We start from the raw sequence: 72,089 nt of genomic DNA, 5'->3' as shown, positions 1-72,089 counted from the left end.
TTCCCTCCAAATAAAAAAAAAAAGAAGAAAATAAAGATTTAGAACTCCAAAAATAGAATCAAAGGAGTCAAAAGCCAAAGAAAAAGAAAAATATGGCTAAGGATGGAAACAAAGTGTAGAAGCAAAAGTAAAGAACAAGGTTTTCTCTAGTTACATAATATGAAGATTCTATTATCTCATACTTGTCCTTTTTGAATATCCATTTCCTTCCTTCTTAAATCATCTCCTAATCCCCGCAACACCTAATAAAGACCTCTAGCTCAATTAGGAATAGGTTAGTGTGATAGTAAGTGGTAGATGTGTTTTATCGACTCCGGCTTCCTTGTGTGTCATTGAGATTGTAAGGTAAAGTGTGCCCACTGAACACTGGAGTAGCGAAACTTGAGCAGAAAAATCAGAGTGGTTTTTGTCTTGACATTTATGTGAGGACCTACTTAAGGACGTTATTCTGAGTTTTCAGAAATGGATCTGTGAGTGCATTTCATAGTATTACTCATTATATATATGTTTATTCGTAGATGATTGATTATTATGCATATATTAGCTTAGGTTTTGACTTGATTATTCTGTATCCGTTGCAAGTGAGATGTATAGATAATTGAGACATAAATAAGGAAACAATAGTTTTATTTCTTAGTTGTTGTAGTATAGATGAAGTTTGTGAGTACCTTCACTGGAAAACTCTCACGAGGCTATAATTCGTCCACTAGGGAATTCCTAGTGGTTTAAGGCCTTGTTGTATATGGTCAATGCAATCGCACTCGGCGAAACGAGACTAGTTAGAACTCCATTTTTCGTCACTTATTCTAATTTCTCATATTTGCCTGAGAACAAGCAAAATGCTGTTTGGGGGTGGTTTGATAAGAGCCCAAAACTGTAGTTTTAACCCCTTAACAATAATGTTGTTAGACCAATTATATGATTAATAATATAGGTTTATCAGTAATTACGTGCTTTTGAGTATTTCAGGCTTTGGAGTTGAATAAATGTAAATTCGTTACTAATTAGGCGCTAAAAGGAGCTAAAGGGATTGCTATGAAAGTTCTATGAAGAAAGCCCAAGTTTCATGGAGAAAAAGCCCTTAAAAAGCCCAAGTCAAATCTGTTAAGTGAAAGTCAAACCGGATTAGAAAGCTGAAGAAAAGTCAACAGAACTTCAAAAGGCCATATCTTTGGACTCGATCAGAGCAGTATAAGTTGGTGAAAACTCTCGCTACAGTAACACGACCAGAATGGGAAGTCTTGGATTTAACAAATTGGGTTTTGGGCTCGATTTTTCGGCCCAAAACATGACTCCTCAGCCCATGCACGAATTTGGGGATCTAGCTCTTCTATATCAAGAGACAAAAGCTTAGCTCTTAAGCTATCTAGATCTAAACCTAGTTCTAGCTTATAAAATTTAGTTTTGTAATATAGAATTAGTTTTAATTGATTAAATTAGTTTATATAGATTAATCTAGTTAGTTGTCAATTTTATTAGTTGTGAGAACAAGTTTTGAATTTTAGAATAAATTACTTAGTTATATTTCAATATTTAAATTCGAATTCAATCTTTCATTCATAGATTTAATTGTTTTAAATTGATAATTAGTATTCATAATCTTAGTTCTAAATTTGTTTAAATTTCAATTGTAATTCATGTTTGAATCTTAGACTATTGTTAATTTAGATTAAGAAAGTTTAATTAGTTATTCAATAATGACTTGTTTTTACTGTTCTTGTGTTCGAAATGATAGTCTAATGAATTCTAGCTAAGCCTCCATTAAAGGGGTTTGATGAAGCTTGGATGAAGACTTGATGTGTTAGTTAGAATTATTGCATTTAAGAGTTCACTCTAATAGGTTAGTTGATTCGCCATGAGAATGGGTTGAACTTCCTCACATGCTAATTATTAGTTGGCAGAGATTGCCATGAATAATTAGGGATCACAATTAATCTTAATTGGTTATGATTGTAATAATATACACTAGCATATTAGGAATTTATTTAAGTGAAATCAAATCCCCCCAATCCCTTCTCCATATTCTTTTCTATATTTTTTTCAATTGCTTAGTTAAATTAGTATAAGTTAAATTCATATATTTAGTTTCATAGTATAAATTCACCTCTATAAATATTACTCTCACCATTGTTCCCTTGTGTTGCTTAATTGATTTCTTTTATGTCTTGGTAGTTTAGGAGTGGAATGATTTTGTACTCTATATATTGCATAAATCTATATATGAGAATAGGAAATAAATAATTGATACCGTAAGAATAAGGTTAGAGTAATCTAGTTGAGTTTTTACAGGTTATCAAATGGGTTGATCCCCGGCAGCGGCGCCATTTGATAAACGTAAAATGAATAGTTTTACCTACGAATATAAGATTGAACTCTAAACGCAAGTAAAACTAAAACTAAAACTAAACTTTACGCGAAGTGTTTATCAAAGATTTTCTTACTCTCGAATCTATCGAAATAGAGATGGAGTAAAAGATTTGTTTCACTCCTAGCTCTTTAGTATTCAATGTTTTCTACGACTATCGGTCTATCCAAAGTTTAATGAGAGTAATGTGGGATTTATACTACGATGCAAATTATGCTAACAAGATTCGAATAATGAAATGACAGAAATACTAAGGTTTGAATCTAGATAAAGAATTAGGGGAGGATTGAATCCACCTTAAATCCAACTTAATTAAACTAGCATAGATTGTTGTAATCAAATTCTTACGTTCTTACCTAGCTCGTTCCCAAGCAGCGGATCAAATGGCGCCGCTGCCATCTTTGATAAACACTTCGCGTAAAGTTTAGTTTTAGTTTTAGTTGCGTTTGAATTTTATCATTTATTCGTGAGTAAAATTATCATTTTACAGTTATAAAATGGCGCCGCTGCCATCTTAGTTCCCGTTTAGTATTGTTTTCTTTAGTATTGTTAGTCTTCCAAAGTCCCATAACCCACCCACCCTTGTTTTGATTATAACTGTGGTTGTTTGTTTCAGAACTGAATTTTTCCTCGCAGGAATACACGGAGTGTGACATCTCTACTACTAAGCAAATATCGAAATATCACCCTAGAAATTGAGTTTACCCGAAGCGACCAGCTTTGCCCAAGGCAAAACTCGAGCGCCCCCCGCGCTGAAGCTCCTGGAACTTGAGTTTTACCTGAGCGCGACCCGCGCCTTGCTAAGGCAAAGATCGAGCGTCCCCCGCGTTGAAGCTCCTGGAGCTCGAGTTGGACCTAAGCGCTACCCGCGCCCTACCTAGGCTGATTCTGAGCGCGACCTGCGCCCTCTACTCTGAACTGCCCGATTTCCATAAGTTAGTTCAAACGTCCATTTCTTCAAGTTATTCAGTGTTCAAACTCATTATACACAGTGAGCACGCGTATACAAGACGCTATTCATAAGCGAAGCAAGGAGGCATTCAGGTACTTCTTTCTTCCACACCTTGCATCACCTGTTAGAGGTTCATATTAGCAAATCAGGATTGTTTGGTGTGTTGTCGTGTTTAGTTAAGATTGGTCTTAGCCTTGCATAAGATTAAGGTCAGGCCGAAGAAAAACTCCTAATGTAATCAATCGGCAACGTCAACAAACATGCCTTTCTAGTATACCACTCACAATACCTCTAGCTAGCATACCACACACCACACCTAAAATAATGGCTGAAGAAAGAGAGTCTCCTATCTCTGACTTTTACAAAGCCTTGAACTATAGCCCGAAATCTTGCATCGTTCTATCAGACCCAGTGGGAGATTTCCGAATTCCTCCAAATATATTTAATTTGTTATCTGTTTTTCATGGGTTAGACCATGAAAAGCCTTATCAGCACATGCGTAGGATTGACCAAGTCCTTACTACATTCCACCATCCTACGGTTGGTGTTGAACAAATTAAACTGAGGGTGTTTCCTTTCACCTTAGCCGATAAGGCGACATCTTGGTTAACTTCCCAAGCGACTAATTCTGTGAACTCGTGGGCTAAACTTGTTCAACTATTTATGGAACATTTTTACCCACCACTAAAGACCGATGAAATGCTTTCTAAGATTCATTTTTTTCGACAGAATTCTCATGAATCATTTTCAGAGGCTTGAAATCATTTCACCGATCTTTTTATAGAGTGTCCACACCATAACCTCGAGAAAGACACGTTAGTTCGTGCCTTTTTCAAAGGACTTTTACACCACCATAAAGAAGTCTTTGACATAATGAATGGGGGTAGTTTCTTAAGTAAAGGAGCCTTAGAGGCTTATAAATTTTTAGAAGATCAAACTAAGCGTAATAATAATAAAGCGAGTAGTGATATATCTCCTGTTCCGCTAGTTCTTCTACAACAGTTAAGGCCACCGGTATGTTTTGAGATGAAACCCGATCTAGAACTTAAAATTTTAATCGACTAAAAAGGTAGAGGCTATTTCTATTCAACAAAAGCCTATTTCCGTCATGAATGTCAACTCCAATCCATGTAATTTCTGTTTGAGTCAAGAGCATCCCGACTCCTATTGTCCTCTCGCCTATGAACAACAACAATCACAACAAGATATTGTTTGTTTGATTAATAGCGAGCCTAACGCAGCTTGGTGACAAAACCCCAACTTCGGTTGGCGAAGTAATCAACAACCTCCAAGGTTGTTTAACCTAAATGGTAGGCTAACAAACAATTACAACCAAGCTCAACTGAGGCAAGGGAAAAGACAAGGAAATTATAATAATTATAACAATAATAATTATAAAGCTAATAGAGAAATCATACCGGTAAATAATAACTATCAAAATCCACCCATTAATAATCAACGTTACATAGTTACTGTCATACAACCTATAGCTAACACTCTTCCACAACCGGATCATTTCGATACCTTTATGCAATCTCAACAACAGATTTTACAAGCCATCCAACTTTCCTTAGAGCAGTTAGCTCAAGAGAAAGTACAACCCAAAGGTGTGTTTCCAGGTCAAGCGATACCTAATCCTAAAACAACAAACACAGCCTTTGAGGTAAACGGTAATACTAGTAAGGACAATGAAAACGTAGGTGAGCTAAATTCCATTACCACTCTCCGTTTAGGTAGAGTGGTTGATAACAAGGTAACTATGCCTATAGTTACCCAACCAGTGGTCCCTACACTAGATAATGTACTAGATACCGACGTAGAAACTGAAGATCCTACCCCTGTAGAGGTACCAGTTAAACCACAACCTAAGAAACAAGAAAACAAGGTTAGACATCCAGTTGACCCATACGCTAAACATAGAGAGAAACCACCATTTCCTCATAGATTACCTATGTTAAATAAGGATACAAATTTTGACGAGATTAGGGAAGTTTTTAAAAATCTAACGATAAACTTACCTTTTCTTGAAGCAATTAAAAAGTTACCTCACCATGCTAAGTTTCTCAAAGAGTTGTGCACTACTAGGCTTAAGACAAAGATTCCTAAAGATGCCTTTTTAACTGAACAGTTTCCAACTTTAACGGAACATAATGGAATCGTTAAGTACAAGGACCCTGGTCGTCCTTCGGTACAATGCACTTTAGGGGATACTCACACGACCACTGCTTTATTAGACATGGGGGCGAGTGTTAACTTACTCCCTTATTATTTATATAAACAAATAGGTCTACAGGAAATACAACCTACAACAATGACGTTGCAATTAGCTGATAGGTCTATCATGTATCCTAAGGGTGTAGCGGAAAACATGCTTGTTAAGGTTCAGGATTTCTACTATCCTGCTGATTTTGTTATCCTCGATACAGAAGTCGCTAACAACTCTGTTCAGATCATTTTAGGGCGTCCTTTCTTGGCAACTGCCAACACGCTTATAAACTGCCGCGATGGTTCGATGTCCTTGTCCTTTGGCCATCTTTCTGTTGAGGTCAATATTTTTAAAATGAGTAAACAGGTTCTTGATATGAATATCGATGGAGAGGTTAGCATGATCGAGAGTTTAGCTTATGATTATTTCAAAACCACATTTCCAGATGATCAGATGCACTAATTCCTTTCCTTTGGAAGTTTCAACTTTGACACAAACTCCCTGGAAGTCGAGAAAGATTTCCTTCGACTTTTTTACAACTCTTCTTTGCCACCTTGCGAGTCCCCACTTATCAACATCCATTCATCCCTTGACGCTATGAAGGAAGATGAATTTTTCACCCTATATCCCAGTGATTATTTTGACCCACCTATTGAGGAATGTCTTGCATATCTCAAGGCTTCTGATGATCTAGACCTGATAGCTCTAGCTGACACTCATTCATCTTCCCTCACCAATTTTCCCCACCTTCCACCTTTTCAAAGGAACTTGGAGTTTGCGCTTGACCCTCGTGCTTCTTCTGTGCTTAATGAATTTCTAAATCCTCCTAATACGAAAATAATTCCCAAGGGAAAGGCATATGACACCTTTATTTTTAGAATGGAGACAGTTCTTACCTACACCATGAATGAGTTTTGTGCTAAACCCACATTCTCATTTCTTCCATCCCTTACGACTAAAACTTATCCATATCCAACATCTCTTCCATAAATATCCATTTTCTCATGATCATTCACTTGGACACCCTCTCGTTCAAAGATGAAAAAGAAGGTGCATGCTCGGTTACATCCTAGATCTATCAGACCTCACTTTCATTTCACTAAGTTACGTCGTAGAAAATCTTGGTGTTTGATTCTGTTTGGGGGTGAATTCCAAGTTATTTATTTATAGAAAGACCCACAACTCTTTAGGTTGTTGATATATGAAAAACTGTAGGGTATATATATATATATATATATCCAGTTATTTGTTAAAGTCTCAAGTATCTGACTATAAACGGCAGTTATATGGAAAAACCCACAACAGTTATTTGTTGTTTGGTGTACTTCCTTACAATCCCATATATTGGTAAGTGCACCATTCAGGTAACTGGGTCCTCCCTATGGAGTGTGTGGCTATAAGTACCGGATCCTAAGTCCACGTTTAACATAATTCACGTTTTCCACTCTTGCATGTTTTCTCGGTTTTTTAGTCATGTTCCTCTATGGTGTGAATTATGCATTTATTGCTTTCTTGTTTTTCTTATATTAAATCTTATTCATAAAAAATAAAAATTGTTAAAATCATAAAAATAGTAATTTAGGAAGTCTCGGGAATCTGACTTTAAAAGACCCGCTTTTAAAACAAATTTTCTAAACTCTTTTGTCTAAAATTTGTTTGGGGGTGGGGTGTTCGTTTTTCCGTACTTGATTGTTCAACTTTCCATTTGTGTTGCTTAAGCTGTTTAATCGTATTTCGATTCTGGTTGACATTATCTATGAATCTAGATTTCATTCGTTCGTATAACTTACATTATGCACATACTTTGAGGCATTTTCCATCTTCTTATATGTCACCCCATGATCGGAATAGAGTGTTTTATGGATCATTGGATTGGAAATTCTCTCCTGATCATTTCCATATCTCATTCGCAAAAATCGAACTGGTAACGAAGCGGGAATTTTAGTTTGAAGTTGCGCGGGAAAATCAACAAACTTCGAAAAATCGAATTGGGCTTGGGACCAATAACTCGCATGCACGCGCTTCCCTTTCCTTCAAACCAACAGTTCGCGTTTTCCATTTCCCGGTGCCATTTGATAAACGTAAAATGAATAGTTTTACCTAAGAATAAAAGATTGAACTCTAAACACAAGTAAAACTAAAACTAAACTTTACGCGAAGTGTTTATCAAAAATTTTCTTACCCTCGAATCTATCGAAATAGAGATGGAGTAAAAGATTCGTTCCACTCCTAGCTCGTTAGTATTCAATGTTTTCTACGACTATCGGTATATCCAAAGTTTAATGAGAGTAATGTGGGATTTACACTACGATGCAAATTATGCTAACAAGATACGAATAACGAAATGACGGAAATACTAAACTTTGAATCTAGATAAAGAATTAGGGGAGGATTGAATCCACCTTAAATCCAACTTAATTAAACTAGCATAGATTGTTGTAATCAAATTCTTACGTTCTTACAATAAGAATTGGTTGTTCTAATCCCTAATCATTCATGGCAATCTCTACCAACTAATGACTAGCATGTGAGAAAGTTCTACCCATTCTCATGGCGAATCAACTATCTTCTAGAGTGGAATAGACTCTTACAACTATTTCTACACTACACAATCAAGTTTTCATCAAGGCTTCATCAAACCCCTCTAATAGAGGTTTAGCCTAGAGTCATCAAACTATCATTCCCATACGAATTTAAACTAGACATCATATAAAGATTGTAAATTTACTATATTGAATAATGACAGAATTCAAATATAACTTAACAACTAAGAAATGATTAACAACTAAGTAATTTAATTTAGAGCTAAGTACTTTAATAAATCAAAACCAAAATTATGAAGAACTAACTATTGTATTGATCTAATGAATAATAAAACAATGATTCAAATAACTAAGTTAAAACAAGATAATAGAAACTAATTAATTTAATTGAATCTAAAATCTAGATCTAGAACTATCTCTCATTGCTATTTGCTACCTAAACTAAGTATATCTTAAGAGTTAAGTCTTGTGTATTGAAATGGAGGAGACCAGATCCACATTTTCATGCATGGGCTGAGGAGCCATGTTTTGGGCCAGAAAATCGAGCCCAAAGCCCAATTTCTTCAGTCCAAATAACCCTTTTCAGTTAGCTTTGATTTCAATAGACTTTTCGTCCAGTTTTACTCCTCTGATTGGGTCAAGGCTTGGACCATTGGAAATCACTTTCCGAGCCGGTCGTTTTGACATAAGGTAGGCCCAATTCTGATGTCTGAGTCCAAAGATACGGTCTTCAGAAGTTCTGCTAACTTTTGTGTGCTGTTTCTGCCCGCGTTGACTTTGACTTTTCAGCTTTTGACCGGGCTTTACAAAAGCTTTTTCTCCTTGAATCTTGGCCTTTAATCACAGAACTTCTTAGCAACCAACCCTTGCTCCTTTATCTTACCAAAGTGGCACATTTCTTCACATAATTGACTTCAATGCCTGAAATACATAAAAGCACGTAATCAGCATTAACTCTTATTTATTACTCGCATAATTGGTCTAAAAGTATTTTTGTTAAAGGGTTAAAATTACAGTTTTGGGCTCTTATCAAACCACCCCCAAACAACATTTTGCTTGTCCTCAAGCAAATATAAGAAATTAGCATAAGTGACCAAAAATGGAGTTCTAACTAATCTTGTTTCGCCGAGTGCGATTGCATTGACCATATGCAACAAGGCCTTAAACCACTAGGAATTCCCTAGTGGTCGAGTTATAGCCTCGTGAGAGTTTTCCAGTGAAGGTACTCACAAACTTCATCTATACTACAATGACTAAGAAATAAAACTATTGTTTCCTTATTTATGCTCCCAATTATCTATATTTATCACTAGCAATGAATAAAGAATAATCAAGTCGAAACCTAAGCTAATATATGCATAATAATCAATCATATACGAATAAACATATATACAATGAGTAATACTATGAAATGCACTAGCAGGTCCGTTTCTAAAAACTCGGAATAACGTCCTTAAGTAGGTCCTCACATAAATGTCAAGACAAAAACCACTCTGATTTTTTCGCTCAAGTTTCTCTACTCTAGTGTGCAGTGGGCACACTTTACCTTACAATCTCAATGAAACACAAGGAAGTCGGAGTCGATCAAACACATCTACCACTTACTATCACACTAACCTATTCCTAATTGAGCTAGAGGTTTTTATTAGGTGTTGCAGGGATTAGGAGATGGCTTAAGAAGGAAGGAAATGGATATTCAAAAAGGACAAGTCTGAGATAATAGAGTCTTCATATTATGTAACTAGAGAAAACCTTGTTCTTTACTTTTGCTTCTACACTTTGTTTCTATCCTTAGCCATATTTTTCTTTTTCTTTAGCTTTTGACTCCTTTGATTCTATTTTTGGAGTTCTAACTCTTTATTTTCTTTTATTTTTTTTTATTTGGATGGAAACTTTCTTTTGTTATTCGAAGCGACTAACAAATTCCTGATTTCAAAGGTCTTTCTTTTTTCTATTCTTAATCTCTATTCTCATACTCATTCTACAATGCGTAGGTTGATATATTTTTTTTTTTATTTTTTTTTTTATTTTGTTTTGGTTTTGTAACAGGGTAAAAGATTTGCGGGTTATGAAAGGCTAAAGAAAGGCTCAGAGGGGCGACTAGCTGAAAGTAATTCATAGGTTTGAATTTCTGGCTATAGCGATCCAAAGAGGGCCTAAATTCTTGCTTAGGATATGGTATAGTGATCAAGCAAGTGGACGTGTGATTTCTCTATCCGGATTTTACTTTTCCCTTGTGTCATTTCTCTAACGTTTCACTCATAGAAGGCTTTAGGCTATATTCTCACAGGATTTGTAGAATAAGTACTCTAGCCTAGTAATAAGAGCTCAAAACTGTAGTTTTAACCCTGTAACAGTCATACCTTTAGACCAATTATGTGAGTAATAATTAAGAGTTAATACTGATTACGTGTTTTTATGCATTTCAGGCTTCAATGTCCATTATGTGCAGAAATATGCCACTTTAGCGAGATAAAGGAGCAAAGGTCGGTTGCTAAAGAGTTCTGTGATTAAAGGCCAAGATTCAAGAAGACAAAGCCTTTCTAAAGCCCGGTCAAAAGCTGAAAAGTTGACGCGGGCAGAAATAGTACACAAAGTCAGCAGAACTTCCAAAGGCCGTATCTTTGGACTCAGACCTCGGAATTGGGCCTACCTTAGGTCAAAACGACCGGCTCGGAAAGAGCTTTCCAATGGTCTAAGCGTTGACCCAATCAGAGGAGCAAAAGTGGACGGAAAGTCTATTGAAGCCAACTGCAGCTGAAGAGGCCTTTTTGGACTGAAAGAATTGGGTTTTGGGCCTGATTCTTTGGCCCAAAACATGGCTCCAAGCCCATGCACGATTTTTGGATCTGAACGTATAAAAACAAGAGCTTGACTCTTTGTTAATGGTAGATAGTTAGACCTAGATTAGTTAGCCTCCATTAATTAGTTTTAGAACTTAGTTTTAGAATTTCAATTAGTTAATTAATTAGTTTTTCATATCTTGTTTTAAATCTAGTTTCATGTTTAATTAATTACTTTAGAACAAGTAGATTATTAATTTAGTATTTGAATCATTGGTTTATTATTCATTAGATTAATAAAATCGTGTTCTTGATAATCTAGTTTCATTTCCATTAATTGTTTAGTTTAAATTCTTAGATTCAATTATTTGTCATTATTAGTTTAATTCAATTATTGCATGAGTAGTTTTGAATTGAGTTTAAACAAGTAAAGTTCAAATCTTTATATCATGTCTTGTTCGAATTTGATTGGGAATGATAGCGTGATGATTCTCGGCTAAACCTCCATTAGAGGGGGTTGAGAAGCCTTGATAAAAGCTTGATTCCGATTACCGTAGAGTCGTCGTAATTTCCTTTCCACTCTAGAAATGATTAGTTCACCCTGAGAATGGGTGTAATCGTTCACATGCTAGTTATGAATTGGTAGAAATGCCATGTGTAATTAGGGTTAGGAATAACCAGTTGTTCTCAGCGATTCAATTTGGATTACGACGATTCGTCGTTAGTGGATTAAGTTGAGCTAAGGTGGAATCAATCCCCCTCTAACTCCTTATCATAGAATCGACGTAGTATTCCCATAGTTGTTAAATAGTCAACTAGTTGCATCTTGTGGGTAGTTGCATCGTAGTCTAGTTACCATTCGTAAATCTCTCATTAGACTGTAGTTAAGATTATTTATACGAAGAGAATATTACCATGCGAAAGGACTAGGAGTGGAACGAATCATCTACTCCACTATATCTCATAGGATTGAGAGTAGAAATCTTTGATAAATTAGGCACGTAATAATAAGTTTTAGTTTACTTACGTTTTGAGTTTTATCGTTCATTTCGTAGGTAAACTTTTATCTTTTTACGTTTATCACCTAGATTTTAGAAACTTACTGTTAACAATCATAGATACTAATGTAACATATTTATAGATAGATCCAAAGATTATTACCTACATATTAACCTAAGTTTCTAAAAACTATTCTAATGCAAAAGCTACGTAAGATTTCTAGATTATCAAGGGCCTAGAGAAGGGAAACAATACCAATATTCCTAAGTGTAGAAAAATACCATGGAAACACGTGAAATTCTAGAACATCTGCAAAACAAAGTTATAACATACTAATATAGAAAATAAAAACTGACGCAACTCTATAAGAGTTCCACCCGTTATGGTAATAAGAAATAAATTGCTTGGGACATAAGCAGACACTAGCTGAAACTAAAAACTTAAGAAGCAAAATAAAAAAAAAAATGAAACCTAACTACACCCACGCCCACGCCCACAATACAAGCCCACCCCAAATCTTCTCCAAACCATTCCCACCACCATCTCCACCAATTTCCACCACCCAAACATTCGAAAAATCCAAAACATTTCGAACTGCCGCGCCACCACTGCGCCACCACCATTGTTTTTTTTAGTGAGGTTGTTTCACATTGTTTCCTACACCTTATACAAACCCTCAAATCAGTCCAAAACTTCTAATGGCTCAAAGACAGAGAATTTTGCCGGAACAAGCGTTTATGGCCGACCGCTTTGCACCGTTTTACGGTGACGAGATGATTATGAGGGATTGGAGTAGGTTGTGGTACTCGACAGAGGATTTCTATCACTCTAATTTGGTGGAACAGTTCTATAAAAAGAGAGAGTTGGATGGGAATTGAGTTTTTGTTAAAGTGGCCGGGACGAGGAAAGAAGTATCTAGGAGGTTGCTGACTGAGGTTTTAGGCATTCTGCCTAGACGCCATCTCGACGCCACATTACAGGAATCCCAATTTGGTGGGATCGAGCCTTTGATGAATGTGACGGTTATGGAAGGGAACTACAATGCGAGCTCGCATTGTGTTTGACAGTCGTCATTGCGAACCAACCAGCTGGCTGTTGCTCAGTGGATTGGTAGGAATGTCACGGGAAAAGAGAAGGTAAGTGATATCAGTTTAAACTGTCTTCATGTTCTTTGGATACTCCAGGAGCAGCAGTACAAATTATGTATTTTGGAGTTTTTGATTAATATGATTAGGGGAGTTGGGAAGAGTATTGCACCTCTCCCTGTATTGATAACAAAGATCATGATGAATTTGAGAGCAACTCCGAAAACTGAGCGTACTATGATTAAGATGCATATGAATGTCGTAGCATATACGGACTGTGTTCAGAAGGTTTGGAGGTTTCCTGAAGACAGGGTAGGGGAAGAGATTGACTCGGAGGATGAGGAGGACACGACATGTTTTGATGCCGATGCCTTGGAGAGGTGTAGGTCGGATGCAGAACACACGTCGGTGTTTCATCGTGGCATGCGTTCTCTTAATACTATTTGCGAAGATCTCCGGACTCGGCAAGCTACCATCCATCATAACTTTGAGACTCGTGCCCAGTGCGAGGATGAGTGTTGGGAAGAGATGAAGGCCGAGATGGAAGCTCAGCAGAAGTTCCGAGAAAATATATTCTTGACCACTACCCACCCCACGGGGTTCTTCTTCTGAGGAGGCGTCTGTGAGGCACGAGTGTCGTCGTCAAAGGACGGATGGCTTTGGCCCTTCTTCATCTCAGGCCCCATCACAATCCCAGGCCTAATCTCCATCTCCGGGTCCATCTTCATCACGTGGCTAGTTGTTTAGAAAAAAATTATTGTTTCGATGTTATTTAGTTGTTTTATTGTTTTTAGTAGTTTGGATGTTAAGTTGTTAAATTCAGTAGCTAACTTTGAATTCGGTAGTTAATTGTTATTTGAATTTCTATTTGAATTTAATTTGGTTCGTGTCTAAGCATGCGATGATTTTTGCATTAATCCCACCTTCCCGAATTGTTTGGGGGTGGTATTATTTCTTTTAGCATTGTTTTTATATGATCCACAATTTTATCTATAATTTTACGATGATTGTTGAGAATGTTGCCGATATTGGCATGACTATGATTAGATATTGTGGTAGGATGAAATTTTAAAGAGTTAGGAAGTTGCTATTCTAAATTCAATCTAAAAGATATTAGGTTTGTTTTAGAATCAAGAATATGGGTTGTTTCCGTTTTCGGTTTCGGAAATATTTTGTTTTCAGCAATTGCCTTAAAACTTTTTGGCAACTTGCCGATTCGTTTTGGAAACTCACAACCTATATAAACTTCCTTCATTCTACACTCACAACCCACACTACATCCCACTTTCATCTCTCACCTTTCACTTATGATAATAATTAAATTGGACTTTACTCCAACTCACACTTATATCAATTACCTTACTCTCAAATCATGTTGAAATATAGTTCAAGTAAAGGTATCGTCCCATGCCTAACATTGAAGCCCGTTTGGTTTACAACTTAGCTAGACTAATCACAAGAAACATTAAATGAGAGAAGGCTTTTGTTGGAAGTTTTTACACTACACTATACTTTAAATTCACTTTCAAATTACAATCAACAAATTTATTCTAAATTACTTAGAAAAGATAGAAGAGAGAGAAAGTTGTGGAGAGTTATATGTGGAGGATTAACTTTACTCATGCAAGGATAACTACCATTTTTAATCAATTCATTACAAGAACTATAATCATTATTGGGTTCATAGACAAACCCAAGAATAATACCAGGTTTGATCCCTAGTGGATTTATCTTATCTCTAAGACAACCTACTAGCATCTGGACTTATTATGGTACTCTATCTCTAGAATACCCTAACAAGTCCTAGCTTATTATCAACATAAACTATTTTGGAGTTGATGTTGATAGCAAGCTTGTGAAAAACTTAAAGTAATTTTGACTCCATTAATGGAGCTTATCCTCACATGAGCATCATTAACCCTCCACAAAGGAGGGTTTAGCTCATGATCCTAGGACCTATAAACTACTTACAAGAGACCTAGAGATTGAGAAGAAGAAGAAGGGAGTGAAGGGCTACAAGGCCACAAATCACAAGTAAATTGGCAAGTTTATTTAGAGCATCACCTCTCTTATTTATAGTTTCATAGGAATGAGATGGGTGGCCAAGATTACATCTTACATTTTCAATCCAAAGGTTACAAATTAATCTACTTTTATAATGGAATTTATTTAATCTAAGTGGAGAAAAGTGGGTGAAATAGTAATTCCCATTACAAGATAAATAATTAGGAGTGGTTTGTGCACTTATTAAGTGGAGAAAGTGGTGATTACATAAGCTTCCACTTAATGACATCATGATGAATAGTAATTGGATTTTTACTTTGTCTTGGTTCGGACCTGTTTAAACTCCTAGTCTAGTAAATTGATGGAACCTGTTTACCATTGTGTAGAGCTTGTTATGCTGATCGTTTTGACAGGTCACACGCCCAAAACGGAGTTCGGAGTCAAAAGATATGATTTTCCGAAGTTTCGCTGATTTTTCTGCAAGATTTGACCCGGAATTGACCATTTTGAGCAGGCTTGCTTCATGGGCTTGATTTAAGCTTCCAATGGGCTTCTTTTGGACTTGATAAAAAGGCTTTGTTTCCAATTAGCTTATTCACCTTGTTTCCATGCCAAAATACCAATTTTGTTGAAATTTCATCGTTTACGTGTCGAAACCTGCAAAAACATGAAAATACAATTAATTTGCATTTATTACACATATAATTAACCAATATGTCATGTCTCTACAGGGTTTATATTACATTTTTGGGTGCTTATGAACCACCCCCAAACAGCACTTTGTTTGTCTTCAAGCAAAGAAGAGACACTAAACAGATAAGTGACCAAAAATGTGTAGTCTACACTAATTCTCGTTTCAAAGAGTGCGATTGCATTGACCATATGCAACAAGGCCTTAAACCACTAGGAATTCCCTAGTGGACGAGTTATAACCTCTTGAGAGTTTTCCAGAGAAGATACTCACAAACTTCATTTATACTACAACGACTCAATAACAAAGACTTATTCCCTTAATTAATCTCAGATGTCTATACATCTCATTAACGGGGAACAAGAACTAATTCCATTGAAACTTGAGTTAATAAATTCACAATAATTAAAACATCTACATATGATCATGCATGCAGTGAATGGTTATAATGAACTGTACAAGCAGGGCCATTTTTGGATCCTTTGGAGAGCGTCCTTAAGTAGGTTCTCACAGGTATGCGTCAAAACACAAATTCTCTCATAATTTTTACCACTCAGGTTTATCTTACTCCAGTGTGTAGTGGGCACACGTTTCCTCACATTCTCAATGACATTCAGAAGAGTCGAGGTCGATCGATCACAACTACTACTTATTATCACACTACCCTACTCCTAGTTGAGCTAGAGGTCTTTAATAGGAATTATGGGGCTTAGGTGATAGTGTAGAAGAATATGGAAAAATCAAAAATATGATAAGTATGAGAGAACAAGGTCTTCAAAAAATTTAACACTAAAGAAATCCTTTGTTTGCTACTTCTAACTTATGTTTCCATTCTCATGCTTTTTTTGGCTTGTGACTCATTTTGATTTGACTTGGAGAGTTCTAACTTTCTTTTTCTTTTCTTTTCTTTTTGGAAACTTATTTCTATTTTTCTTTTCTTTTCCGAAGCAAGTAACTGATTTTTGTTTGGACAAGTCTTTCTCTTCACTTTTCTGCATTCATCCTATTTCTCATACTCATCAAATAGATGGGTTTATTTTGTTTTGGGGTTAATAGATGGGTAAGGAAATGTTGGTGAAAATGAAAATGGCTAAATGAAAGGTTCAATGGGAGCGACTAGCGGTAAAATTTCTACAGGTATATATTTATGGCTATATCGATCCAAAGAAGGCCTAAATTCTCTTCTAGGATTCGGATGGTGATCAAGTAAGTAGACGTGTGATTTCTCTACTCGAAATAACTACTCTTTTGTGTCATTACTCATAAATCACTCCTGTCGAGGCTTTTAGGCTAGATTCTCACTCAGAAAATTACTACTAAGTACAATCAACGATACTCATTGCATAAATGTTCATGAAAAGATGTAAAAACTATTGCCTACGTATTAACCTATGTTTCAAGGAACAAATTCTCATCCTAGTGCTAAGGTGAGATTTCTAGACAATTTTCATCACAAAAAAGGAAACAAGACTTTGTCACTAAATATGTTGAAAAGAAAAGAAAGAAAAACTATAAACAAGCTAATAATATGCTAAAGTTTTGCAAAAAAGGTTCTAACCACCCCCAAACAGAAGGACACTTTGTCCTCAAAGTGTAAGAGAGAGAAAGAAGATACATGAGAAGCTTGAGCAAAGATTTAGCGAACAAACTGCAACAAAATGGTATTTGAGCACAATATACAATATACCAAAAGAAAACTGAAAATATCACACTAAGCAAAGAAAACAAGCAACAAACAAATATCACACAACAAAAAGGGAAAAACACACCAAATACATATATATACAACCCAACATGTAAATTCAGGGTGCATCTAATCTAGGATCATCACGTGTGAAGTGCCACTCTTTAGCATCACGCCAGTTGATAATGGTCTGCCATAGTTTGCTCCATTTTGTAGCTCCAGATCGGTCCAAGTGTCGTAGCATTTTATTGTCTTTCAGGTTGCAAGGACCGTTCTTCAGGTACCTTGAATAACGTCGCCATAACCAAAACCATAAAGAATGAATTATTTTATTTGCAGGACACATGAAATCTACTGTAACCCAGTCAGTAAAACCGGCTGAAAACTATGGGAAGAAGACCCTTATTAAGTGGCTGGCAGTGACGGGTAAAAGTAAATAACGGTGTCAAAAGTCCCGAGCTTGTTTCAAATTTTGAACTACACAACGAGTGATATTGAAAAATGTATGCTACTGAGCAAGTGCATTGAAGACAATGCAAGAAGACTCATTGGCAGTAGAAAAATGCCAATCTCCCATGACATTCAGAAGGATAAATAACATGGCATTCCCTACGTTCATCGTCATGCTCGCAAGGGGAATGTTTAGTTCAGGCCAGTGTAAACCGCCATGTGCAGCGTCGTTCTTCCTACAGAGACCAGCACCATAAGAGTAACGAAAGGTAGGCAAAGAGAAGGAATTGGAAGTGTTTTGAGAGATGTAGAGCAAAGTGGTGGTCGGCTCATGATATAGTAGGTCCAAAGTCATAGCTATCAGAGGTTCAAGAAAAACATGGTGTGTATCACCAAGTCAGATTGTGAAGCCATCAAGGAAGAAACCATGTGCACGGTTGAAAGCAGTTGTGTCTTCCATATGAGCATAAAAGTATGCAGCCAAACTTGGAGGATAAGTTTGCTTGGGTTGAAGAACGAGGGAAGACCAACCAATGTCAGCAATGAAGTCACGAAAATGATGTCCAGAAGAGGGAGAGTCCATCATAGCTTGGAAAGATTGTTTAGGAATAATTTGTGGAGTTGACATCTTAAGAGAAAAAGATGGAGCTGGTAAGAGAGGGAGTTTAAGAACAATTATGCAACAAAAACTGAGCTTAGAAAGTGAAGATTAATTCTGTTTGAGTGAAGAGAGGGATGAAATATGAGATCTAAGATGCGCAATTTATAACAGTTAAGCCCGACAGACTAGTAATCAGTTTGATTAAAAGTCAAAAAGGTAGTTGCATTGGATTAAACACCCAATAGTCCACTCCTTAAAACTTGTGATTATGTTCTCCACTTAAGAGTAAACATGTATTATCCTCGAGGCACATAATGGCTGGAATAGGAAAAACAAGAAAAGTTGGAATCCAAGAATTGCATTAATGATGAAAGAAGATGGATGATAGTTAGATTGTACTCCCAAGTAGAATTTTAAACAAAGGGAGTAAAATGGGTTGTAGGAACAGAATATTATTATAAAACTAATATACTTAATTACAACTTAAAAACACACCAAACTGAACTATCACTCAAAAACACTCCAAATAACACATAAAGACAAAATAGATGGACCTAGAAAGAAAAATCAAGTAAACAATCCAGAAACAAAGTCTAGTGGTGAGCACAATGAGAAGAGGGAAGCTATTGTTGATGAGTAGGAAAAGTATAAGGTTGAACGAAACTTGTCACAAGATGGTGAAGTTCATCAACTTGCCCGAGGACTTGCTACTGTAGATTGCCCTAGTTCTCAAAAATCTCAGTATTATGCTCCAAGTTGAGGGTATGATTTCCTAAGAACTGAGTGTGGGCTTGCATGAATTCTTTATAGTCCTCATCATGCACCGTCTGACGTTCTTGTAGTTCTAGCAATTTCCCGATGAGGAAGTTTTGATTGTTATGGAGGGCCATCAGACCTTGATGAAGAAATTGAATACCTTCCATAAGATTAACAATGTTGGCAAGGGCACCCTCAGGAAACAAATCCCCAGAAGAGAGAGTGTTGGTAGCTTGGTCATTGCCCTGGTTCATTGCGGCACATGGTGCCCAATAACCGTCCAAGCAGTTAGAGTGAATTGTTATATTGCTAGCCAGTTTAACAGTGATAAGAGGATATTCAATGTAGAAATCCGACTTCAGCATGATTCGTGTGACTATGGTTGGCAAAGGGGCTGCTCCACTTCTGGTACGAGTAATTGAATTCCAGAGATACCGGATTATGCAAAAATCGTCTTGTTTTGCCTGTAACACCCAGAGTAGGTGGAGAAGAGTTTTGCTTATTTCAGATGTTTTGGAGTTGCCAACGACATTGTTTACCAACCAGTGGACCATAGCTAGTTGATTTCTTTGTAAGGACTTGTGACGAACAATATGAAGTTTGTCGTGGAATTCACCATACCGAATTGTTGCAAGCATAAGTTGTCGCACAGTTTCAAAAGGGGTTTCTTGAAGATGAACTTCAGGATTTGTCATGGGAATTTGATTAACCTCAGAAATGAGTTCCCGAGTTAATTCATGCTGCCTTCCATTCCTTAGGAAAAAGAATTTACCGTTATGGAAGTTGCTATGTTCGTAGAACATCATAACCAACTCTCGTGAAAACGTGGTTTGTGAATTATGCAAAAGAGGCACCCAACCCCGACGTATGATTTCAGTGTTGAAAAAGGGATGAAATAGTCCTTCAAGAAAATTTCTTTCAAAATCTTGCTCGGGAACTATTACTCGCCTATTAGCCATGGAAAATAGAAAAGAAATAGAATGATGTATATGATGGAATGAAAGGGAGGTGGTTGTAAGAAAAAGTCTTACAACCAAGATACAAGTAGACATGGATGAGAATGGGAGTGAGTTGTGAAATCTGGATTATGTGGGGAAGGTCAAGACGAAAAGCAAAGGATACATGTGTTTTTGTCATAATACTCTGATGTGGCATTCACGTGAAAGTGAGTGGTTTTCAAAGTGGGTCTTTTAACGTAAGATTCCCAAGACGAAGAACAAGTTGTGCAAAAATATTAGAGAATACGGAGGAAGGTGTCACAATGAAGTTAAACCAACACGTTTTTTCTACCTTGGATCTCAGAAAATAGGTCGTTTAACGTCAGATCCCTAAAACGGTGATCGAGGCTTTTTTACTGAGGTAGAACATATGGAGGAAGGTTTCACTAGGCAGTTAGACCAACACATATATTCTGAAAAGATGTAGCAAACCCCGAAATAGAAAGTTGTGGTGAGCTGAAAGGGTTACGTGCTACTGAAAGGGCCATTAAGATACAACCGTTAGCAGACGGATGTTAATCGTTAATGGGCTTGTTAAAGGAGAAGAATGTACAATGTGAAGGGGGTTGAGGCTCACTAAAGTAAGACTTAACCCCTACAATTTTTTTTTTCACAACTGTACAAGGGAAAATTAATGTGTTACCATCACTGTTACGGCTATTGAACTCTTTTTCAATCGAGATGATCCTAAACAATTTTCATGTCGCTCATAAACGAACCCAATCCAGCCAGACAGTGGCTTCACCTTTATGTTTTGGGGGATTTACTGCTCAGGACAATACCGTCCTGGACCTTGCGAGTAGCGCGACGGACTAAGCTACCCTTATTACATAAGGCTTATCCTCAAACTGCCTCTAGAAGAATGGAGATTACGTACTTCCAGGGGTTGGTCTAGGAGGAATCCATTACCTGTGTCCCTAGTAGGTAAACATATGACGGCCTACACGAAATCTTTTTGTGCACAGTAATAGCGCAAAGGTGAATTGTAAAAGACACGAGTATATACAATAGGAGTCTTTTAACATCAGATCCTCAAGACGATTCCCATCCTGTGGGAGCAACGGCGTGGCGGCAAAGTTGATCTCGCTCTGCTGGTGTGAGGTAAGTGTACACCTTATACTGGCAAGCAACTCGCAGTTGTTGAAGACCAGGGTAGGAAGGCGTTTAACAATGCATACACCATCCCATCCTTCGTATCGTCGTTTATGAGCAAAAGAGCTACGACCTTGACCTATCCGAGATGGGTGAGATTTACACCGAATGATGAGCTGAATGTCAGTTGGAAGAGAGTAGAAAAGAGTGGAGAAGGAAGAGAGTGGAAATTTTGGGGACCCATCTTGTACCAGAATTCATGTTTGCTCGATTATCAGAAGACATTTATACTCAGTTTGAAATAAAGTTGTTGTAGACTAAGGCTCCGGCGCTTATATCCACCCACTCCAAGATAAAGAAAAGAAAGGAGGGTCCGGGTACCTTAATGGTGCACTCCCTTTATATAAGAGTGGAATGGAGTACACTGAAAGAAAAAGATGAGTCGTTTAAAATCAGATTCTCGAGACTTTAATTCAACGTAAAAATCAATACACAACTTATCATATATCAACAACCGAAAAAGTTGTGGGTCTGTCCAACTAACACGTTTTTCACCCCCTAACAGATTCAGATACGAAGATTTGTTCTTTCGAGGTTTAGTAGACCGAGAACCTAAATGAGCATGCACTTTTGTTTGTCTCAAACGCAATAGGATCCATGTAGATGATGATGAGAAAAAGGATGTTCGGAAAGAACATTCAGAAGGTACATATGTTTGATAAGGTGGAGACGAAAAGAATGAGAAAGTGGGTTTATCTCTAAATTCTTTGAATGAGTGGGTCTCTATAGCTATTTCACATTTGAAAATGAAATGCTCCTGAGGTTCATTCTTGGGGAATGCGTTCTCGCTAGAAGGATTGAAAAACTTGTGAAGTACCGGAGAGGCGAGAAAGTCGAGTGCAAACGCAACGTTATTTTTAAACGTCAGAGGATGTAAAACCTTGGTGGTAGAAAACTGGAGGGTTTCTAGAGTTGGTAATGTGCTGGAATGGCATTTAGCTAGTTCCTGGAGTTCTATATCCGTAGAAAGTGACAGATACTCGATGCAGTTTTCAATTGGGGGATCAGAAGGATCAATTGGATAGAGGTTAAGAAATTCCTCCTCTATCATGTCTTCATAAAAGTTGTGATCCTTATTTTCTTCCACCATTAGTGTTGAAACCAATGAGGAAGGTATGACATCATTCGAACTGTCGATCATGTTTATCTCTTCATCCAATGATTGGGTTATCTTAAAGACGTTAATCTCAATAGATTGATTCCCAAAAGACAATATTATGGATCCATCACAACAGTTGATGATGGCTTTTGCAGTTGCAAGGAAGGGGCGCCCTAAGATGATAGGAATGGAATCGGGCACAACTTCGGTGTCTAGAATGACAAAATCAACCGGGTAAGAAAAATCTTGGACCTTTACGAGAATGTTATTCATAATGCCTTTGGGGTTTTTGATGGAGCGATTTGTTAACTGCAATTTCATGGTAGTAAGTTTGAGATCATGAAGACCTAACTGTTGGAACAAATAATAGGGAAGTAGGTTGACACTTGCTCCGAGATCTAAAAGTGCAGTAGTGGTATACTTGTCTCCCAAAGTGCATGGAACGGTGTATCTTCTAGGGTCCTTTGCAGATACAGGTACAATTTCTTTCGAAACTTACGTTGGGTGAATAAGGATTTGATTGTCTACGGTTTTGTCAGATTGAAGAGTGTAGACTACGTTTACTTCACCTTGGTTTTGATTACTAGTACCTTGATAAAAGTAAAATGAATAGTTTACCTACGAAATGAACGATGAATTCAATCCGTAAGTAAACTAAAACTGATCTTTTATCTCACTTATGTTTATCAAAGCTTCTACTCTCAATGCGAATTGCACTAAGTGGAGTAAGAAGTTCGTTCCACTCCTAGTTCCCTAGCATGGATTGTTTTCTAAGTCTAAGAAATCAGTCTTAAGTCAATGAGAGCTTTACGAAATAAGTAACTAGACTACGATGCAACTTACCCACAAGATACAACTAGTCAATTAAATAAACGACTATGAAATTACTACGTGATTCTATGATAGGGAGTTAGAGGGGAATTGATTCCACCTTAACTCAACTTAATCCACTACCACCTAATCGTCGTAATCTGAATTGAACTACTTCTGAACAATTGGTTATTCCTAATCCCTAATTACACATGGCATTTCTACCAATTCATAACTAGCATGTGAACAATTAAACCCATTCTCATGGTGAACTAATTATTTACAGTGGAATAGAAATTACGGCGACTCTTCTACGATAAACGGAATCAAGCTTTCATCAAGGCTTCTCAACCCCCTCAAATGGAGGTTTAGCCTTGAATCATTACGCAATCATTTCCATTTAGATTAAAACTAAACATACTATCAAGATTCAAATTTACTTAATTTAAACAATAATGATATCTAATTTAATGACTAAAATGAAATAAGGACGAGAATTGAAATTAGATCTAGAATTGAAATGACAAAATCGAAATTAACAAATAGCTATTTATTTATTAATACTAATGAAGAACTATGATTCTAATAGTTTTAATCTAAGACAAGAATTTGAATTAAAACTAAACTTAATTAAAACAATCAAATCTAGATCTAGAAGCTATTCTAATGGCTACTTTCTATTCTAAGCTATGTACCCTAATTCTCTACTAATTAATCTACCATTAACAAAGAGCTAAGCTTTTGTTTTTATACATCCATATCCAAAAATCGTGCATGGGCTTGGAGCCATGTTTTGGGCCAGAGAATCAGGCCCAAAACCCAATTCTTTCAGTCCAAAAAGGCCTCTTCAGTTAGATTCGGCTTCAACAGACTTTTCGTCCACTTCTGCTCCTCTGATTGGGTCAAGGCTTGGACCATTGCAAAGATCTTTCCGAGCCGGTCGTTTTGACATAAGGTAGGCCCAATTCCGAGGTCTGAGTCCAAAGATATGGCATTCGGAAGTTCTGTTGACTTTTGCTCCTTTATCTCGCTAAAGTGGCACATTTCTGCACATAATGGACTTTGAAGCCTGAAATGCATAAAAACACGTAATCAGTATTAACTCTTACTTATTATTCACATAATTGGTCTAACAATGATTATTAAAGGGTTAAAACTACAGTTTTGGGCTCTTATCAAACCACCCCAAACAAACATTTTGCTTGTCCTCAAGCAAAGATGAGAAATTAGAATAAGTGACCAAAAAAATGGAGTTCTAACTACTCTCGTTTATTTGAGTCGCGATTGCATTGACCATATGCAACAAGGCCTTAAACTACTAGGAATTCCCTAGTGGACGAGTTATAGCCTCGTGAGAGTTTTCCAGTGAAGGTATTCCCAAACTTCATCTATACTACAACGACTAAGAAAATAAAACTATTGTTTCCTTATTCATGCTCAACTATCTATACATCTCTCTAGCAATTGAATAAGAATAACCAAGTCAGAAACCTAAGTTAATATATACATAATAATCTATCATCTACAATAAACATATACACAATGAGTAGTACTATAAAATGTTTAGCAGGTTTGTTTCGAGAACTTCGGGATAAGCGTCCCCTAAGTAGGTTCTCACAATAATAGTCAAGAAACAACACTCCGATTTTTCCACTCAAGTTTAAGCTACTCCGATTAATACAGTGGGCACACTTTACCTTACAATCTCAATGACAACAAGGAAGCCGGAGTCGATCAAACACATCTGCCACTTACTATCACACTAACCTATTCCTAATTGAGCTAGAGGTCTTTATTAGGTGTTACGGGGATTAGGAGATGGTTTAAGAAGGAAGAAAATGGATATTCTAAAGGACAAGTCTGAGATAATAGAGTCTTCATATTACGTAACTAGAGAAACCTTGTTATTTACTTTTGCTTATACACTTTGTTTCCATCCTTAGCCATATTTTTCTTTTTCTTTTCTTTGGCTTTTGACTCCCTTTTATTCTATTTTTTGGAGTTTTATTTTATTTCTATTTTTTTATTTTTCTTTTCTTTGGATGGAAACTTCTTTTCTTTATTTTTTACGAAGCAACTAACTAATTTTTTTGTTTACACAAGTTTTCTCTTCTTCTTTCTTCATCATTCTATTCTCGGACTTATTCTAAATTGGGTAGGTTGATTTTTTTTTTTAATTTTGTTTTGTTTTGTAACGGGGTAAAGGAATTGTGGTTTATGGAAGGGCTAATGAAAGGCTCGATTAGGGCTTACTAAAAAAAATATACTTAGGTCAGAATTTCTAGCTATATCGATCCAAAAAGGGCCTAAATTCTCGCTTAGGATATGGTTTAGTGATCAAGCAAGTGGACGTGTGATTTTTCTATCCGGATTTTACTTCTCCCTTGTGTCATTTCTCAAATGTTTAGCTCATATAAGGCTTTTAGGCTATATTCTCACAGAATTTGTAGAATAAGTACTCTAGCCTAGATTTGAAAACTTCTTCGCTAACAATCATAGATACTCATGTAATATATTTATAGATAGATGTAAAGATTATTACCTATATATTAACCTAAGTTTCTAACAATTATTACGATCGATGCAACAGACTCACGGAGACTTCTAGATTGTTAAGAGCATGGAGAAAGAAACAATACCAATATTCCTAAGTGTATAGCATAACTTATTTATTTATATTTTTGAATTTTTGAAATTTTAACTAGAAAACAAATGCATATTATACATATTTATATCCTAGCGGATGTCTTAATTACACGTGTTTCTATGCCCCCCCAAACAAGAAGCATGCTTTGTCCTCAAAGCATTTAAATAAAGAGGGTAGGAAAAATACCATTGAAGCGGGTGAAATTCAGAAAATCATCTGCAAAACAAGGTTAGAACGCGTACTAATATAGGAAATAAAACCGACGCAACTCTATAAGAGTTCCACCCATTATGGGGTTAACAATTAAATTGCTTGGGACATAAGCGGACACTAACGAAACTAAAACTTACCTCCACTCGGCTGTTATTAGTCATCTTCGCCATCCTCTACTTCTATAAAGAAGTGAGGCTCCTTCGCGATCTGCCATGCTATGATAATTTGCTAGGCTTCACACCATTTATCATCTATGGTTGCTAACCTATTAAGTGCCACTTGGTCCGATGGGGTGTAGGGTGCAACTTTGTGAGGGTGTATCCGCCACCCTTGCCAAGTCATTGCACGGAAAGATCGAATAATACTATTGGTGGGTGCACCCATGTCTACCCTAATCCAATCCGTGAAACGTGTACAAAAAAGGAAAGAAACATAGCATAATCATTGAAATTAGAACGGGCATAAGAAGGTACTTATGCCTCATGGTATGGGCTCGTGCTAAACTAGACATCAAAATTCGGGAAGGTCATAGAACCCGCGTCCCCGTGGCTAAAGCAAGGAAAAACGCTGCAAGTGGCGCCATTCACGTAAGAAAAAAGCCATTCCCTAAAATGTTTAGCATAATCCAAAACATAACAGGTTCTATGTTCATGGACCCGGGCTACCAAGGGGGCAACGTTATAGTCCCCTTGGTCCTCAATCTGGAAAATGCCTGCCCCATAAGCCTCGTGCAAAAACTCATAAGTGTAGACATGCATATTATCGACCCAATAGCACCATGGGTCTTGTATCTCAGCGGGCATAGCAAGTCCAAGAACAAATGCTAGCAAGAACCTGGTAATTTCCATTGGTTCATCGTCAATGTTGATGGAGAACACTTGTTCTCCATCCGGTCTCTCAAAGAAAATGCAGTTATTATAAAAATAAGATGCAAGTCTTTGGAGAATAAAGTTCAGCCGGTCTTACCATAAGAGGTTCCCCGGCCCAACGTATGTGATCACCTCGCAAACCAAGCACCGTAAGTAGTGCTTTGGAACAAATCTTCGAAAGACTGTTCGGTATTATTATAGGAGATGTCATCTCAAAACTACGCCTGGAACGGTACTGCAAAACAACCGGGCACAACTTCGCGGAAAACTGGAATTTTTCGGTCCACGGAAGTCGGTAGCGCCGAAGCCTCAACTAGAGGCGCGAAGTCGCGCTTTTGTATTTTGGAATTCCGGTGTTTAAGCGAAGTCGCGCTTGACTTGGGCACAGGCGCGCTCGAGCAAAATTTTCTTCGAGGTAGTGTAGAGAGCGGCCCGGCCGCCAGGCCGGAAGCTCGGTTCAGATTTCTAAAATGGAGACGAAAAACGTGGGAATCGCGGGTGTGAAGGGGGTGCGTGATGGAAGTTAGATGTAGTGTGAGTTGTGAGTGTAGAATGTATGAAGTTTATATAGGTTTTAAGTTGCTAAAACGGATCGGGAAGTTGCCAAAAAGTATTTACGGCAGTTTCGAAATCCTAAATTTCCAAACTTCAAAACGGAAACAACTCATTTTCTTGATTCTAATTCAAACCCGGTTATCTTGTAGGTTGATTTTATGATTGAATGTACCTATTTAATCTAGATTTCATCCTACAATGATTCTCAATCATAGATATGCCTAAACGGCCATATTTTTTCACCTTACTCCATAAATTCTAACACTAGGGTTATATAAAAATAAAGTTTGAATTGATAAAACCACCCCAAACAAGTTGGGAAGGTGGGGTCAATATGAAATAACCACACATACTGAAAATAACCCTTTATATTAAAATTTTCATTCGAGTACCTTTCACTACAAAATTCAAATTACGAAAATAAAAGTTACATTACAATAAAACAACAAAAATAAATAAAACAACAACCACTATCAATCCTCGGACTCTCTAAACACCTGCCACCGGTGGCGGGCACACTCTCTAGTGGTGGCTTCGGGCTCGAAGGTCCAGCAGAGTCGCCGTCGTCGGCGACGACGCCATGCCTCGTAGTGTGTCCTCGAAGGCGAGTCCCGTATGAGGTGGGAAGCGTGCAAGCATATCCACTCTAAACCGGCGCGCTGGCTTCCATCTCAGCCTGCTTCCCATCTCTCATCCTCTCTCTCTGTGCGGATCTCGGTTGTGATGAATAGTCACTGTCGAGTCCGGAGGTCTGCATAGATAGTGTTTAGTGAACGATGCCCCTATGAAGCACAGCCATGCGTTACGATCGGACCAACACCTCGGAAGGCATCCGTATCAAAGCAAGTCACGCCCCTCCTCATCCTCCTCCGAATCATCCTCATCCTCCTCCTCTATCTCATCCATCTGTCCCTATCCGCGGGCAATATCCAGCGTTGTTGGACACACTCCCTATAGATCACGCGGGTTACGGTGCGGGGTAATGTAAATCCTATCGACGCCGGAATGCTTTCATCTTCGACATGATCTTGGTAATTAACACACGAGGAAGAGGTGCCAAAGACTTTCCGACCCCCTAATCATGCTCAAAGAAAAACTCCAAGATACAGAAATCGTGCTTCGCTCTCCGAGTACCCATAAGATGTGGAGGCGGGCGGACCGATGTCAATGACCTTGTCGCTTCCCTAGGACATTCCGACCAATCCATCGAAATAGCCGGTGGTTGGTCTGAGGATGCTGGCGAACACAATGGGAGTTTGTATTGTAGCTCCCATTGATGACGATCCACCCCATCAAAGGCTCTACCCGTCAAACCGGGCTCTGTAAAGTGGCATCGGATGGATTCTAGGCGGAATGCCTAGAATCTCGACAACGATCGATGGTCAACTCCTTCCTCTTCTTCCTTACCAACACAAAATCCTACTCCCTCCAACTCCCCGGTGTTGTAGAACCGTCGGACCAAGTCTTCGTGGTAGAAGGCTTCTGTCGAAAATACCATAAACTACTCCAGTCTCTACTAGCCATTTCACACCGTAAAACGGCGCCGGTGGTCGGCAATGAAAACTTGCTCGGTAAAATTCGGTTGTTGAGCCATCTAGTGTTTGGAATGGAGTGAGGGTTGAAATGTGATGTGGTGGTGGGATTTTAATAGGCGGTTGAAGCAACAGTGGTGGTGGTGGAGTGGTGGCGCAAAGACCAAATTTTGATTTTTTTTAGGTGGTTTTGGTGGTTTGAATTGGTGGTGTTTGTGGTGGGTGGAGTTTGGAGAAGATTTGGGGTTAGGATTTGATTTTGGGCGAGGGTTTATTGTATTTTCTTTTTAATTTTTATTTTGTTTTAGGTTTTGGAGCTTTGTTAATGGCGGAATGGAGGAAGAAACGATGAACTATAGGTGAAGGTAAGGGCGCGAGCGCGCTGTCCGTGGGCGCGGGTTGGGCCCAAGCCCAAAATCAAAATTTTTGATTTTTTTCGATTTTTTCGCGAACTTCAAATCAAAATTGCCGCTTCGTTACCGGTCCGATTTTTGCTAATGAGATATGGAAATGATCAGGAGAGAATTTCCTATCCAATGATCCATAAAACACTCTATTCCGACTTCAGAAGACATACGAGATAGTGGAAAATGCCTCGAAGTGCGTGCATGGCGTAAGTTATCTTGAACGAATGAACTCTAAATTAATAGATTATGTCAATCCGAATCGTAATACAATAAAACGGCCTAAACAACTCTAATGGGACATAAAACATTTTAGTACGGAAACACGAACACTCCACCCCCAAACAAATTTTTTACAACGAAGCTTAGAAAATTTGTTTTTAGCAGTGGGTCTTTTAAAGTCAGATTCCCGAGACTTCCTAGATTACTGTGTTTATTTTTATTATTTATTTATTTATTTATTTATTATTATTATTTATTTATTTATTTATTTATTTATTTATTTATTTATTTATTTTTTATTTATTATTTATTATTATTATTATTATTATTTTATTTATTTTTTTTTAGAAGGAAAAACAATAAGCAATAAAGACATAATTCACACCATAGAGAAACATGACTCAAAAATCCGAGAAAAACATGCAAGAGTGGAAAACGTGAACTATGTGAACCGTGGACTTAGGATCCGGTACTTACAGCCATACACTCCATAGGGAGGGCCCGGTTACCTTAATGGTGCACTCACCAATATATTAAAGTGAAAGGAAGTGCACCAAACACAGAAATTGAGTCGTTTATAGTCAGATACTCGAGACTTTATCTAAAACATATGTATGAATATGCAGTTGATCATATATCAACAACCGAAATAGTTGTGGATCATTCCATATATAAATATCACAGAAAACATATCCAAACACAATCAAGCACCAAGATTTCCCTACGACGCGACCTAGTGGAATCCAAACGAAGTTGGATAACCCTATTGTGTAACATATCATGCACCTTCTTTTTAATTTTTGAATGCGTGGGTGTTTTAGTAAATAAGTGTGGAAAAGTGAATGGTTGTGGAGAATATTGTGGATATGGATAAGTTGTAGAAAGACAAAGATGTACACAATGAGGATGTGGTTTTAGCAAACTCAACTCATTCATTGTGTGTGTAGGGATTGTCTCAATTCTGAAAATGAAGGTGTCAAATAGTTTGTCCTTCTGAAGTATCTGTTTGCTAGGAGGATTTAAAAATTTATGAAGCACAGGAGAAACAAAAGGATCGAGTGCAAACTCGAGATTCCTTTGAAAGGGGTGGAAGGAGGGGAGTCGAGTTGGATGTTGTGCAAGTTAGTTCTTGATAGGGTGAATTGTCACCTACTCGAAGAAACTCATCGAATTCCTCATCTAGATTGGTCATATCCACATTACTATGGTAGTCCTCTACATCTTTGAGAAAGTCATCTATCCCGGCCCTCATCAATAATATGTGTATCGACTAGTGTAGGGATGAAAATGTTGGAGTCTGACTTTCCAAAGGAAAGAATTTTGGGCATATGACTATCAGGGAACGTGTTGTTGAAATAATCTCGAGCGAAGCTCTCGATCATGCTAACCTCTTCCTCCATAGATGAATCGGGTAATCTGTCCTTGTTTTAAAAACATTGACTTCAACAGCAAGATGGCCAAAAGACATGGACATTGAACCATCATGGCAATTAATGAGCGCATTGGCAGTTGCTAGGAAAGGACGCCCTAAAATGATCGGGACAGAGTCGTTAGCGACTTCTGTATCGAGGACTACAAAATCAGTCGGATAGTAGAAATCCTGAACTTTTACCAAAGACATTTTTAGACTACACCCTTAGGATACTTAATAGACCGATCGACTAATTGCAACGTCATTTTAGTGGGTTGCATCTTGTCTAGACCTATTTGTCTATACAAATAAAATGGGAGTAAGTTAACACTAGCCCCCGTGTCTAATAACGCCGTCGTATAGGAATCTCCTAAGGTGCATTGTCAATGGGGCGACCGAGGGTCCTTGTACTTAACAATTCCATTATTTTCGAGATAAGGTTGGGAATTGTTCTGTTAAAAAGCGTCTTTTGGTATATTTGTCTTCGCCTAGTAGTACACACTTCCTTAAGAAACTTAGCATGATGTGGTAGCTTTTAATAGCTTCGAGGAAGGGAAGGTTTATAGTTAGATTCTTAAAAGCGTCCCTAATCTCCTCGTAATTTGTATCCCTAGTTAACATGGCTAATTTTTGTGGAAACGGTGGTTTTACGTCTATATTTAGCAATGGTATCACCTGGATGTTTAACCGTGGCTTTACGTTTCTTAGGTTGTGTTGTGGCCGGTACCTCTACGATGGGTAGGCTCTTGGTTTCTATTTCGGTATCTAGTAAAATAGTAGGTGTAGGGACTCTTGGTGGGGTAACCATAGGCATAGTTACCTTGTTATCAACCACTCTGCCGAGCGGAGAGTGGTGATGGCATTTATCTCACCTACATTTTCATATTCATTACTAGTATTATCGGTTACCTCAAAGGTCGTGTTTGTTGTTTTAGGATTAGGTATTGCGTGACTGGCAACACACCTTTGGTTTGGGCTTTATCTTGAGCCAACTGTTGGGTTAAATTATTAACGGTTGTAGAAGCCGTTGGTTAGATTGAGCCATGGTTTGGAAAAGTTTTTGGCTCACTTGTATGAAGGTGTCAAAGCGATCCGGTGTGTGGTGTAGTAGTCCGCGGGTGGTGTGGTTGGAACTATTTCACGTGAATTATTTATGGGTGGATTTTGATAATTATTATTGACCGGAACGATACCTCTATTAGCATTATAATTATTATAATTACCTTGACCTTGTGCTTGACCTTGTCGAGGTTGCACTTGGTTGTTATAATTATTAAAATTACCCTGACCCTGTCCTTGTCGTAGTGGAGCTTGGTTAAAGGCGTATGCGTGGGCCTAACATATTGATTATTGTACCCTTGAGGTGTGGCGTGTTGGTTATTTCGCCAACCGAAGTTGGGATTTTGTCTCCAAGGGCGTTAGGTTCACTATTAATGGAACAAGCCCGTTCATAGGCTATAGGGACGATGGGAGTCGGGATGCTCGATACTCAAACCGAAACTACATGGGTTTGAATTTACATTCATGACGGGATAGGCTTTTGTTGTACGAAAATGGCCTCTACCTTTTAGTGAGTGATTCGATTAGAGTTTTAAGCTTGGAATCGTGTTTAATTCCAAACATACCAGTGACCTTAACTCGTATTAGTAGAACTAGCGGAGCGGGAGTAATCGTCACTACCCCCAATTATTATTTAAGCTTAGTTTGGTCCTCTAAAAAATTTATAAGCCTCCGGGCTCCTTTACTTAAGAAACTACCCCCATTCATTATGTCAAGAACTTCTTTATGGTGATGTTGAAGTCCTTTGAAAAGGCACGAACTAACGTGTCTTTTGCTAGGTTATGGTGTGGACACTCTATAAGCGCATCGGTGAAAGCGATTCCAAGCCTCTGAAAATGATTCATGAGGATTTTGTCGAAAGAAATGAATCTTGGAAAGCATCTCATCCGTCTTTAGGGGTGGGTAAAATGTTCCATAAACAAACAACAAGTTTAGCCCATGAGTCCACGAATTAGGCTTGGGGGTTAACCAAGACGCCTTTATCGGCTTTAAGGTGAAAGGGAATACCCTTAATTTAATTTGTTTAAATTACCAACCGTGGGATGGTGGAATGTTGTTAGGACTTGTTCAATCCTAACGTAGCCGATAAGGTTTTTCATGGTCTAAACCATGAAAAGCGGGTAACAAATTAAAAATATTTGGAGGGATTCTAAAATCCCCACTGGTCCGCTAGAGCGATGCAAGATTTGGGGCTATCGCCAAGGCTTTGTAGAAGTCCGAGAGGAGTCTCTCTTTCTTCCCCATTATATCGGTGGTGTGTGTGAAATAGTAGTTAGAGGTGTAGTGGGTGGTATACTAGATAGATTTGATTGTTGATGTTGTTGTGTATTTACGTTCGGTGTTTTGTTCGGCGGACCTTAATCTCATGCAAGACTAAGTCGAACTTAACTAAACATGCAACACTCCAAACAATTACGATATACTAGTAGAAACCTCTAACCGAGATCGCGAGGTGGAAGAAAGGAATACCTGATTGCGTCCTTGCTTCGCTTATGAATAGCGTCTTGTTTACGCTTTGTTCAGTGTATAGAGCGAGTTAGAACACTGAAAAATATGAAAGATCAAAGTTGAATCAAAACCGTCGAAATCCAAAAATTTAACCGCAGGCGGTTCGCGCATAGAAGCGTGATCGCTCGAAAGTAATTTTCAAATTACAGTGTTTTTAGCGCGGGTCGCGCTCCACATGGGGGCGGGTCGCGCTCCGTGTCCAGGCTATAGGGCGGGTCACGCTCAAGGAGGGCGCGCGCGCGTTCAGTATAATTTTTACCCGGAATTTTTCAACTTAGAAATGGACAACCACAGTATGAATCAAACAAGGGTGGGTGGGTTTAATGGGACTTAAAAATGACTACTTCTACTATGAAAACAATGCTAAAGTGCAACTAAGATGGCAGCGGCGCCATTTGATAAAAGTAAAATGGATAGTTTACCTACGAAATGAACGATGAATTCAATCCGTAAGTAAACTAAAACTAAACTTTTAATCTCGATTATCAAAGCTTCTACTCTCAATGCGAATTGCACTAAGTGGAGTAAGAAGTTCGTTCCACTCCTAGTTCCCTAGCATGGATTGTTTTCTAAGTCTAAGAAATCAGTCTTAAGTCAATGAGAGCTTTACGAAATAAGTAACTAGACTACGATGCAACTTACCCACAAGATCTGACTAGTCAATTAAATAAACGACTATGAAATTACTCATTGATTCTATGATAGGGAGTTAGAGGGGAATTGATTCCACCTTAACTCAACTTAATCCACTACCGAAGCCAATCGTCAGAAAGTAATCGAATTGAACTCACGCAGAACAATTGGTTATTCCTAATCCCTAATTACACATGGCATTTCTACCAATTCATAACTAGCATGTGAACAATTAAACCCATTCTCATGGTGAACTAATTATTTACTCGCGTGGAATAGAAATTACGGCGACTCTACAATAAAACGGAATCAAGCTTTCATCAAGGCTTCTCAACCCCTCAAATGGAGGTTTAGCCTTGAATCATTACGCTAATCATTTCCATTTAGATTAAAACTAAACATACTATCAAGATTCAAATTTACTTAATTTAAACAATAATGAAATCTAATTTAATGACTAAAATGAAATAAGGACGAGAATTGAAATTAGATCTAGAATTGAAATGACAAAATCGAAATTAACAAATAGCTATTTATTTATTAATACTAATGAAGAACTATGATTCTAATAGTTTTAATCTAAGACAAGAATTTGAATTAAAACTAAACTTAATTAAAACAATCAAATCTAGATCTAGAAGCTATTCTAATGGCTACTTTCTATTCTAAGCTATGTACCCTAATTCTCTACTAATTAATCTACCATTAACAAAGAGCTAAGCTTTTGTTTTTATACATCCATATCCAAAAATCGTGCATGGGCTTGGAGCCATGTTTTGGGCCAGAGAATCAGGCCCAAAACCAATTTCTTTCAGTCCAAAAAGGCCTCTTCGGTTAGATTCGGCTTCAACAGACTTTTCGTCCACTTTTGCTCCTCTGATTGGGTCAAGGCTTGGACCATTGCAAAAATTTCGAGCCGGTCGTTTTGACATAAGGTAGGCCCAATTCCGAGGTCCGAGTCCAAAGATATGGCATTCGAAGTTCTCACGACTTTTGCTCCTTTATCTCGCTAAAGTGGCACATTTCTGCACATAATGGACTTTGAAGCCTGAAATGTATAAAAACACGTAATCAGTATTAACTCTTACTTATTATTCACATAATTGGTCTAACAGTATGATTATTAAGGGGTTAAAACTACAGTTTTGGGCTCTTATCATACCTGGTACATTGTTGAGTTCAAAGGTTGTGTTGGTGGGCTTCGGATTTGGAACCGCTTCTCCAGGAAACACACCTTCCGGAGTTTTATCTTGGGCTAACAGCTGAAGGGATTGTTGAATGGATGTCAGTATTTGAGATTGTTGTTACATGTAAGCCAGAAAGGTCTCGCTTGTCTTGTTTGCTAAAGGATGTATTAGTGGTGCTGCAGGAACGAGGTCACGATAGTTGTTGATGGGTTGTTGATATGAGAAATTGGGATTTACGGGCACAAGGCTGCGGTTGAAATTGGAAGTAGAATTACTCGGGAACTGGGCTTGTCCTTGCTGGAATTGCTGATTATATCCTTGCTGATATGAATTGAGGTTTTGTGGTGGCGTAACTGGTGGATTGGGGAAACCTGGAGGTCCTTGTTGTTGGTTGTTTCGCCAAGAAAAATTTGGATGTTGTCGCCATGGTGTGTTAGGTATGTTGAAGGCACAAACTTCTTCAGGTTGATATGGTGTGGATTCATAAAGCAACGGACAAGAGAGTTCAGTATGGGCTAGGCCCTGACAAAGATAACATGGGGAACTGCTGACGTTCATGACTTGTTATGTTTTTGTATCATTAACTTACACGGAAAGAGCATCTACCTTCTTGGTTAGGGACTCGATCAAATTTTTTAATTCTGGATCAGGTTTGACTTCAAACATAGATGTGGCTTTTTAAGAAGTGATGTGAGAGGAACGAGAAGAATCTGTGTTTCCCCAAGAGGTACTTCACGATGCTTGCTTTTCAATGAATTTGAATGCCTCATTAGCGCCTTTATCCAAGAAATTACCACCGTTCATGATATCGAGCGTTTCTTGTTGATGATCAGAAAGACCATTAAAGAAGGAATGAACGAGGACACCAGTGTCGAGTTGGTGATGGGGACATTCGAGAAAAAGATCATTGAATCTTTCCCAGGCTTCTGTAAAGGATTCCTGAGGATGTTGAAGAAAGAATTGAATCTTCTGAAGCATCTCTTTGGTTTTCATATGAGTATGGAATTTAATCATGAATGATTGTACTAATTTTTCCCATGTGTCATAAGAATGAGGCGGTTCGCCTGCTAGCCAGATTGAAGCTTTATCAGCTAGGGTGAAAGGAAACAACCGTAGCAAAACTTGTTCGTCAGAAACGTTGGGATGATGGAAAGTATTTAGGACTGTCTGGATCCGACGAAGATAATTATATGGTTTTTCATGTTCCAACCCATGGTAAATGGGCAACAAATTGAAGACGTTTGGCGGGATTCGAAAATCCACATTAAGGTCTGCAAGTTTGATACAGGAAAAAGGTCCTTCCTTTAAAGCAGTGTAGAAGTCCGAAAAGGGCTTCTCGACTATAGTAGTCGTTTCAGCCATAACTAGAGGAGTTAATGGCAAAGGATTCACTTTTTGAGGTTTAGTGTCAGAGGGGTAGCTTGTTTGAGGTGATAATTTACGTAATTGCTTATCGTATTTTCTTCTACGATATGTGTGTTCAAGTTCCTTATTAGTACCAGACCTTAATCTCATGCAAGCATAAAATTAGCTAAGGTATACAAGGAATGAATTTTTACGTGATTAATTCAATTACGTGATAATGAAGATGGACAACGTAAGTTTTAGCCTCTACTAATGATAACAGTTGAACAAGAATTATGTTGGCATAAACAAACAGCCAGGTCACTTGACAGATTGAGAACCTCAATTTTTTCAAGCTTCCTAAACACTGTTTGAATATGAAATATTTTATGATGATTTTTTTTTTTTTTATGTAGTTTTTTTACTATTCACGAATTATACAAACAAATATGGCAATACAACACAAACTAAAACACAATTTATACAAGGTAAAAAAAATATCTAGCATGCAAACAACTTATAATCAACAAATTTTAACATGCGACGTAGAAACCAATCTCATATTACGAATATGCTTAGACAACTCAAATTATGCTATATACAACTCAGGAAATATGCGTCTGTTTACACAATATATACGACACTAGTTAATGCATATTTTGTATAAAGATTCAATTTCGTCAATACTCATTGAGATTGCGAATGTCATATAGAGAGCAGCTTTGCCCTGAAGGGCTTAGAAACAACTTACCCAACTCAGATTTTAACCCTTGTTGGAAAGTTCTTCTCTTTCTTGACAAAATAGAATACTTATACAAACATTCAAACCATACATACATACATACATATATACTAAATAATCCTAATCATGCAAACAAATATTATAATGCATACTACTATACGTATACAAGGTCTAAACAAGTTATATCATGCAAGAAGTTACTCCTCTAGCAAGTGAGTCGAGGAGTGGTAGAAAACGGAACCTGAAAAGCATCCTGTAACTCCACCTTATAGATATAGAAATGATTTTGGAACTTCATCGCAAGATATGAAACACTAATATCCCCTCCAGTAAGGGGACTTGCGCACACCACCTTTTTAGTCGCGTCCTGCGACTGGAATCTAGTGCTAGAAATGAGAACCTATGACTAAAAACAAAACAAAAGTTAAAAAATAACAATAGACAAAAAAGAATAAAGAGAAAAAAATGGAAGGGAGAGAAGTGGGGGGATTCCCCGTGACGTAGACATGCTCCGTTGTCGCGCTCTGGTAGATGTTAGGATGGCAGTGGTGCCATTTGATAATAATTAAATTAGACTTTACTCCAATTCACACTTATATCAATTACTTTACTCTCAAATCCTGTTGAAATATAGTTCGAGTAAAGGTATCGTCCCATGCCTAACATTGAAGCACGTTTGGTTTACAACTTAGCTAGACTAATCACAAGAAACCTTAAATGAGAGAAGGCTTTTGTTGGAAGTTTTTACACTACACTATACTTTAAATTCACTTTCAAATTACAATCAACAAATTTATTCTAAAATTACTTAGAATAGATAGAAGAGAGAGAAAATTGTGGAGAGTTATATGTGGATGATTAACTTTACTTATGCAAGGATAACTACCATTTTTAATCAATTCATTACAAGAACTATAATCATTATTGGGTTCATAGAGAAACCCAAGAATAATACCAAGTTTGATCCCTAGTGGATTTCTCTTATCTGTAAGACAACCTACTAGCATGTGGACTTATTATGGTACTCTATCTCTAAAATACCCTAACAAGTCCTAGCTTGTTATCAACATAACTATTTTGGAGTTGATGTAGATAACAAGCTTGTGAAAAACTTAAAGTAATGAAAGACTCCATTAATGGAGCTTCTCTTCATATGAGCATCATTAACCCTCCACAAAGGAAGGTTTAGCTCATGATCCTAGGACCTATAAACTACTTACAAGAGACCTAGAGATTGAGAAGAAGAAGAAGAAGAAGAAAAGAGTGAAGGGCTACAAAGCCACAAATCACAAGTAAATTGGCAAGTTTATTTAGAGCATCACCCCTCCTATTTATAGTTTCATAGGAGTGAGATGGGTGGCCAAGATTACATCTTACATTTTCAATCCAAAGGTTACAAATTAATCTATTTTTATAATGGAATTTATTTATTCTAAGTGGAGAAAAGTGGGTGAAATAGTAATTCCCATTACAAGATAAATAATTAGGAGTGGTTTGTGCACTTATTAAGTGGAGAAAGTGGTGATTACATAAGCTTCCACTTAATGACATCATGATGAATAGTAATTGAATTTTTACTTTGTCTTGGTTCGGACCTGTTTAAACTCCTAGTCCAGTAAATTGATGGAACATGTATACCATTGTGTAGAGCTTGTTACGCTGATCGTTTTGACAAGTCACACGCCCAAAACGGAGTTCGGAGTCAAAAGATATGATTTTCTAAAGTTTCGCTGATTTTTCTGCAAGATTTGACCCGAAATTGACCATTTTGACCAGGCTTGCTTCATGGGCTTGATTTAAGCTTCCAATGTGCTTCTTTTGGACTTGATAAAAAGGCTTTGTTTCCAATTAGTATATTCACCTTATTTCCCTGCCAAAATGCCAATATTGCTGAAATTTCATCGTTTACGTGTTGAAACCTGCAAAAGCATGAAAATACAATTAATTTGCATTTATTACACACATAATTAACCAATATGTCATGTCTCTACAGGGTTTATATTACATTTTTGGGTGCTTATCAACTTCCAAGTTTCCGCTTTTTCTTCTTTACTTTAGGACTTTAGCATCACAGAGCTTGGCGCTTTTAAGTAGAAGCGCCACCGCTTGCCCACCAGAACTCAAAAAATTCCCTCGAGCGACTGGGCCCATCCCAGCAAAAGTGTGGCGCTCTGCGCCTAAGTGCCTACAACTTAAAATTCACCTGAGCGTTACCCGCGCCCATCCCAGGCAAAAAGTGAGCGTTCCCTGCGCCTAAGTGCCTAGAACTCGAAATTCACCTGAGCGCATTCCGCGCCCTACCTAGGCATAGTTTGAGCGCCCCCTGCGCTCTGACATCCGTAGGCACGCAAAATTTCAATTTTTTGTGGGTTGTTCCAAGATCGTTCCAGCTGTTTTAGAGAGTAGTTTTGTGATGACATCACCTCGTATCATACCGGAACAGTCTTTTGAAGACTTGTTCCAAAGTGACACTTATGGTGCTTGGTTTCGTGAGGTTATAATTAATACACGAAGGCTGGGAACTGCTAATGGTAAGACCTGATGAACTTTATTCTCCCGCACTTACATCTTATTTTTATGATAATTGTAAGTTCTTTGATAGACCAGATGGAGAACAAGTGTTTTCCATCACCATCGAGGATGAATCGATGGAAATTTCCAGGTTCTTGCTAGCCTTTGTTCTTGGACTTGCTATGCCCGCTGAAATACAAGACTCATGGGCCTATTCGGTAGATAATATGTACATGTATAACTATGAGGATTTGCATGAGCATTACGTGGCATGAATCTTTAGGATTGAGTACCAAGGGCATTATAACGTCGCCCTTGGTAGCCTGTCTATGAACGTGGGCACTGTTATATTTTGGATCATGTTAAACATTAGAGGGGAATGACATTATTCTTCTGTGAATGACGAAACTTGTGATATTTTCCTTGCTTTAGCTGGGGGACGTACACTCTATGATATTCCCCAGACTCTAATGTCTAGTTTAGCCCGAGCCCATAGCAAGAGGCATAAGTACCTTCTTATGCCTATTTTAATTTGCCGTATTATGCTATGTTTCTTTCCTTTTTTTATGCCCGCTTCACGGATTGGGTTGGGGTCGACATTGTGAAACTCACCAATTGTATTATTTGATCGTTCCGTGCAATGACTTGGCAAGGGTGGAGGATACAACCTCATCAGGTTGCACCTTACACCCCATCCGACCAAGTGGCACTTGACAGGTTAGCTATAGTAGATGATAAGTGGCGTGAAGCCTGGCAAATCATCATGGCATGGCAGGATGCGAAGGAACCGCATTTCTTTAATAAAGATGAGGAGGATGAGGCTTAAATGGGAGTTCAGGTAAGTTTTTAGTTTCAGTTAGTGTCTGCTTATGTCCTAAGCAATTTATTTCTTATTAACCCCATAACGGGTGGAAATCTTATAGAGTTGCGTCAATTTTTATTTTCTATATTAGTATGTTATAACCTTGTTTTGCAGATGTTCTAGAATTTCATGCGTTTCCATGGTATTTTTCTACCCTTTACATTTAAATACTTTGAGGACAAATCATGCTTCTTGTTCTTGTTTGGGGGCATAGAGGAACACGTGTAATTAAGGCATCTGTTAGGATATAGATATGTACAGTATGCACTTATTTTTTAGTAAAAATTCAAAAAAAAAAGTTAAAAATATAAAAAAAAAGTTTATGCTATACACTTAGGAATATTGGTATTGTTTCCCTTCTCTAGGCCCTTGATAATCTAGAAATCTCAGGTAGCTTTTGCATTAGAATAGTTTTTAGAAACTTAGGTTAATATGTAGGTAATAATCTTTGCATCTATCTATACATATGTTACATGAGTATCTATGATTGTTGGTAGTAAGTGTATGAAATCTAGGCTAGAGTACTTATTCTACAAATCCTGTGAGAATATAGCTTAAAGCCTTATATGAGTGAAACGTTAGAGAAATGACATAAGGGAGAAGTAAAATCCGGATAGAGAAATCACACGTCCACTTGCTTGATCACTATACCATATCCTAAGCGAGAATTTATGCCCTCTTTGGATCGATATAGCCAAAAATTCAAACCTATGAATTACTTTCCGCTAGTCGCCTCTCTGAGCCTTTCTTTAGCCTTTCATAACCCGCAAATCCTTTACCCTATTACAAAAACAAAACAAAGGAAAAAAAAAATCAACCTACCCATTGTAGAATGAGTCTGATAATAGAGATGAAGAATAGAAAAGAGAAAGACCTTCGAAATCAAGAATTTGTTAGTCGCTTCGAATAAGAAAAGAAAGTTTCCATTCAAATAAAAAAAAAATAAAAGAAAATAAAGAGTTAGAACTTTAAAAATAGAATAAAAAGAGTCAAAAGCCAAAGAAAAAGAAAAATATGGCTAAGGATGGAAACAAAGTGTAGAAGCAAAAGTAAATAACAAGGTTTTCTCTAGTTACATAATATGAGTACTCTATTATCTCAGATTTGTCCTTTTTGAATATCCATTTCCTTCCTTCTTAAACCATCTCCTAATCCCCGCAACACCTAATAAAGACCTCTAGCTCAATTATGAATATGTTAGTGTGATAGTAAGTGGCAGATGTGTTTGATCGACTCCGGCTTCCTTGTGCGTCATTGAGATTGTAAGGTAAAGTGTGCCCACTGCATACTGGAGTAGCGAAACTTGAGCGGAAAAATCAGAGTGGTTTTTATCTTGACATTTATGTGAGGACCTAGTTAAGGACGCTATTCCGAGTTTTCAGAAATAGACCTGCTAGTGCATTTCATAGTATTACTCATTGTATATATGTTTATTCGTAGATGATTGATTATTATGCATATATTAGCTTAGGTTTCGAATTGATTATTCTTTTTTCATTGCTAGTGAGATATATAGATAATTGGGAGCATAAATAAGGAAACAATAGTTTTATTTCTTAGTTGTTGTAGTATAGATGAAGTTTGTGAGTACCTTCACTGGAAAACTCTCACGAGGCTATAACTCATCCACTAGGGAATTCGTAGTGGTTTAAGGCCTTGTTGCATATGGTCAATGCAATCGCACTCGGCGAAACAAGATTAGTTAGAACTCTATTTTTGGTCACTTATGCTAATTTCTCATATTTGCTTGAGGACAAGCAAAATGCTGTTTGGGGGTGGTTTGATAAGAGCCCAAAACTGTAATTTTAACCCCTTAACAATAATACTTTTAGACCAATTATGCGAGTAATAAATAAGAGTTAATGCTGATTACGTGCTTTTATATATTTCAGGCATTGAAGTCAATTATGTGCAGAAATATGCCACTTTGGAGAGATAAATGAGCAAGGGTTGGTTGCTAAGAAGTTCTATGATTAAAGGCCAAGATTCAAGGAGAAAAAGCCTTTGTAAATCCCGGTCAAAAGCTGAAATGTCAAAGTTAATGCGGGCAGAAACAACACACAAAAGTCAGCAGAACTTCTGAAGACCATATCTTTGGACTCAGGCCTCGGAATTGGGCCTACCTTATGTCAAAACGACCAGCTCGGAAAGCAATTTCCAATGGTTTAAGCCTTGACCCAATCAGAGGAGAAGAAGTGGATGAAAAGTCTATTGAAGTCAAAGCTAGCTGAAAAGGGCTCTGTGGACTGAAGAAATTGGGCTTTAGGCTCGATTTTCCGACCCAAAACATGGCTCCTCAACCCATGCACGAAAATGTGGATCTGGTCTCCTCCATTTCCACACACAAGACTTAACTCTTAAGATATACTTAGTTTAGGTAGCAAGTAGCCATGAGAGCATAGTTCTAGATCTAGATTTTAGATTCAATTAAATTAATTAGTTTTTATTATTTTGTTTTAACTTAGTTATTTGAATCATTGTTTTATTATTCATTAGATCAATAAAATGGTTAGTTCTTCATAATTTCGGTTTTGATTTATTAAAGTACTTAGCTCTAAATTAAATTACTTAGTTGTTAATCATTTCTTAGTTGTCAAGTTAGATTTGAATTCTGTCATTACTCAATATAGTAAATTTATAATCTTTATATGATGTCTAGTATAAATTCATATGGAAATGATAGTTTGATGACTCTAGGCTAAACCTCCATTAGAGGGGTTTGATGAAGCCTTGATGAAAACTTGATTGTGTAGTGTAAGAATAGTTGTAAGAGTCTATTCCACTCTAGAAGGTAGTTGATTCGTCATGAGAATGGGTTGAACTTTCTCACATGCTAGTCATTAGTTGGTAGAGATTGACATGAATGATTAGGGATTAGAACAACCAATTCTTATCGTAAGAACGTAAGAATTTGATTACAACAATCTATGCTAGTTTAATTAAGTTGGATTTAAGGTGGATTCAATCCTCTCCTAATTTTTTATCTAGATTCAAACCTTAGTATTTCCATTATTTCGTTATTCGTATCTTGTTAACATAATTTGCATCGTAGTATAAATCCCACATTACTCTCATTAAACTTTGGATAGACCGATAGTCGTAGAAAACATTGAATACTAACGAGCTAGGAGTGGAACAAATCTTTTACTCTATCTCTATTTCGATAGATTCGAGAGTAAGAAAATCTTTGATAAACACTTCGCGTAAAGTTTAGTTTTAGTTTTACTTGCGTTTAGAGTTTAATCTTTTATTCGTAGGTAAAATTATTCATTTTACGTTTATCACCAATCATCCAAACCTTTTAATCAAGTGATAGAAAAGCCCAAAAAGATTTATTTTGGCAGATATTCCTCATTTCAAACCCCAAAATTATGTTAATCACATTTTTCGACAAAGTTCACATATATCTTTCCCATTTCCGTTTAAATTGAATGATTACTTGATGGTTGTTACAATATTTAACTTTCAATATCTACTAAGAAAAAAAAATCAAATTAACAAGTAATAATGTAACAAGCCCGTCGTAGGGGCTTTTACCTATGGTTTTTGTGTTTATTTTTCATTTATACTAAATGGAGAAAAAAAATAAAAATGAAGATAGTAAGCCTAGATTAGCTAGTCCTAATTAATAATGATAAAAGCAAAATATGAAATTTTCTAAAAAACTTAAACTTTATCTAAAAATGATAATAAACTAAGTTGTTTTAATTTTCTTTTGTTTATCTCTATTATTATTATTTTTTTATATATATTTTTGAATTTGAAGACCACTAAATATTGGAAATCTATCTAGTTTTAAACCATTAAAATTTAGACAAATATGAGTTAAGCAGAGAGTTATACACTTCAAAATCTTTAATCTGAGCGAAGGAATTGCCTTTGTTCAGAGAGGTGGAGGAACGGGTTGCGGGCTGGCGTGGGTCGAGATGGGCAGTCGCGAGTCGGGCGTGGCCGGTGTTCCAGCCACTTTTGATCGACTTCCTCCAGTTGCTTCCCAAGGTTGTTTTCAACTTAGATTGAGACCTGAAATCACAAACAAAACAGATAAGTAAGATCCAACAAGAAAGAAACTAAAAATTAAGAAAAACAAGTTGAGAAATTTTATAAAAAGAGAGAGATACTCCCCTTTTGATTCACTCTTCTTCTCATATCAGTAGATCCATGACAGTGATGCCATTTGACATTTGTAGATCGTGGGTTCGGGGTTTTTTGTTGTTCATCTAAGACATAAGTGGGAAGAATGGTGATGGAGAAAGCCCACCTTTTTCTTGATTCCTCTATTGTTTTTGGGTTGGTTTTTTATGTATAATGATGTTAAGAACTAACTATTATTGTTTGGGCAATGAAAACATTGAAATAAGAGTTGTTTGATAATGAAAAGCATGAAGAACTTGATATGAACAAGGTAACTTAGTTAGCAAGTTATACTTATTTGATTAATTGATTCAAATGAATATAACCAACTTTGGTTGGGTGAATAAATGATGTAAAAGATGTTTTGAAGAACTATTGTTATGAAAAACAAAATAACATAACTTGAATGGAAGAAAAGCAAGAAGATTCAACAAAGTTTCAAGCTTTAAGTAATGAAAATGGAAAACAAGGTAAATAACAATTAAACTATTAATTTAAAACATATTAAACTACTCCTAATGACCAAAGATTAATTCTAGGGTAAGTTCTCTCTCCTCTCACTTTGGCTTAAATACTATACCTTTTACACTTTTACAACTTTGCCCTCAACCTTTAGAAATAAGACACCTTATTAGGGTTGCTTTATGATTTAGGTATCTTCTTGAACAAGCTTGCTAAAGATGCCCACTTTTGAGTTGAGGATATAATCTTTGGTCTTTTGGGTTAAGGACATGATCTTCCGTCTTTTGGTTTTGAGTCCCTAATTGTTGACCGTTGACTTTGATCTTGACTTTTCGGCACTTTTCTCCTAAGCTAGAATCTTCCCAAGCAGCGTCGATAGCACTACTTTTTGCGTTAAAATGCATGTATTAGGAGTATAAGTCCTAAATGGCCTGTATTATGCAAGAGGTAGCAAAAGCCATGAGTTGTATGTTCATTAAGCATAAAAAGGGCATATTTGAAGCATTGTAAAGGTAATTAAACGCATATTTGGGAACTGATCAAGCATGTCATGACAATTGTTGTCACTTTCCATGTAAAGCCTCCTAAGAATTTGATGTCTATCTAAATCCCTATTCCTAGATGGTTCTCGATCTATGTATACACTAGACACTCCAATCTAATAATAAATCCATGCAACAATACAACAAATCCATGTAATAGCTCCGTAGTCGTTTGTCATTTTCCTACATTTCCAGAGTATATATGCAAAAGTAAGTAACAAGTTATGAGAAGAACAAAAATAAAATATAAATATAAACAGTAATATGAAAAACCTTCCAAAATATATCTTAAGCAAAAGCCCAGATTAGACCAACAAAAGCTATAAATCCCAAAAGGTAAGGCAACAAGAATAATACAAGGTCCACACTAGTTAACTCGATCTTAGCAGATAATAAGCCAAGAAAAATTTTCAATCATATAAATTATATATATCAACATTTTTCAATCATGACTCTACTAAGGATTAAAGAGAATCAATTGTTTGCTCTAAAATGGTGAAACAATGTTTTGTTGAGATGGTAATCATTGTTGTTCCTTGTTTGAATCTTCTGTTATACATAAATTTTCTTCATGTCTAACCAGGTGACCTATGATTCGCATAATTAACTAAGCAAAATGATTTTCTTTGTAAGGTGTAACATTGTAACAAAGAAAGTTAGACAGTTAGACACGTACTCTTGCAAAAACTAGAAAACCAAACCTGGATTTTTATGATAAATCTTTCATGTCATGTTTGATCTCCCTTCCTGGTCTGGCTGAACACTAGTTAGCCTAACCTTACTGCTACTCAGTTCCTTTAGCAGGGCTTCAGGGTACGGTGGAAGTACGGTGGAAGCCTGGAAGGAACTAACTTGTAGCCTCTGTTTTCAAGTCACCAGTCAGTTTTTGCCATTCCAAGTTAATTGGATATTTCTAGGCTATTTGATAATCAGTAAAGATTAGTATTTGGAATGAAACAGAGAGTAGAAATATACTAATGCCTCTTTAAGGAACCGAATGGGAAGTGGAGCTAGATGAATGACCAACTATTTTTTTCTTTTTCTTTTTCTTTTTAAAGTTGCAACTGATGACCATTTTTTTTTATGTTGGTGCTCTTGGAGATAATCGACTAGTTGTTAGCGACACAAAAGAAAAGTAATATTATTAAGTCATCCATAGAACACAGAGCAGTAGAGCAAACTAACGGACACTACACTGACATGGACACCCACTAATTGAACTTGGTTATCTTATAACTAGACACTAACAATGACATCTACTTAAACTAGATGGATACAGACATTATATAGAGAGAGTTAATTAGGAGAGCTAACGTAAGCTATCTAGTTAATATAAATGCTGCAAAGGGTATAACGTATAATTAATATACATCATACCCACACACATTGTTAACCAAAAAAAAAAACGGTTACTGACATTACCATTCACCGAATCAGATCATCTTATATGGTCAGCCGATATTAGTTACTGACATTACCATTCACCGGTAATTAGATTCGCTCACTGCGTAACGGAAACACATCTATACTGTAATAGAGTACCGTTTGAATATATTCTTTGGTGACCTCCATGCGTAGGGTCATTATGATGATTAGAAGTCTGGGGGCAACATATTACTAGTGTCACATAAGGCAACCCCACAGGTGGTTCTTAAGTCCCAAAAATGAAGAAAGAAACTTAGTGTCAATAACTCAAACTTACTGACTTAACTGAATAATTTACTACAGAACTATAACAAAAGTTTGATTTCTTCCACTGACTTAACTGAATAACTACAGAACTATAAACATACACAGACTATACATGCATATGATAAATGCTAGATGCTTATAAAGATTATCAGCAGTGGAGTTTAAAAGCCTTCCAAGCTAGCAAAATTGTTGAGGTCTATATAAGTAAGCCTTTTAGGTTTCTGATCAATCCCCAAATGTGCGTTTTATTACCTTTACAATACTTCAATTATGCCCTTCTTATGCTTAATGAATAGACAACTTATAGCTTTTGCTACCGTTTGTAGTATACAGGCCATTTAGAAAGCATATTCCTAATACGTGCATTTTAGCGCAAAAAAGGATTGCTATTTACGCTGCTTGGGATGATTCCAACTTAGGAGCAAAGTACCAGAAAGTCAAAGTAAACTATCAAAGTCAAAGACTCAAGGACTCAAAGTCGAAAGCTATGGACTCAGAGACTTAAAGCCAAAATAAAAAATTCTATTGCATGCGCTTAGGTCAAAAGTCCACAAGGTTGCTTCTAGAAGGAAAGGCATAGATGTAATTGGTGTCCTATATAAACCAAAGTTGTAGAGGAAGAACATTACCCTAGAGCAAATCTTTGGTCATTAGAAGTAGATTAAATGTTTTAATTTAATAGAATAATTTTTTTTTACTTGTTTTCCATTTTTATATTCTTCAAGCTTTAAGAGATTTAATACAAGTTTTCAATATTAACTTTGATACAAGTTTTCATTCTTTTTTTCAATACAATTTTTCTCTACTCATCTCATCTTTGATTCAATCCCAGCACTAGTTATACTCATTTGACAAGTTCAAAAGAGTATGACTTAGTGAGCAAGATAACCACCAAAACTAATTTCATTCCATGTTTTGATTAAACAACAAGTTAAAAGCAAGTTTTAATCCATATACAAATCAACTAAGAATTTCAAATTAAGAAGTAATTTCAAATAGCCATTAGAAAGTAGGAGAGAGGAGTTACAAGTCTAGTTTTTCCAACCATCAAAACCATCCTCCAAACAAAGAATTCAAGATGAACAACACCCTCAACACCACTATTCTATATAAATCAAATGGCGTCTCCGTCATGGATTCAAATGGGAACAGGAAGATGGAGAAAAACAACACTCATTGAACCCTTCTTCTCAATCTTAATTTCAATTTATTTTAGTTTTTTTTTATTGATTTTGTTACTGATGTTTCATTTTCGTATGTTTCTAGCACACTTCTACGCAAACGGAGCCTGAGAATAGCATTAAACTAATCACCATAACTTGCTGGAGAAAAAAGTACGCAAAAGGAGCAAAAGAACCCGCACCGCGCCTGTCACACGCACGCCAATGTGTGAAACGCACCTACACATGTCAGATGCGCAACCGCGTAAGACACGCACCCACGAACCGTTCACCCGCGTCCGCATATGACACGAGTCCATGCCTCATTTACCCATGCCGCGCCTCGATCTTCTTAGACGAAGATTCTGTTGGCTCGGAATCTTCGAGTGTAAGTCTAATTTAATACCCCCTAGTCTTTTTAATTCAACTGATAGTAGATAAAAAGTAGATAGATTTGCAAAGTTTTGAGTTTTCAAAAACCAAAAATTCAATTAAAAAAGCATATTTAAAAATTAAAAGTTTTTATTAATTAAAATGATTAGTAATCCATCAGCAAAGTTAAACATAAAAATTAGTTTAGTAGCATATTTAGGTTTTAGTTTTTATTAATTATTGTTTATGCATGATTAGATTAATTAAGATAATATCATATAGTTAAGTCAAAACAAAAAAATAATAATAATTAGGATAAATCCAAAATACTTTAAGTTTTGGAAGTTTAGTATTTTGGTTTAAGTTTACTTACCAAGAGTTGGGGATTCAACCAACATGGACCGGTTCTATGTGCGAGGCGAATAGTATAACATCATGCTCGCACATCACAACCAAACTTGGGGGTTGAAGTTCTAATCTTTGACGAACACTTTCCAAGCTTTTATGTATTTTGTTTGATTAATCATTGGTGAATAGTTAATTAGCTAAACATAGTTAAATTTTCGTGTTTACCGCTTTCATAGTTCTAAGCCCACGAAGGTAAATTTGTTTTAGGCCCATAAAGGCAACCAATTATAACTTATTGGCTTTGCCAACATTTCGACCCGACTTGTGGGTCTTAGTTAGATTAAACTTGTAACCATAAGAAAAACACAAATGGTGGGCTGACCAAACACTTCGTTAACCCCACCATGTCGCCTTCACCCCGAGGGACGTGTACACACACCTTGGGTGGTAATTTCTAAACCTCTTCGCTATAAAGTGTAAGAGGATAGTTGTGTGTTACTAAGCATGCTTGGATGATTGTGTGATTTACATTTCAGTCTCGTCTTTACATTAACGCTAAGGCTAAACCCAAGCTCTAAAAGAACAAAAAGTGGGATTAAGCTCCACTTTAGAATGGACGTTTGTGTGAAATGTTTGTTACATAGACCAAACTAAAATGATAAAATCAATCAAGTAGAGCCAATTTAGTCACGTCCATCAGCACAAACATCTAGCATGAACAAAGAGAGTAGTGAACTACTAGATTCCAGTGGACCAACCACCTTCCTCACTCCCTCCCTCAGAAATACCGTGGGTGAGATTCTTGGTTGCATACCATCTGGTGAAGTAATGATCTTCTCCCTCGACGCGTGTAGTTCCCAAAACCCAGTTTTGCGTCCACTGTTAAATTCAAACAGGGCATAGTATCGAATCTACAGACATTGCATGCAAACTTTTCAAAAACTTCAAAGCTACAAACGAATTTCACTATTTGAGCATCCAATACATTAGTGTGCACATATAAGTAGATTCTAAATAGTCTCACAATCGTGCATGAGACTACGCTCAGGCTATACAAAGATTAGCACGTTTAAAACTTACCCACATAGGAGAGCACGTTTATCTCGACATACTCCTATTTCTCATCCCCCAACTACTAGGATGGCGGATGAAGTAGTTCAAGCTGAAGAGCCTCTCTCTAGTTTCTACACACCGTTACAAGATGGACCTCCATCTTGTATATGGCTCACACAGCTCAATAGCGATATCTGCATCCCACCGAACATGTTCAATCTCTTACCCATCTTTCACGGTATCGAACACAAGTTACCATATGAACACCTATGACGGATACATGAGGTATGCAATACATTAAATCATCCGAGCATTTCTGATGTTCAAGTTAAACTGAGAGTGTTTCCCTTCACTCTAGCTGGCAAGAGCCACGCATGGCTTCTATTGCAGAAGCCTGATTCGTTCAATACATGGGAAAAGGTAGTGTTCTCCTTCATGAAGAAGTATTTTCCACCGAAGAAAATAGAGGAGATAGTAAGCAAGATATAGTTCTTCAAACAGAGTCCGAGTGAGACATTCTCCGAAGCATGGGATAAATTCTCTTACCTACTCCATTCATGTCCTCACCATAAACTAGAAAAATCCAATGTTTTCCAATGTTTTTTCAAATGTCTTTTCCAAGAACACAAAGTCACGCTTGATATCATGAGTAATGGAAACTTTTTAGATAAAGGTGCTACAGAAGCTTAAACCTTTCTTAAAGACCAAGCAGAAAAAAGTACTCATTGGGGCGACACAAACAATTCCAGAACATCCTAGCCCAGTACTTCTAAAGCCAATGGTATATTTAAGGTAAAATTTGACCCAGAGATGTGTAGGAACCATTATGGTTTCATGTAATGATTTACTACAAACCGCGAAAACCCATGCGTAGCAGAATAAAGGGTTCTCATGATTTGGTTTAGAATCATACCTCTTATATCAGCTGTGATATCTCTGAGAACGAATCAACAACCTCTTGATCTTCTGTTGTATTCATATCCTTGCAATGGATGTTGTGTGGGCAACGATCTACCAGCCCCTTCTTTCTCTCTTGGCTTCTCTCACTCACAAAGTTTGAACCGATTTTGGAACTCTCTTTTCTTGAGCAAAACCTGAGTTTCTCTTAGTGTAAAAATGGCCAAGAAAGAGGGCTTTTTATATGCTACAATAGGGACCATGAGGAGAAATTAGGGTTAGGCCTCTTGAGGGGTTTTGGCTTCCCATGTTCGCCCAGAACACACGGCCCAAATCCGTCAACAAATGGCTTATTCACACGTTTATGGGCTCTATATTATATGCTTGTTGATCTCCCCGCATTTAAGATATCGAATGCCCGTTGATTAAGTCAAGTTATTGACAACTACATTAATCAACTTCTTATGTCCTTGAGTAGTACCACTCAACCTCATTGTCATGTCGGATTAAATCTACCTGCAGGGTTTACATGACAATCCTTATGAGCTCCTCAAGGGGACATCATCAACCCGACTTCCTGCGGGTCACGGAATCCTTCTATAATCAACAACACACCTTACATACAATGTCATTACCCAATCCATCGAGTTTGTTGATTCACAAATGAATCTCACTCATTAATGATTTAAAGCAATGTACAATGCAAGTAAGTGCCCGTTATTATATACCGATTAAGAGGACAAACATCCATAATAACAGAGGTGTTTGTTCTCTTATATAGTTAGTATAAAAAGAAAGAACCTCACTTAGTCCTGTTCAATACACACAAAGTGTACTAGTGTAATCCTATAGTCAAGATAGATTAATAATAGATTATACTACAACCGTACCAATAGTTTGTCCAAATCCATCTAGGTTGTGAACGTTTACTTATACTTTATAAGGTACTGATGATATGATCTTCTGTGTGTCACCACACACCATATTATCTACAACATAAAGTATTTGACGCATGTATATAACTAATAACATATATAATATGCATAACATTTGTCCATATGATTCTCATTCAAAATATAAAGAATTAAAGTTATTACAAAAGTAATGCTTTTAGTATATAACCCTATCATGATGAAAACACAAATCGAAACCCTCACAAGAAAGATATATGCTTTTGTAACCAAACAAAAAGACCATACTCCCCAACCAGTCATGAACATCAATATAGCAGCATGCACTTTCTGTTTAGATCTAAGTCACGTATCTACCCATTGTCCCTTGCTCAATAACATAACATCACTTCAACCAGAAGAAGTTTGTGCTTTCAATATACCAAATGCACCATGGAGGCAACACCCAAATTTTCAATGGAATAGTAATCAACAAACTCAACCACCTCCATGGTTCACAAATCATGTAAAACCACAAAATACATTCAATCAGTTCAGACAAGGACAAGGTACCTACAATAATCAGAATATAGCAATGGTTCCATCCAACTTTAACCAGAACTACCAAAATTCACCAATCAATAACAAAAGAGACTTAGTTCCAATTTCCTAACCTACTAATGTCCCATTAGATAAAACATCCGAGATGATGCTATCCTTGATGCATCAACAATTTCATATCTTAGTGTCCATACAACAATCTCTAAGCCACCTAACTCAAGAGAAATCCCAGAAAGGTGTGTTCCCAGGACAAGCAATTCCTAATTTTAAACAAGCAAACTTAGCCTTGGAAGCTACAAGTACCTGAAACACTATCATGAGTTACGATCTATGGATGTAGAAGAAACCATTCTCGAAGATCCTATCTATGAGGATTAAATCCTCTATTCCGTGATGTATTTCCAATCCTTTCATTCCCTTACATCTATTTCTATGTAATACATCAAAAAGTGTAACTGGACCCTCCACTTGGAGTGTGGTTGTAAGTGTCGGAGCCTTGAGTCCACGTATACTTGCATATTCCTTGTAAGCACTTTTACTCGCAATTTGAGTAGTGTACCTCAATAGAGCAAGTATATAATTTTCTTTTTCTTTATTTTACACTTTTTTTGTTAAAAATAGCTTTTCCTTGTTATTTTTATATAAGTTCTTGGTTTTTCCTATTTTTATAATAGAGGATTCTCGACATAACACTAGTCATGTGTTTTTGTTTCAAAATGGGCAATGGATTCTACATAGACTAACCCCTAGAAAATCACAATCTAGGGGCGATTTGAGATCAGTTTTGCTTATTAAGGGTCACCTATATCACCGTGCTATTCGCACGGGTTAGGACATTCCATGTCTTGCGTAATAAATCCCCCAACTCGTATAATTGAAGCTTTGTCTGTCTGGATTGGGTTCGATCAAACTGACATGAAAGTTGCCTAAGACAATCTGTTATGGTATGTTTTTATCACTGCTTTTGTACAAATCCTTTGTATATATCTCAACATAGTTTTCAAAAACTTGAGGATATAAAAAATTTAAAATCCTACGTCCTAGAGTAACCAAAATGATACTGGATAAACGTATGATTTTATCTTCTTGCAAAAACCCTCTATCTTGTTAGAGATATTTTTTAAGAAAAACAAAACCAAAAAAAAAAAAAAACTAGGCATCGAATTCTAGAAATAAACAAATGGTGTAGCCCAAAGTGAAACCATGATCTGTTTAATTCTATCATGCACCTCTCTATTATTGTCTCGAGAATCTGACGTTAAAAGACTCACTTTGTACAAATTTTTGAAAAATATCCCCCTATTTTCTAAAACTCTACAAAATTTCCAGTTGCTAAAAATTTCAAAAAATTCTTTTCTCCCCCCCCCCCCCCTTCTACAAACCTTTTAAAATTTCTAAAGACAGTTCTTCTCCACCGAGCAAGGCTCAATGGAGACATGTACCCTATGATTCTGAACTTTTTGTGTCTCTTTCGATTGATATTAAACATGATATCTGGAAGAGAATTCACACCATCACACCTGGTGCAGGAAAAAGTTCCTACACACGCAGACGGCATGCAGTTAGGAAGAACTAGTGTTTGAGATGTCAAACACCAGATACCCTAGACTTCAGCCGATAAGTGAAGGCTCAGTATTTACAGTCTACATGTGTCTTACACCAAAACACATAGCCCAACTTCATAGAGTAATCAAACCATCTGATTAGGATTGACTCGAGTCTTGGGGATCTGACTAAAAATGACCGACATTTTTACAGTCTTTCAAAAATATAATCCAAACAAATTAATTAGTCTTTAATTTCACATTTGTATATTCTTTCCACCATCTGTTCCTTTTGCTCTCATAACAATCTTTTTGATTCATTCCGCTATTCGTGTGCTTTATTTTCAAGTTGGCATACCCTATTCTTTTTAGAGCTTATTCGTGTATATAGCTTATGTCATTTTCACGCTTTAAGGCGTTCATCTACCATCTTGTGTGTCATACAACCTTGGATCAAACCATGTGATATACCGTTGGATAGGATTTTTTGCGCTGATCGTTTAGACAATTCGTTTGTCTGAATCGGACCGGTAACAAAACGGGGATTTGTATTTTACGAGTTACGAGACAGAACGGGACCTTTTTGGTATTTCTGCATTCCATATGGGCTTGGGCCAAAAATTTCAAAACCTAAAAACCCAACAACCGACGGTCGTATGTGGGTTTAAAATCCAACCATGAGAATGCCCGACGTACCGTTTTCTACACAAAAAACCCTAGCTCACGAAATCAAAGACGACACGCGCTCGCGCCTTCCTAACCCGCGTTGTGCCTCCTTTTTTGGCAAATCAAAAACAGTTCCTGTTGCCACTTCAAAACCTTCACCCTACCTTCATATCCACTTTCAATTTAACCAAAACACCCTCCCATGGCTGCCAATCGAAAAATTGTACTCGAAATGGATTCTCAATTCTATTTGATTCGGGGGTTTTTGATGTTTTCTTTAAGGGACAGATCCTTAGAAGAGGTTGGAGGCCACTCTTGCTATAACTCACCACTCATTACTCCCCTTCTCTTGTTCAAGCTTTCTATCGCGGCTTAGCTCGCGATAACGAAGGCTTGGTTACCATTTCGTTTGGGGGAGGCACGCATGTGTTGACTAGGCATGAAGTTGGGTCGGTTTGGGGTATCGAAGCGTGACACAAGGTCCTCGAGAGTCAGTAGTTCTTTGGCACAGTGTTCGATTTGATGCATGCGACTGTGTTAGAGGGCGAGTACGTCAGTGGTTCCACCTATGCGAGGCAGACTCCTTTGAGGAAGAACCAGTTAGCAATGGAAACTTAGATTGCGCACAACCTAGTAGGGACAATGAAACCTTCAGATATAAGTAAGTTGATCCTTCACATTCTTTAGATTTTACAGACTCGGAACAACGGGTTCTATATTAGTTCTTTCCTATGGGACCAGCTTTCTTAGTCTAGATGGAGTACTGCTCCCCTTCCTACCTTTGTAACTTAGCTCATGCTTATTTGGGGAGCAGTAGTTTCAAGTGACTTTGTGGTAATAAAGTCTGCCACATTCACTCCTGTCTACCTTCATTGCGTTCAGCACGACTGGTCCCTAGAGGTTATACAAGAGATCGAGCACGATCTCGAAGATGATGAAGCTCCACCTCCACCTCCTGTCGACTACTTTACTCTAGGAGCTTTGTCTCAGTTCACGCGTCCCTTGGATGCTTTGCGATTCATGCATGAGGGTCAGCGTTAACTACATCAACAGTTGAGTTCAATTCAGCGATAGTAGCGCAACTTTCAGGCCAGCACTCTCTAGATGCTTCAGGAGTTGCGAGACGAGTTTGTTCCACAGGCTTCTACGCCTGAGAGAGCTAGACGAGAGGGAAGATTTAGTATATTTCTTTCTTTCTTATAATATTTCGAAAAGACCAAAAATATTTTTCTGTTTAATACTAAAAGTCTTGTTTTCCTTTTTATATGATAAATAAATGGTTTAGAAGTCTCATTATAGCAATAGAGTAAAGATTCGTTCTTTGAACTCAAACTAATATACATACAATAGTTTCTGCACTTTTTCATGAATGGCATGAATCAACATTTGATTATATATAGCAGTGAGTTTCCGAGACCAAGGTTAGAACAGTTAAGTTCCATATTCTGTGAGAATCTAGCCAAAAGCCTCATCTGAATGATTATTGAGTGATGACATAAGGATGTCCGGATAGAGAGATAGCACATCTACTTGCTTGATCACCACGCCATATCCTAGGAGAGAATTTAGGCCCTTTTTGGATCGATATAGCCAAATAACGTTAAAAACTCAGAAAGATAATTTTTCCTCTAGTTACCCCCCTTGAGCCTTTACCAATTTCTAAAAACCTTCTTATTTCTTTGCTATCAATCCCTAACCCGTTACTACATACAATAAAAAGCTTACCCAGCTGACGAGTTGAGAATTGGATAAACTGTGAAAAGAGAAAAAAATGCATTGTACAAAAACAGAATAGGTAGAAGCTTCAAAAGAAAGAAAAGAAAGAAAATATTCAAAAATTGAAATCTCCCATAAGTTCAAAATCAATCAAAAGGAGTCGATTTCAAAAGAAACAAAAGCAAAGTTAGAACTCCCAAAAATCAAAATCATATGGAGTCACAAAGCCAAAGGGCAAAAGAATGAATCATAAATTTGGAAGCAAAAAATAAAATGAGGTTATTCTCTAGTTACAAATATCTTGAAGACCCAATTTCTCAACTTATCAGAGTTTGTTTTCCCTTCCCTTTATTTCTAAACCACTACCTTAGCCCCGTAATTCCTAATAAAAGACCTCTAGCTCAACTAGGAATATGATGGTGTGATAGTAAGTGGATATTGTGATCAATCGACCCTGGTTTCTTTGGATGTCATTCAAGTATGTGAGGAATATAAGTGCCCTCTGCACTTGAGAAAATAAAACTTGAGTGAATCTATCAGAGAGTTGTGATTGCAACACACCTATGGGAGAACCCAACTTAAGGACGCTCTTCAAAAGTTTTGAAAACAACTCTGTTTTTGCATTTCACAGCTCATGTTTTGGACGTTTATCTTTAAATGATTAAACAACTATATATATTATTATTCTGAGTTCAAAGGAGCTTTTCTTTATTCCCGCGCTAATGAGATGTATAAAAATTTGAGAATAAATAAAGAAATGAGGCCCTTCGTACTAAATAGAGGAAGTTTGTGAGTATCTTCTCTGGAAAACTCTCACGAGGCTTAAGCTCGTCCACTAGGGAAGTCCTAGCGGTTTAAGGCCCTTAGTCACACAAACTGTGTGTAGGGTATAGAGCTCCCGCTCTTAAAATGCGGTTTAACGCTTTTAGTTGAAAAGCTCCTCTAATCCGCGCTCTGGATTTTCCGTAACAGTGCTCTGGTTTTTCCAAAACCGTGCTCTAGTTTTTCCAGACCACGCTTTACAGTGATTAAGCAGTTATTAGGTATCTAATCAGTCATTCAGGTAAGTTTTCCAATAAATGAAAACCCAAATATTGAAGATCAATGAAATTTTGGAAGAACAAATAACTGTTTACTTACCCAATTGGGCAATTGGAAACAATTTGATCAACCAAGCTAGATTTGATACTCGAATATCAGTGCAATCTTGTATGTGAAACAACGATATGTAGAGAAATATTTGCTTTGATCTCTAATAGTTAAAAAAGGTCTAAAGAAGAAGGATGGGATCACTATTCTGTACTCCCCATCCCAAAATAACTACTTGTAGGCTTGTAGCACAACTTATTTTGTATCCAACTCTGTATGTACAATGGTGAAAACCGTGAAATACAATATTTATTGGTCAAAACTTATATTCTTTATTTGGTCCTTTCTCCTAGACATATTTAGCGTTATTTTTTTTACATTTCTATCTATTTCATCAAACTTATAATCAACTAACTTAAGATTACCCAGGAAAAATAGTGGTAATTACTAGTAATATGTAACCTAGTATTTTATTAGTTGGTATAATTGCTAGTGTATATAAGCGCTCTATAGACGCTATCAAACTAGGAGCTTCTCACATTAGGCACTTTCGCGTTTTCGCTCCCGCTCCCGCTTTTGCTCTCGCTCTACGATCTGGTGACTAAGTTAAGGTCTTGTTGCATATGGTTAATGCAATCGCACTTCACAAAATGAGACTAGTATAATAAATCACACATTTGTGATCTTAGTTTTTTCTCTCTCATCTTTGTTTGAAGCAAGCAAAATACTGTTTGAGGGTAGTTGATCAGTCTTTAAATGTGCATTTTATTACCTTTACAATATTTCAATTATGCCCTTCTTATGCTTAATGAACAGACAACTTATAGCTTTTGCTACCGTTTGCAGGATAAAGGCCATTTGGGACCCATATTCCTAATACGTGCTTTTTAGCACAAAAAAGATTGCTATTTACGCTGCTTGGGAAGATTCCAACTTAGGAGCAAAATGCAAGAAAGTCAAAGTTAACTGTCAAAGTCAAAGACTCAAGGACTCAAAGCTGAAAGCTATGGACTCATGGACATAAAGCCAAAATCAAGAATTCTATTGCATGGGCTTAGGTTAAAAGCCCCCAAGGTTGCTTCTAGAAGGAAGGGCATAGATGTAATTGGTGTCCAATATAAACCAAAGTTGTATAGAAAGAACATTACCCTAGAGCTAATCTTTGGTCATTAGGAGCAGATTAAATGTTTTAATTTAATAGTATAATTTTATTTACTTGTTTTCCATTTTTATGTTCTTCAAGCTTTAAATGATTTAATACAAGTTTTCAATATTAACTTTGATACAAGTTTTCATTTTTCTTTTCAATACAAGTTTTCTCTACTTATCTCATCTTTGATTCAATCCAAACACTAGTTATACTCATTTGACAAGTTCAAATGAGTATGACTTTGTGAGCAAGATAACCACCAAAACCAATTTCATTCCATGTTTTGATTAAACAACAAGTTAAAAGCAATTATGTTTTAATCCATATACAAATCAACTAAGAGTTTCAAATTAAGAAGTAATTATACCCATTAGAAAGTAGGAGAGAGGAGTTACAAGTCTAGTTTTTCCAACCATCAAAACCATCTTCCAAACAAAGAATTGAAGATGAACAACACCCTCAACACCACTATTCTATATAAATCAGTTCCACAACCTTATATTATTTTATCATTTTACACTTTAGAGTGGCCAAAAATTAGTTCTGATAGGATATCTTATTGTTTTCCAGGTTAGCTCTGCATGTACATACAATGATACAAGACCACGCACTCAATTGAACTTTCTAAATGAGTCTTCTTGCTTAGGATTAACATAAATAATGGTACTTTATTAATAATTCGTTAATAATCAAAACATTAGACTTACTTAAATCAGGTACCACACTTATTCTAAGCACACCAACATGAAAACAGAATAATAATATCAAATTTTATAATCCATAACTTAACCAAGACTAGCTACTAGTCAAATTGCTATAAGATTATATATAAGAATAATAAGATAGGAAATGGTCACACATTCATATAAGGGGACAACAAAAATTATTAACTTACCTTTGAAATCAACTGGATATTGAGTTCAAAGTCCAACTACACCTCCACCACTACCATTTTCATTGAAACCCCTATAACCAGATATTTTAGGCTCACACCTTGAATTACTAAGAATTACTTCATGATCTTGAGTTATTGGATTAAGAAACTAACTGCTTCCAATAGATCTAGGACTATAACTAACATGCTTTTTTATCTGTCTTTGGCTTCCATGGATAACATCTTTGAGATTTACTATTGACCTTGAACAACCAGACCAACTACTTTTCTTGGTTAAGATACTGTTCAAATAGTTTGAAGTAATTAAGAAGCAATAACATTAAGAAGTAGTGAATCTTCACACACAGTATATACTAAAGATTTTGCGTTAGGACTAAAATAAGTTGGTTACCTTTTTTTTTTTTTTTACAGTCCTGGAAATCATGAAACTGAACATGTGACATTACATACTCTTCAACTCTTCTTCTCTTTCATTTAGTTATAATCAATAATGTACTACACTATGAAGTGACAAAAAACCCAAGTAATGACCAACCAAAACTTAGGAATATGAAGTCCAAATCACAACAATTATGAATCAAACAAAATATGAAAACTACCATTACAGTGATCATTCTTATAATGATTGCAATTATAATAAGCGCCACACTTATTCTAATTAAGCATGACAACATGAAAACAGAGAAAAAAAAACCCAAGGATAAGTAGTACCTGTGAGAGTATCACTACAACTACAAAACGATTTTTGAACCTGCGCACCTAGTATTTTCAAGAAGAAGACTCTGCATATCAGCGAAGAGAAAGCAATGAAAATTAAAGAAGAAGACTTTGTATATCAACAAAGAAGAAGACATACAATGAAAAAAAAAATTACAAGATGAAGACTTTATTGTACCTTGTTGAAGTTGTTGCAAAAGAAAATATGTTTGAGGCAGACGATGAAGCTTGGAGAGTGGAGTTGTTAAATAGATTTGAGCATAACAAACCCAACTATTCTTGGCAACTAACTTTGCGAGAATTCCCCTAAAATCTTATTTCCGTTTCTCACGCGCAATTGGGTGTGACTTCGAGTACCGCCAAATGTGGTAGTACTATTCCCACGAGAATTATAATTCACGTCATTGTTTTTACCAAACAGCCCATGAGAATGGTAATACCCACGAAAATAAGCTAATGTGATAATTCCCAGGGTTGCCAAACGTACCCTAAAGGCAGTGTTATCGGACCCAACCCGAACCCTGACTTGGAGAAGGGACTGGGTCACCGGTTCAACCAATGGATCATTGCATAGGTTGACGATATGATATTATTGAATTTGTACATAAATATCATAATTTAATTAGTGGTTGGGTGGTCTTAAAAGTTTTTCATTTCCTAAAAGACCTATGTTCGATTCCATTCATGTTATGTTTTTCAGAATTAAAATGGTACTTTAGGACTAGATCTTGTTTATATTCGGAATATTGTTATCACAAACTATCAAGATGAAACCCAAATTTGCATTTTATTACCTTTACAATACAGCAAATATGTCTTTCTTATGCTCAATGAAGAAACAACTTATAGCTTTTACTATCATTTGCAAGTTACAGGTCTTACATGCCTCTTCAAACCACTTATTGTAAAAGATGCATTTTATCACCAAAAGGAGATCTATTAACACTTGTTATGAAGACTCTAGCTTGTAGGAGAAAATGCTGAAAAGGCAAAGTCAAAGTCAAAGTCAAAATCAACGGTCAATAGTCAAGAACCCAAACCTAAAAGACTGAAGCTTATGGCCTTGACTCAAAAGTAGCCTTGCATAACCAAAGTTTACTCAAGAAGAAAACCATAAACAAAAGTAAAAAACATCAAGCATAAAGGAAAAAGGAAAAAACAACTCATGTCTTGCATCTAGAAAAAATATAAAACAAACTCATGAGGTGGCTTAAATCCAAAGGAGGAGGGCAAATCTATAACTTGGAACAGGTGTAGTATATAAACCAAAAAGTGAGAGGAGAGAGAGCACCTAGACTTAATCTATGGTCATATAGGAGTAGTGTAGTTTTTCAATTCAAGACATTTACTTTCCAAGTTTTTATTGCTTTATTTTCTCTTTTGTTATTTATCAAATTTTTCAATACAAGTTAATTCAATCCAAGTTTTATTCAAGTTCTCATGTTTTTTGAAATCTCTACTCAATGTTTTTCATTCAAAACCAAGTTTCATTTTATTAATTTCATTCAAGTCATCATTTCAATACAAGTCATTTTATTTTTACAAACAAATCAAGTTATGAACTTTAAAGAATCAACTACCTTTCCCCCTTCATCAAACTCCCTGACAATGCCTCTTTTTATGTATGTAGATGGTGTATGGTCGTTGAACAAAATAGAAGCGTATCAAAACCTAATTATCTCTCAATAAGTAAAGGATGAGTAGGGTATCGTTCCACTTTTAAGTGTATGTTATGTGAAGGACAGGACTGGAAAGGGGGTTTAAGGGATTAAAAACAATGATTGTAGAGATTTTAGATTCTAATACTAAACTAAACTAAATTAGCTAAACTATTGAGAATTTATAAGAGAGGGAATTCAAGAGATTAGAATCCACCAATACTTTTAATCTATGACCTTCTGCTTCATGGTTGTTCTTACAAGTAGACTACAATTAGGCAATCGAGCGAGTGCCGATGCCTTCTTGGACGAAACATCGTTAACAATTAACTCTACTTAAGGTTGTTCCTAAGTTTATGCTATTAATATCTTCTTTTCTTTTATGTAAGCTCGGGTAGCCATTCAATGTATTACCGAGAGCAACATCAAGGAGTACTTCCTAATAGGGCGGCCATTCAATGAATCACCACTTAAGGCAAACATAAAGAATACTTCCCCTAGGTAGCCACTCCCTGAGCTACCCCTTCTAAGGCAACACAAAGAATACTTCCCTAACTCTAAAGAACTATCCTACTAGAAGAAAAGTAAAGAACACTAGCATGATATTAATATTGCAAAACATAAACCCTATTCTATACTTCCATCCCCTGGTGTGGGCAATGGAACTAATAACTAAAAACATAAAGAACTAACATGATTAAAGAACACCATGAACCAGAAGAATCATTAAACCTTAAGCATCGGCTTCATCTCCTCCCTTGAAGGAGAAGATTAGCCTTCCATAAAGAAGGAAGAACACGAAGAACGAGAAGAAGAAGAGTCGAAGAACATAAGACTAGAAAGACTAATTTATTAAGACTCATCTAGTTAAAACTGATATTTTATTATTAATCTCTCTCTGCCTCAAGTTCTGGAGACAAAAGTATATGTAAATTGACAAATTACATGAGGCACTTAGGTCCTCTATTTATAGAGGTTAAAATGAGCTCTAGAAGCATTCCAAATCGTCATTTGTTTCCTAATACAAATGGACTTCTTTCAGACTCCAACTTCGTCTCTAAAACTGAGAAGGAATTGGCTACAGTGTCGATCCATGCGTCTGGATGCACTATTCATGCATCTCAGACGCAATCAATGCATCTTGACGCTCGATCCATGCGTCCCAGAAGCGTAAGCCTATTTTGTCTCTTCTGCTCTATCCTTCTATCCTCTTTTGCGGGCTTTGGTCCAAGCAACGAATCCTTTTGGCCTTGGGCTTCCAAATAGGCTTTAAAATAGGTCCAAGTCACATCTTTAATAGCTCTAATTCCTTGGCCTTCTCCATGATTGTCCACGAGCCTCCTATGTGATTCTTAATGCTCCGAATTGCTCCGTTTTACCCCTTTTTCTCTAATAATCCACAAAACTCTCTCTTTCACCTGTAGAATCATAAAACATAACTTACAAACACTATTAGTCCACTAAGATGGCTAAACAAGAGGCATAATCGAGGGTTAAATAGCACTTTTTGAGCACTTATCACAACTCCCAACTAGGCTTTTGCTAGTCTCTTAGCAAATAAGATAAAAAATAGATAAGTGATCAAAATCACATCCTAATAACAAAAATAAAATCCTAACTCACTTTCGTAGGCATCGCGATTGCATTTACCATATGTAACAAGGCTTTAAACCTTTAAGTTCCCCAAAAAGGACGAGTTATAGTCTCGTGAGGGATTTCAAGTGATATACCCACAAAATCAATTAATAACATGTTCAAGAATGATAGTATTTTTCAGAGAGAGAAATTCCTTACCCACTTAGTGCTTACTCCAACACACAGTCTCTATTGCTAACTACATTGCTGCAAATACTCATAAATTATGATGGGAGATAGTAAAAATTGACAAAATTCTTAATCAAGACTTATGTGTGTATTTAGTCAATCTCCTATACTCTCATATCCAAGAAACGGAATCCCTAGTTTACCATATGTAGATAATCTCGACTTTCAATCTTCACCAGTCATACTCTTAGAAAAGAATCTCTCAGAAGATGGTATACTATTTTGCCTCATGTATGTGGGGAAAAGAATAATGCATACGAACATCCCACATACTACCTTGAAAAACAGACTTCTGAATAAAACTAGTCTCATGGAAAGAATGTCAATCATATATGAAGTGTCGGGTCCTTCACTTTAGCATCCTCTCACCTATTCTAGACTTTGTATCATACTGTAGTGATAAGTCATGGGTTGTAACTTGGCTTGGGTATTGGTTTATGAAGGAAAGATAAAAAAGATTCTAAGGTTGTTTCTGAAAAACACTAAGGGTTTTGCTTCATTCTTTTGAAGATTTTTTCAAATTCTGTATTGTAGAGAAAATTCTTCCTTTGTCTTAGCTTTTCCATCCATTCTGTTCAACTTTTTTTTTTTTTTTTTTTTTTCGGTGGTATATCCTTGATTAGTACTGGATATGCTTGTTTTCCACTAGCTTCTTTCACTTAGAACAGAATGATGGTCTTCATTGTATCTCTCTGATATTTCCTTGTAATCTTCCTTTTGTGCTATTTCTTCCTCTTTGTGCCCCTCGTATTCTCAGAAACATATGGGTATGGCTGATAAAGATTTTGGCTATACTCCTTGTCTAGAGTTTGGTAAAGGGTAAAGGGTTTTATGAAAGAAAATGGCTTATTGTAAGGCTCAAAAGGGTTTAACATGATGGTCCTACTAGGTGGGATAAAGGCTGAATGGGTTCACTACTTGACTTATCAATATGATACTCTGTTTCAAATAGACTACAAGACCTAATGGCTATCTCCCCAGTTGATGTCACTTCGTGATTAACCAAATCAACAAATAATGAGACTATATTACAACGACATAAATAACTGAAAGATGTTGATTCACTAAGACTCGGATTTTTCGTAAGGACTCTCCAAAGAATGGGTACAAAGCTCAAGTCTCACGGGCTAAGTAAAAAAATTGGCTTAAATACAGAAATATGCAACGTACTTAGGTCCTATTAACACTTGTATCAACATAGAATTTTTTTTCACAAACGTATCAATGTACTAAGCCCGATTTAACAAAAATAGCAATCCATTAAGTTCCGTCAGTTAAGTGATGATGTGTCATTATTTTTTCAATTTCGTTTTATTTGTATTTTCCACTTGGCATGCCACATCAGCATTTTCTACTAACTCAGCATTGCCAACTCAGTATTTTCGTTTTTTTTAAGGTACTGAAAAATAAATTAATTTTTTTAATTAATAAATATATATATAAAAATAAATTAATAATTATATAATAATAATAAAATAATTATATAAAAAATAAAGAAATATATAAATAATATATTATTTTATTTATTATATATGTTTGAAAATTATAAAAAAAAACTATAAATAATATAAAAAATAATTATAATATAAAAATTTTATTTTATAATAAAATAATATATTATTTTATTTATTATATATATTTGAAAATTACAAAAAAAAACTATAAATTATAAAAAAAAAGATTATAATATATAAAAAAAGAAATAAAAAAAAATATAAATAAAGAAATATATAAATAATATTTTTTATTATATATATATATATTATATTATAATCTTTTTTTTTATTCCTTATAGTTTTTTTTATAAACTTCAAATATATATAATAAATAAAATAATATATTTTTATATATTTTTTTTATTATAAAATAATATATATTTTATATTATAATCTTTTTTTATTATTTGTAGTTTTTTTTATAATTTTCAAATATATATAATAAATAAAATAATATATTTTTTATATTATTATTTTATTATTATTAATTTATTTTTATATATATATTTATTAATTCAAAAAAAAATTTAATTTATTTTTCAGTCACTTAAAAAAAATGAAAATGCTGAGTTGACAGTGCTGAGTTGCAATGCTGAGGTGGAAATGCTGAGTTGGTAGAAAATGCTGATGTGGCATGCCAAGTGGAAAATACAAATAAAAATAAATTGAAAAAATAATGACACATCATCACTTAACTGACGGAACTTAACGAATTGTTGTTTTTGTTAAATCGGGCTTAGTACATTGATACGTTTGTGAAAAAAAATTCTATGTTGATACAAGTGTTAATAGGACCTAAGTACGTTGCATATTTCTGTATTTAAGCCTCAAAAAATTCTACTTCCAATTTACTAGGGGTTTAAATCTCTCTTCTAGCAAAAATACACAAAACTGACCAAGCATTATGGTGGTGTCTTGATAAAGAATTCTATCAACATGAACTATGTCCAAGCATAATAAATAGTCGAAGCGGTAATGAAATCAATAATATCAACTATCTATCAAACTCAACACTAAGCAGTATATAATTTATATCCCAGACTCATCATTAAAATTCATTTTTCTCATGCTACTGATATAGAAACAAAAATATTTTTGTTTTTGAAAACTAATTTTCGAAATTCATTTCTCAAGTACACCCTCCCCCTACTTATGCATGCATTGACTTCAATGTATAAAGAAGTAAATGAAATGGATGAGAAAAAGGTAGGATATTACCATTGATGCCGAATATCAGAATTAGTTCTAGAAATAAAATTTAGGTCTTTTTACGTCAGATCTCCAAGACGTAATGTGAGTCTTTTAAAGTTAGATCCTCAAGACTTTTGAGTCCTTTATAGTCAAATCCTCAAGACTAGTATTCCCACCTCAAAACTGATCTCTCAATAACATGCTTACTTCCTGTAGACATTTTATACTCGGTCTACTAGAGTTATGAGACTTTGACTCCGGCGCTTGCAACTCCTCTCAGTAAAAGATAAAGTTATGAAAATCTGAGGGCCCGGCTATCGGTGGCACTTATACAAATGAGATCCTAAGGAGTCAAGCTTACGACGCTTGGCTTCCTCATGCAAAAAACTTAAACTAGACAGAGTAACATGTTCAGCAAGACATAGAATGTAATCTTTAAGGTGTGTAGGTAACTTACCCCAATTTTCTGCTTCAACAGTGGTCTGATAAGCCAGATCCTTGAGAAAAACGGCCTCCACGTCCCCAGTAGGTAACTCCAGAAAAGGCTTCAATTGATGAGCGTTGACTTTGAAACGAGTCCTTCTCTTTATGTCTTCTACTTCAATAGCTCCAAAAGGTGTGACATGTCTTACTGCAAATGGTCTCGTCCATCTAGATCTCAACTTTCCAGGGAAAATTTCTAGACGAGAGTTGTAGACCAGAACCTTCTGTCCAGGTTCAAATTCTCTCTTCAGAATTCTTCTGTCATGTAATGCTTTAGTCTTATCCTTGTAAATCCTTGACTTATCATAAGAATCACTTCTCAATTCCTCTAATTCACTGATCTGAAGCTTCCTCCTTTCTCCTGCTTGATCTAGGCTGAAATTTATCTCTTTCACTGCCCAGTAGGCTTTATGTTCTAACTCAACAAGTAGATGACACGCCTTTCCATATACCAAGCGATAGGGTTGATAGTTTTAAAATGAGTAGTTTACCTACGAAATGAACTATGAATTCAAAACGTAAGTAAACTAAAATTGAACTTTTACGAGTCTATTATCAAAGCTTCTACTCTCAATGCGAATTGCACTAAATGGAGTATGAAGTTCGTTCCACTCCTAGTTCCCTAGCATGGATTGTTTTCTAAGTCTAAGAAATCACCTCTAAGTCAATGAGAGCTTTACGAAATGTTATGCTAACAAGACGCGTTAATTTAAATAACAAGATATAATAAATAATAAGATAATATATAACTTAAACTTAATCTACGGAATCTACGGAAATGCGATTGTTTGAATCTAGATAAAGAGATTAGAGGGGAATTGAATCCACCTCGAATCCAACTTAATAACCTAGTATAGATTGTCGTATCTCGATTCTTACGTTTTCACGGCAAGTATTTCGAGTCTAATCCCTAGTGTTCATGGCATTTCTACCAAGTACTAACTAGCATGTGAGGTCGATCCACCCATTCTCATGGCTTAAACACAACCTTCTAGAGTGGAATAGAATCTACAACCAATTCTATACTAACAACTAAGTTTTCATCAAGGCTTCATCAACCCCTCTAATGGAGGTTTTAGCCTTGAGTCATCAATCTAACATTTCCCATTGAATCTAAACTAAACATAATGTGAGAAATTTAGATTTACTTAATTAAGCAATAATGAATCTAATTTAATGGCTAGAATGGAATAAGAACAAGAATTGAAATTAGATCTATAAATGAAATGACAAAATTCAAACTTGATAAAAATACTACTTTATTTATCTAATCAATCAAGAACAATGATTCAGAGATTTAATTTAAAACAAGAAATTAAATGGAGCTAAAACTTAATTTAATTAATAAAACTAGATCTATAATTCTATATCTTAATTTAGGTCTAACTAGCTACCATTAACAAAGATCTAAGCTTTTTTTTTATACATTCAGATCCAAAAATCGTGCATGGGCTTGGAGCCATGTTTTGGGCCAGAGAATCAGGCCCAAAACCCAATTATTCGATCCAAAAAAAAGGCCTCTTCAGCTGCAGTTGGCTTCAACAGACTTTTCGTCCACTTCTGCTCCTCTGATTGGGTCAAGGCTTGGACCATTGCAAAGCTCTTCTTCTCGAGCCGGTCGTTTTGACATAAGGTAGGCCCAATTCGAGGTCTGAGTCCAAAGATATGGCATTCGGAAGTTCTGGCGACTTTTGCTCCTTTATCTCGCTAAAGTGGCACATTTCTCGCACATAATGGACTTTGAAGCCCTGAAATGCATAAAAACACGTAATCGTATTAACTCTTACTTATTATTCACATAATTGGTCTAACAAGATGATTATTAAGGGGTTAAAACTACAGTTTTGGGCTCTTATCAAACCACCCCAAACAAAGATTTTGCTTGTCCTCAAGCAAAGATGAGAAATTAGAATAAGTGACCAAAAATGGAGTTCTAACTACTCTCGTTTATTTGAGTGCGATTGCATTGACCATATGCAACAAGGCCTTAAACCACTAGGAATTCCCTAGTGGACGAGTTATAGCCTCGTGAGAGAGTTTTCCATGAAGGTACTCACAAACTTCATCTATACTACTGGCGACTAAGAAAATAAAACTATTGTTTCCTTATTCATGCTCAACTATCTATACATCTCTCTAGCAATTACATAAGAATAACCCAAATCACCCTAAGCTAATATATGCATAATAATCAATCATCTAAAATAAACATATAACAATGAGTAATACTATGAAATGTAATAGCGAGGTCCGTTTAAAACTTCGGAATAAGCGTCCTTAAGTAGGTCCTCACATAAATGTCAAGACAAAACCACTCTGATTTTTCCACTCAAGTTTTATATACTCCGGTTAATGCAAGGGCACACTTTACCTTACAATCTCAATGACAAAAAGGAAGGGGGTCGATCAAACACATCGCCCACTTACTATCACACTAACCTATTCCTAATTGAGCTAGAGGTCTTTATTAGGTGTTGTGGGGATTAGGAGATGGTTTAAGAAGGAAGGAAATGGATATTCAAAAGGACAAGTCCGAGATAATAGAGTCTTCATATTATGTAACTTAGAAAACCTTGTTATTTTCTTTTGCTTCTATACTTTGTTTCCATCCTTAGCCATATTTTTTTCTTTTTCTTTTCTTTGGCTTTTGACTCCCTTTTATTCTATTTTTGGAGTTTTTATTTATTTCTATATATATATATATATATATTATATATATATATATATATATATTTTTTTTTTTTTTGATGGAAAATTCTTTTCTTTTTAAAGCAACTACTAATTTTTGTTTACCGCGGGTTTTCTCTTCTTCTTTCTTCACTCATTCTATTCTCAGACTTATTCTAAATTAGGTAGGTTGATTTATTCTCTTTTTTTTTTTTTTTTTTTTTTGTTTTTGTTTTTGTAACAGGGTAAAGGAATTGTGGTGTATGGAAGGCTAAAGAAAAGGCTCAGAGTGGCGACTAGCGGAAAATAATTCATAGGTTTGAATTTCTGGCTATATCGATCCAAAGAGCGGCCTAAATTCTCACTTAGGATATGGTTTAGTGATCAAGCAAGTGGACGTGTGATTTCTCTATCCGGATTTTACTTCTCCCTTGTGTCATTTCTCAAATGTTTCGCTCATATAAGGCTTTAGGCTATATTCTCACAGGATTTGTAGAATAAGTACTCTAGCCTAGATTTCAGAAACTTACTGCTAACAATCATAGATACTCATGTAATAAATTTATAGATAGATGCAAAGATTATTAACTACATATTAACCTAAGTTTCTAACAATTATTCTGATGCAAAAGCTACGTGAGACTTCTAGATTGTTAAGAGCATAGAGAAAGAAAACAATACCAATATTCCTAAGTGTATAGCATACTTTTTTTTTTATTTATATTTTTGAATTTTTGAAATTTTAACTAGAAAACAAATGCATATTATACCTATCTATCCTAACAGATGTCTTAATTACACGTGTTTCTATGCCCCCCCCCCCCCAAACAAGAAGCAAGCTTTGTCCTCAAAGCATTTAAATAAAGAGGGTAGGAAAAATACCATTGAAGCGCGTGAAATTCAGGAACATCTGCAAAACAAAGTTAAAACATACGAATATAGTAATAAAAATACTGACGCAACTCTATAAGAGTTCCACCCATTATAGGGTTAACAGAATAAAATTGCTTGGGACATAAGCGCATACACTAACTTAACTAAAAACTTACACTCCCCCCCAAAGATTTACTCATCATCCTCCTCTTCTATATGAGGTTCTTTTCGCATCCCCGCCATGCCATAACAACTTGCCACGCCTTCCGTCGTGTATCATCAACTAGTGCTAACCTCTCTAGTGTTACTTGGTCTGATGGGGTGTAAAGGGCAACCAAATGTGGTTGCACTCGCCATCCCGCCAAGTCATGGCTCGAATGATCTTACCATTACGATTGGTGGGTCTCATGATTTCGACCCTTTCCCCAATCGGTAATGCGGTACGTATTATCGGGTAGGCAAGCAAGCGCAAAGGCGGCAAACCAAGACAGGCATAAGAAGGTACTTATGCCTCAAGGAATGGCCTCGCCGGTAGTAGCAACTAAAACTTCGGGGAATGTCATACCTACGACGTCCCTCCACCTAAAGCAAGGAAAACGCCACCACCGGTATTATTATTGCGTATAAACCGCCGTTCCCTAGAATGTTCATCATGATGAACAACATGGTTGTGGCTACATTCAGTGATAGGCTACTTTTCGTAGGCGATGTTATATTGGTCTTGGTCCATGATAATAAAATACCCTCCCCCATAATACTCATGGAAATAGGCATATTCATATAGGTATGAGTTATCTGTCATATATCCCCACGTGTGCATAGGGTCAGGTAATGGCAATCCCGAAACCAAAGCTATCAAGTGCTTACTGAATTCCATAGTCGTACCATCAATAGCAAGAGAAAATTTTTGTTCTCCTTCTTGGGTACAAAAAAAAAGTAATATTATTATAGAAGAATTCAGTTAGCTTAGGTGAGAAAGAATCGTCATCACTCACCAGAAGATGCCGCCATCCTAATTGCACGATCCGCTCGCGGAACGATGCTCCATAGGTATAGGTTCCCATCAAGTCTTCAAATGACTGCTCAGAATCACTATAGGTGGTGTCATCTCAAAACTACTCAGAGAACAGC

General features: G+C 36.4%; 1 protein-coding gene and 1 long non-coding RNA gene across 4 annotated transcripts; both read right to left on the bottom strand.

Moving 5' to 3' along the window:
* Positions 1-14,936: 14,936 nt before the first annotated feature.
* LOC147475433 (uncharacterized) lies at positions 14,937-38,789 on the bottom strand. Its single transcript, XR_015209294.1, has 2 exons — positions 37,747-38,789; positions 14,937-15,594 (listed from the first exon to the last, which is right to left on the bottom strand). It is a non-coding gene; the product is annotated as an uncharacterized LOC147475433 (long non-coding RNA).
* Positions 20,808-37,754, bottom strand: LOC147475434 (uncharacterized). Of its 3 annotated transcripts, none has more exons than XM_086584707.1 (2): positions 35,395-37,754; positions 20,808-22,958 (listed from the first exon to the last, which is right to left on the bottom strand). In XM_086584707.1, exon 2 carries the CDS (start codon positions 22,687-22,689, stop codon positions 21,592-21,594), a length of 1,098 nt encoding a protein of 365 aa, XP_086440833.1. In that variant the 5' UTR covers positions 22,690-22,958; positions 35,395-37,754; the 3' UTR covers positions 20,808-21,591. The 3 variants fall into 3 exon arrangements, 1 of the variants encoding a protein (XP_086440833.1); XR_015209292.1 differs by lacking the exon at positions 20,808-22,958 and adding an exon at positions 23,721-24,247; XR_015209293.1 differs by lacking the exon at positions 20,808-22,958 and adding an exon at positions 34,751-35,280.
* Positions 38,790-72,089: the final 33,300 nt, after the last annotated feature.

This window comes from Coptis chinensis, chromosome 9 (genome assembly GCF_015680905.1).
Source record: "Coptis chinensis isolate HL-2020 chromosome 9, ASM1568090v1, whole genome shotgun sequence".
Lineage (NCBI taxonomy): Eukaryota > Viridiplantae > Streptophyta > Magnoliopsida > Ranunculales > Ranunculaceae > Coptis > Coptis chinensis.
The sequence above is the reverse complement of the archived record's forward strand: the minus strand, read 5'-3'. Positions and strand labels throughout refer to the sequence as shown.

Excerpts from the sequence above, each read along its gene's own strand:
- LOC147475434 (XM_086584707.1), bottom strand. The coding sequence starts at position 22,689 with ATGAAATTGCAGTTAACAAATCGCTCCATCAAAAACCCCAAAGGCATT.